We start from the raw sequence: 61,048 nt of genomic DNA on the forward strand, positions 1-61,048 counted from the left end.
TTTGCACCCTGGTGTCACATATGCCAAAGACGGCCCTGTCTGGGGAGCAAATTTTGGCCTCATGCAGGGTGCCAGAGTACCCAAGTCTGCCACTGCAAGGGGGGGGCAGGAGAAAGTTTGGGAACCACTGGGCTAGATGTTAGTACCACACATGCCAGGTTGTCCTCACTGGGTGGCTGATGCTGAGGCATACTGCCCAACCATCCCGATTTGTCCAAGACATCCTGGAATTACAGAAACCATCCCAGCTTCTGATTGGATCCCAGAATGTCCTGTTTTTCAGTCCTGTACTCTCACGTGAGCCAGCTGACTACTGTGAGAGCACAGGACAAAAAAGACAATCTTCCTATTTTTAAATCAGAGAGGTGAATGGGGAGCAAGGGGGCAGGGTGCCTCTAAGGCTTCCAATGTGTGGTGGCAAGGAAGCTACCGCCACACTTCTTCCTCTTTGTGAGAGCGACTATGTCATGTCTGGTGCTGGGAATGGCAGGCCCCATGCGACTCCAGCCACTTTCTCTGCTGCTCCTGGCTGACCTCATCGCTGCCTCTGAGCTGGAGACCAGCCAGGACCAGGAGCCGCCACCACTGCCTTAGCAGGAGCAGCAGGATCTGCTGCAGCCTGTGGTGCAGAGGCCAGAACTGCCCAGTGCCAAGGTGAGGGCTGAGGTGAGGGAGTAGAATACTATTAAGATGCACGTCTTTTGGTCCCAGGAACACAGTACCATAAGACACGCATCCCAGTTTTCATCAGCAGAATGTTGGAGGGTATGCTGATGTCTCGCATAGCCTGGTGGGTCAACAAAAGAGGTTTAAAGACTGTCTTAAGGCAAATTTTTAAAAATGTACTATAAACACCGACAATTGGGAAACACTTGTCTGCGAGAGCTCCAATTGGAGAACAGCCTTTACCAAAGGTGTCATGGGCTTTGAAGACACTCGAATTCGGGACGCAAGAGAGAAACGTGCTAAGAGGAAGGCATGCGTGGCAAAGCCACACTATTATAAACTCCCGCCCAGAAACCAATGTCCCCACAGTGGAAGGACATGTGGATCCAGAATTGGCCTCCACAGTCACTTACGGACTCATTGTTAAAACTGTGCTTATGGAAGACAATCTTACTCGGCTACGAATGATCACCAAATAAGACAGGAGGTACTGGGTGGAGCAAAGATGTTCCATGACTTCCTTCCATGCCATTTTGCTGTAGAATCTCTAGGCCACAGCAAGTCAGCCAGTGCAGGCACGGCTGCCTAAGCAGCTAAATGTTAGTCTCTGCTGCTATCAAAACCCTGATGTCATGAAGAGGCAGCCCTATCCTGTAGCCACTTCCTCTAACCACAGACTTCCTGTGTGTCCTGAGATGCCCTCCCAGAAACCATGGAAAGACACCCTAAAACAGAGTTTCCCAAACTTGGGTCTCCAGTTCTAGCTAGCAGGAGCAGTGTTAATGGACGATGGGAACTGTAGTCCAGAAACAGCTGGAGACCCAAGGGGGGGAAACCTGCCCTAAAATAATGAAGATCTAACTAATTAAAATGAAAATTGCTTTAATGACAGTTGGATAAGGTGACCCTGAATGGAATCCATATCCGTTGGAATGAGTGGAACTTCTACTGTGTTTGATGCATTCTGCATATACTCAAAGCAGCTGACGGCTGGTGAATTGCTAATTTTAATATACAAAGCCACTCAAGATAGCTGTGAATATTCTTTCTTTAAAAAAAATAAAAATAGTTGGATGTGGTAAAAGTCACTATTATTCTCAGCTAAATAGGAAAGATTTTTTACTTTCAAGTCTAAATATAGATTCCAGTGGAAAGCTTCATTGTAACTTGAAGAAATTTGCCAAACATTCAATATAATGTGAATAGCAAGATCTCTATCCAGGTCTGGTCTGGAAATGTGTTATATTTTAACAAGTATTTTGCAGTGGAAAAGTTCTCCAGTCACCATAGACTTTTAGTACCTTTGGAACAGATGTTTTGAAATATATAAGGAAGCAGATTACTATAAAAGGGACATCAAAAAGTTTTACCTCAAAGCTCTCCAAAGCATCCGAGAAAAGCAGGATTAAAGCACGTTATATTCCCTGCTATCTCTCCTTTCATCCCATTGCTTTCAAACCATGAGGATCCCTTTTAATTTCTCATCCCCCAGGAATATCATAGACTTATCTGTACCCTCAAGTGCCTTGTGGTCCTCATGACATTATTTTGCATAATTTGGCAGAATTACTTAGCATAATCTGACAGGGCCAAGCTAACCCAAAAATTAATTCACTGGAGAGAATTTCCAACACAGGCGTATCTTAGTTGGCGATGGCTGGGGAAACGGATGGCTGCATTTGGTGTTGTTTCCACTGTATATGGTTTATGAAGAAAGGACTTTCATTTGTGGGGCTATGAACTTTTTCTGGGCAGCCTCTCTAAACTGCAGTGGCCTTCATTGAGATCAAGGGCGGGGTACCTTTGCGGGCCCTCCAAATGTTTCTGAACTCCAACTCCCATCAGCCCCAGCCAGCATGGCCTGTGGTGAAGGATGATAATAGCTGGAGGTCCAACTGGAAACCAAGCCTTATAAGGAATAGGTGAGGGAATTGTGTATGTTTAGCCTGCAAGAAGAAGGGACACGGGTGGCGCTGTGGGTTAAACCACAGAGCCTAGGGCTTGCCAATCAGAAGGTCAGTGGTTCAAATCCCCACGACGGGGTGAGCTCCGGTTGCTCGGTCCCTGCTCCTGCCAACCTAGCAGTTCTAAAGCACGTCAAAGTGCAAGTAGATAAATAGGTAGCCCTTAGGCAGGAAGGTAAACAGAAGCTGTACACCGGCTCCCTTGGCCAATAAAGCAAGATGAGCGCCGCAACCCCAGAGTCGTCCATGACTGCACCTACCTTTACCTAGCCTGCAAGAAGAGGAGACTGAGAGGAGATATGACGGCCATCTTCAAATATCTGAAGAGCTGCCACATAGAAGATGGAACAAGCTTGCTTTCTCCTGTTCCGGAAGGTAGGATCCAAACCAATGGTTTCAAGAAAGGAAATTCCGACTACCATCAGGAAGAACTTTATGACAGTGAAAGCTGTTTGACAGTGGAAGGACATCATCAGAAGGTGGTGGACACTCCTTCATTGGAGGCTTTTAAGCAGAGGTTGGGTGGCCATCTGTCATATATTAGAGTTTGGGGTTGTTGTTTTTTGCATTTTCCGCCTGGACACTGCTTCCAACTGCAGTATTCTGGAGTTGTCCAGGAAATTCCAGACGTATGGCAAGCCTATCATGGATGCTGTAGTTGCAACTCCTGCTCTGCAGGGGGTTGGACTAGAAGACCCTCAGGAACCTTCTAACTCTACAAACCTATGATTCTATGAACATCAAAGGTCCTCACCCCTAATTTAGACTCTTCCTTCTAAAATACCTTCAGATGAAATGTTTTCATTTGAATAAGTACAAGCTGGCTGTGAGCATTTGTATCACATTCATATTCTTTCATTTCTTTTTTTATTAAAGGGTTTTAAATATCTTGCAATATGAATGCAGCCAACAGCAGCTGTTTTTGCACAATTTTAATTCCCAGATGACAGATTTACTTGCAAGACGTCAGATGAACTGTTTCCCAAACTTCTGATAACTGAGACCTGTCCCCCCCCCGCCCCATACTAAAATTGGAGGCAAAGTTTACTCTCTTCAAAAAGGTTTACATCTGGAACATGTAAGAGTAAGAACTACTCTTCCAAAGAGGAACCCCACACCCCCAAGAGCATTGCCAAGGGGGCAGCTGCCCCCTCATCAAGTAAATAAATAAAAATACTTCGCTGAACAATTATGTCACAGGCAACTTGGTTCTGCCCCCCTCAACATAAAGCCTGCCCCCCCAATAAATCCTGGCTATGCCCATGCGCCTCCCTTTGTCTGTATGAATCATTGCTCTTGAGGAACCTCCTAAATGGCAAGTGCAAAACAGTGATTTGCACAGAGACACAACAAGCACCCATGAGGGCAAGTCATTCTGCCATGCTCCTGCCTTGGGACTGACTGAAAGTACCCAACACACTCAATGCAGTGGTTGGGCAGAGTGAAAGCTGATTGGAAGGAGGCAAGAGCACAAGGTGAGGGGTACTTCATTGCAATGGTTCCACTCCATGAGTGGCAGGTTCTAGAGCAGCTGTCACCAATTTGGTATCCTCCAGATGTTCTTGACCACAACTCCCAACAGTCCCAACCAGTCACTGTAGTTCCAACAGCTTCTGGATAAACAGTGGATACATCACTACACTCACTGCTGGAAGAGAGGCCTGGGCAAATCATGCTTTGGTAGCTTCCAGATTGGACTTCTGAATATGGTTCAGAAGCCTTATTCAGCAATGACGCAGCAGCTGTGAGAATGTGGGCCAGCTTCCCCAAGTTCCATCTTCAAGCAACCTCCATGGCTGCTTGCCAGGAAGGTTCAGAATGCTAAGACTGTTTGCATTCCATTTGGATCTATGTCAATTCTGTTTGTGTCTTAACTTATGTTACTGTTATGCTGATATGCAGTTCCCTTTCTTAAACTCTTGCTTTTTGATGGTCTGGTGACTAGATGCAAATAAAAGAATCTGCAAAACTGAAACATGCATTAGCTTCCAAGTTTGGGCCTCCTGCCTTCAGTGTTTCTAAACAGCACCTTCCCCTTTGGTTCGGGGGGTCTACCTTGTTTACCAACACTACCCAAACCAACTATAGCTCTTTACTCTAGGTTCATGGCCAGAAGGCCTAAATTTGATACAAAACCAGCATTTGAAGAATGAGACAGAGAACTGGAGAATAGAATCCTTCCGATCTGGATTTAATCCTCAATTATAGATTTGAGAATGAGAGATAAAGTGGGCAGAGCCCAGTACCCAGATGGGGGTGCAGATCTCCACTGCACCCCAGTCTGCAGATTGATTGTATGATGAGTGGACACTGGCATAGATTAGCTGAGATAAGGCAACTGTCTGCCTCACACCCACTGGCATGTGGTCCCCAGAGAGCTGGGTTGTGTGAATGTGGCTGGGGTGGTGGTGGATTATTATTATTTTATTTAGAGCATTTAGAGAATTTGTATTCTGCTCTTCTTTGTATTCTGCCAAAAGAGCTCCCAGTGTGACTTACATATAATAAAAACAAGACACTCATTCTCCAGGGCAATTTGTTTTTATGTTTTGTATACTACTTAGAAGCCATTTGAGCATTGTTGATATATAAAGACACATATAAATACATAATAAATAAGCTGTGAGCAGTGACTCAGCAGAGGACCAGGCAGAGGCAGTGACTATATAAACTCCTCAATCTGTTATGAACTTTTGCTGGATTTGTAGCTCATTGATGCTCCAGTTCTCATTGATTCCGGCTCCAGCCTCTCCACCTGCTCCTGGAGAGAGATGCTTTTCTGTGGGTTTTGCTTCTGCTATGAAAGCTGCTATAAAATTTCATGGACAGTGGTACAAAAATAGTTTTAAATAAAAACAAATGTGAAAATGAATGACATAGAAGCACTGTGGAGACCCTCTGTGATGGGATACCTTTTTGGGGGGGGGCCCTCACTGGATCATTTTAATTTAATTAATTCCTTGTGGCACACTAGTAGTTCACTTGTGGCACCCTTGTGTGCCCTGGCAATGAAAGGGGGAGGGAAAACAACCAGAGAGAGTCTTTGTGGCCCACTGATAAAATATGCCTTGGAAAAGCCTACCTGGGCATATATGAAATGCAGGACTTCTGAACCAGAAGCATTGCTGAAAAACGAGACCCTCAGATCTTATGATTATGCCCTGAATTAGCTTGCTGACAGCACCGAGATCGAATCTCCCTTTTTTATGGAACAGTTCCCAGGCCAGACAGTTTGGAAGCTTTGGAGCCTCAAGCTTATCAAATATGTAGAAAGAACTGACACACCAAAGATCCTACTTACTAAATGGAGGACTCTCACACGGATTAGAAAAAAAGGTTTTTCTCATCATCTGTTTTGAATGGTAGGAATGTAGCACTACAAAGTGCTATATTTAATTACACTCTGTGGATTGCTTCATTCCTGGAGGTGGATAATTCATACATATGGAAAGTTTTGGATGACGATTTCGCACTGAAATTGTTAAAATAACATGAGAAGCTTCATAAGTTTCTCACTGACAGACAAGACAGAAAGTCATTTTGGGGCCACACTCTTTTCAAGTTCATATATGTATTTCTACACACATTGACAATTATGCATGAAGGCTCATCTACACTGCTATTTGTCCCGTGATTTCTAGGTCCAAGAGAGTTTTCGTTTGCCCTGCTGCTTTCCTCAGGAAAACCCACTGTTTACTGCTGAATCAGAACAAACATCAATCTACAGAAATCCCGATTGATGTTTGTTCTGATTCAGCAGTAAGCAGTGGGTTTTCCCAGGGAAAACCATGTGGGACAAAAGAAAAACCTCTCAGACATGTGCCTAGAAATCAAGCGACAAATGGAAGTATGGATGAGCACTGAATCTTACATTAATGAGGACTAGACGCTCATGACATACAAAGCCAGTTACATTTCTGGAACAAATACAAAATGGAAATCCTCACTCTTGTCAACAGCCTCAAAACACAAGAACATTTATAAGGTGTCAAGTATTGTAGCAAAACAGTTCATTATTTACTTATACATTTTAATTACATTTATTAATTTCATAACCCACTTTTTAATTCATAAAAAGACCTACAAGGACAATTAAAGCTTAACATCCTCTTTAAAAATGAATATAAAATTGAAACACTAAAACAACTGTATAATTCATAAGCAACACATTTCACATTTCATAAGCAGAATCCAAAGTTGTTGTGCCACTTTTCTTTATCAAAGTTCTTGTCTTCATTAACCAGCACCTTGAACTCTTGCCATGCTTACGCAGCCACTCTTAATTTCCCAGGAAGCTGAAATCCTGCGTGAAAACTCTTGTGTGCTCTCTAAATTCATCTGTTTCAAAGTTCATCTCCTGCTTAGACCAAAGCAACATTTAGAGCATGAAAACAATTGCTAGCACCACAAAGAATCAGTGGGAAGAAGAGTAACCCTAATAACAGCTGATAAGAGCATTGTTCATGCATCAAGATTCATATATGATTTTCTTGTTGGCAGACCCCAAAAGACAGAATGTTTAAAGATACAAGTTGCCAAATGTATTTATTTAAAATGATGAACACATTTAGAAAGAATGTTAGTTCCAGAGGCAAAGCATGACAGGGTCTGCAAACTGTGATTGTTGGATTCTGAAAGCGTTCCTTTCCGTAAATTATTTTTAAAACCCCACAAAGATGAAGCTACACATTATCACATGGGTGACTAAACCCCAGTCTGGAAGAGTGCCTTGGCTCCCCAAGTAATTTTTCTTACTCCCTAGAACCCCACAGATTTTAGTGGTGTCCGTGAAAACAGGGGAGGGGGGTAGAATTAAAACAGACATGGGGGGGTGAGGGGTTTAAGCTTATTTGCCCAGCTCAGAGCCCGAATGGGGATGTAAATTCCCTTCCCCGGCCATCATTTATATGGGAAGAAGAGCTGTTTGTCTTGTGGGTCGGGTGCAGATGTGTGCAATAGAGTGGGGCAGTCATGCCTTCTTCTGTTGTGCATGCTCAAGAGCAGATGTGGGGAACCTGTGGCCCGCCAGATGTTGCTGAAATACAACTCCCATAATCTCCCATAATCTCTGGCAATTGGCCATGTTGGCTGGAACTGATGGGAGCTGTAGTTCAGCAACATCTGGAGGAGAAGGGCAAAACTGCTGTGGCTGTGAACTCAGGCCCAGAAAGTTTAGCCACTCCTGCATTATAAGGAACACAGGACCAACACTGAAATAGCACCTCTGTCTCTAGGACACACAGACATATCCACATAGCCAGTGTGGTGTAGTAGTTATCGGTGTTGCACTAACACCTAGAAGACCATGGTTCGAATCCCTGCTCAGCCATGTAGCTCACTGGGTGACCTCAGGCCAGTCACTGCCTCATAGCCTAACCTACCTCACAGGGTTGTTGTGAGGATGAAATGGAGAAGGAGAACTATGTATGCCACCTCGAGCTTCTTGAAGAAAGGGTGGAACATAAATAAATAATATTCTCTGCTTGACTTCATGGCATGATTTCAGCATGCATCATTTGTTTGTTTATTATTAGTATAAATAAAATTTATACACTGCTTGATTGTGAAAAACCTTGAGGTGCTTTACAAAAAGATAAAACAATAAAATATCACTAAGAAAAATTAACAAAACTAATTTTAGTCTTCCAATAAGTGTTGAGCATGCTGCTTTATGGTAGTGAGACTTGGGCAACCTACAACCACCAGAAGTGATGCCTCAACGCCTTACACTTGTGCTGTGTCAGGAAGATTCTTGGGCATCACATGGCAGGCAGTCTCAAACAAAGATGTGCTCTCCCAAGTCCACATTCCCAGCATATTCACACTCCTGCCTCAGCAATGTCTATGCTGGCTTGGTCATGTCCACAGAATGGAAGATGGAAGGATCCCCACAGAATGTTCTACAGGGAACTAACTGGCTTCAGGCACCAGGCCTATAGGCAGACCACAAAGATGTCTGCAAATGTGACACAAAGGATGGCAACATTAACCCTTCCATGTGGGAATTCCTTGCAGATGACTACAGTGCCTGGAGACAGTCAAGTTGTGCATCCATAGCAGTGACCAGCAGAGAAGAAATGATCCCTGGGAGGAGAGCAGAGAGAAGAAATGCCATAGTACTCTCGCATCAGCACAACCAGATGCCTTCATCTGCCCCAGCTGGTCTCTACAGCCACAGCCACAGTGTAACTCTCAAATACAGTGGTGCCTCGCAAGACGAAAAGAATTCGTTCCGCGAGTCTTTTCGTCTTGCGATGTTTTTCGTCTTGCGAAGCACGGTCCGTCGCAACTGCGCCTCTTCAAGCGGCTTTTTTAAAAAAGTGCAAGACGTTTTCGTCTTGCGAAGTAAGCCCATAGGGAAATTCCTTTGGCAAAACCGAAAAACCCTTTCGTCTAGCGAGTTTTTCGTCTTGCGAGGCATTCGTCTTGCGGGGCACCACTGTAGTTTAACTTCACCCCCGAAGGCACACTCTTCTATTGTCTCCCAAAACAGATGGTTGCCAACCACCGTAACTCTATCGTTTTTTAAGTATTCACAGACTGACTGTTTAATTATCTGTTCTAGGACCTTCCCACGTATTGAAGTCAACCTAACCAGTCGATAGCTATCTGGGTCTTCTCTTCTCCCCTTTTTGAAGATGGGAATGACATTAGCCCTTCTCTAGTCTGCAGAGATCTCACCTTTTCTGCAACATTCTCAAATATTATAGACAGGGGTTCTGATATTACATCTGCAAGCTCCTTTATGGATGCAGCTCATTAGTTTTGAATTCTTTTAAAGCTGCTAGGTGTTCCCTTACCACCTCTTCTCCTATCTTGGGGTGCTGTATCAATTATTCTATTATCACTAGGTTGGGCACTGCCTTCGTTTTGGGTGAAGACAGAGGTAAAGTAGGTTCTGCCTTCTCTCTGTCACCCAATGACCATGCATGATGAGCAATCCTCCCCATTTATTTTCTGACCAACATTACTGCTGCAGCAATTATTGTGGCAAAAGAGAGAGAAAGACTTATGCCAAAAAGACAATGAAGTTCAGCAGCTATCAAAGGGGGAAAACACAGGGGAACAGACCCGTTCATATCTGTGTCCAAAATTTTGTTCTCTTTTTTCCCCTTTTCATTTTTTTAAACTCATAATAATGATTAATATTATGGCAACACCCTGCATTGAGGGTAAAAAAACACCCCATAATCCTTTCCCAAAAACATGACTCAGCCTCTTCACTCCCAACTATCTGTGAGATTCCTTGGAAAGAATTTTAGGTCCTTTATGCACAGTAACACATCTTTCCAAAAAACTGTCAAATCTTTCAGTGCTTGATGGGTGGAAGCGATCCAACACAATCCCACACCTGTCGTTGTGTGTCATCAGAGTAACATGCCACAGTTTTGTTCCTTGTAGTTTCCAACGGGGCTTCCAATATTCCCAATCATCGTTACCAAGAATGTGATAGAGCACAGTGTCTGGAGCAAATAAATAAATAAACAAAGCAAGTAGATTTCATCCAAAAGCCTGCTGAAATCAAACGAAAGAGGCCAGAATTCCTGGAGCCAAAACAGGGGAAAGGGCCACCATGGGAATCATGGGTGGGAGGGAGAACCTCCCTAAACAGCAAATTATTTTTTAACATCATCATCATCATTGTGATTTATATCCCACTCTTCTACTAAAGTGGGGAAAGAATTGTAAATAAAACTGCTGATATCAAAATGTGAATCTATGGTGCAACCGCATTTGGAATACTGTGCACAGTTCTAATTGCCTCATCTCAAAAAGGCTTTGTAGAGCTGGAAAAGGCTCAGAAAAGAGACACCAAAATAATCAAACAGATAGAGCAACTGCCTTATGAGGAACAAGTAAAAGGAGACATGATCGATTTATATAATATTATGCCTGGAATGGAGAAAGTGGATAGAAAAAGATTTTCCTCCCTCTCTCGTGACACTAGAGTCTATAGACATCTAAACATTGGAAGATTTGGGACAGATAAAAGAAAAGACTTCTTCACACAGCATATAGTTAAACTGTGGGATAATCAGTCTCATATAGCTACATGCTTAAATATATATAATTAATGCATGAAGGGGTTAAGACCATCAAGTAAGCTGTCCTGCCAGGCTTAGCTCACCTTGGGAGGGACTAGGTAACCAAGCCTTTGTTCTTATTCTACTGAGAAGCTCATCATGTGAGGAGGTCTGAGCTCGTTGCTCCAAGCTCAGACCTCACATTTCTCACAAGCCACTTGTGGGTTCCTATAGCAATAATTTAGGAATTTTCACCACTGTAAGTAAGTCAAGTTTTACTGCCTCTGCAACCTTTCTGAGTGATGTATGGAAAAGCACATGAACATGGCCTTTGGAGGGTTTGTAAATAAACCATTTTTTAACTTACCAAAATGTGGAAGTTTTGGAACTCACAAGGGCATATTTTAAAAGTCTAACAGCCTATATTGCCATGCTTTGCTTTGCTGCATATTTTGTGTTTTTAAATCTCTGCTGGGATTCTCTAACCAAAGAGCACTTGCCCCAAACCTGAATCCTAGCATCCAATAAATTATCCCATTTTTTTCTTTTCCAACAGCATAAACTATAGAACTCCCATAGGTGGTAGAGGAGAAAGCTATCAATAGCTACCAGTCAGCATAGCTATGTTTTGCCTCCAAGGTCAGAGGAAGTATGCCAGAATTGCACTGGTGGAGGAAAGGGGTGGGTGGGAGGAGCAGTCCGCCCCAGGTGGCATGGGGCTGTACAGTAAAAGGGGAGCTATCGTGCTGCACCGCTCTTCCTTTTCCTGCTTTCTCGCCCCCCCTCTCCATCGGTGGGAGAGCGTGTGCCTGTGCCGCTGCCCCCTGAACCCATCCAGGCATTGTCCTTAAAGGCAAGAGGGAAAGGCCAGCCATCCCACCAGGGCTTGGGAGCTGTGCGGAGCCGCTTCTCTCTTGGCTGCCACGCACTCTGTATCTCTTAAGCACCTACACTCAGGTATTCATGGGTTTCTTTTCCTGAGTAATGGGCTGTGTTTTTGAAGTTGCAAACAAATTAACAGAGCAACTCTTTCCTCTCTCTCTCTCTCTCTCTGTGTGTGTGTGTGTGTGTGTGTGTGTGGGTGTGCCCCCTGCCACCTTTCCACATCTCTCCCCTTAATTCTTTCCTGCCTCGCTTTAAATCCTTTCTCACATGGAAAGACTTTGGGAAGCGATTTTCCCCTTTCGGCTCCTTTCTCCTAGAATTTCAGTATTGTAGAGTTGGAAGGTACCCTGTTGAGGATCATCTAGTCCAGGGATGTCCAACTTCCAAGAGACTGAGATCTACTCCCATTAAAAAAAATATGGCAGTGATCTACCCATTGTATTGACCAAAGTTGTTGAGCTTTTTTGGGGAACGAAGACCCAAAGTTGTTGACCAGTGACGTCCCACCATTGACCGGTATATCTGCTGCACATCCCTGATCTAGTCCAACCCCCTGCAATGCAGGAATATGCGTCTGTCCCATCCTTTTCACATTTCCTCTCAGCCCTTGTTTGCCCCCCTCCTACTATGTAAACTTACATCTCTCTCTCTCTCTCTCTCTCTCTCTCTCTCTCTCTCTCTCTCAGACACACACACACACACACGATTGCCTCAGATGCTAATCCTACTCAGAGCAGACTCAAATGAATTAAAAATCCAAGCATTAATTTCAAAGCGTCTGCACTAATGTAGCCTGTTATTATAGGGACGCGGGTGGCGCTGTGGATTAAACCACAGAGCCTAGGACTTGCCGATCAGAAGGTCGGCGGTTCAAATCCCTGCGACGGGGTGAGCTCCCATTGCTCAGTCCCTGCTCCTGTCAACCTAGCAGTTCAAAAGCACACCAAAGTGCAAGTAGATAAATAGGTACCGCTCCGGTGGGAAGGTAAATGGAGTTTCCCTGTGCTGCTCTGGTTCGCCAGAAGCGGCTTAGTCATGCTGGCCACATGACCCGGAAGCTGTACACCAGCGCCCTCGGCCAATAAAGTGATATGAGTGCCACAACCCCAGAATCGGTCACGACTGGACCTAATGGTCAGGGGTCCCTTTACCTTTACCTTAGCCTGTTATTATAACCAAAGTATCTTACCCAAAAACTTCTGCACAAACCTGTTTATCTGAGAGCAGTATTCTCGGCGGGGAGGGGACTCCTTTTTTATAATTGCTTAATCATATGGGACTAAATTGCATTATGCTGTAAGGACCTTTCATAAAAACTTAGAATTCTAAAGTTGGAAGGGACTCCAAGCATCATCTAGTCCAACCCCTTGTAATCTCAACTAAAGCACCCCTGACAGATGGCCATCCAATCTCTGCTTAAAAACCTCCAAGGAAGGAGAGCTCAAAACCTCGCAAATGAGTCTTTTCCACTGTTGAAGGGCTCTTACTGTCAGAAAAATTTTCCTGATGTTTAGTCAGAATCTCCTTTAATATTACTTGAAGCCTATCCTCCAGAGCGGGACACGGGTGGCGCTGTGGGTAAAACCTCAGCGTTTAGGACTTGCTGATCGCACGGTTGGTGGTTCGAATCCCCGCGGCGGGGTGCGCTCCCGTCGTTCGGTCCCAGCACCTGCCAACCTAGCAGCTCGAAAGCACCTCCGGGTTCAAGTAGATAAATAGGGACCGCTTACCAGCGGGAAGGTAAACGGCGTTCAGTGTGCTGCGCTGGCTCACCAGATGCAGCTTCGTCACACTGGCCACGTGACCTGGAAGTGTCTGCGGACAGCGCCAGCTCCCGGCCTATAGAGTGAGATGAGTGCACAACCCTAGAGTCTGGCAAGACTGGCCCGAACGGGCAGGGGTACCTTTACCTTTACCTTACCCTCCAGAGCAGAAGAAAACAAGTTTGTTCCATCTTCCATGTGACAGCTCTTTAGAGATTTGAAGATGGCTATCACATCTCCTCTCCGTCTTCTCTTTCCAGGTTAAACATACTCAGGTTCCTCAACTGCTCCTCATAAGGCTTGCTTTCCAGGCCCTTGATCATCTTGGTTGCCCTCCTCTGCACACGTTCTGGCTTGTCAATACAGTGGTACCTCGCAAGACGAATGCCTCGCAAGACAAAAAACTCGCTAGACGAAAGGTTTTTCCGTTTTCGATTTGCCTCGCAAGACGAATTTCACCTATGGGCTTGCTTTGCAAGACGAAAACGTCTCGCGACTTTGTTTCCTTTGTCTAAAAACAAAGACATGTTTTGTTTATAAAGTTAATTTATTTTCCCTTCAATTTTTGAACTGCTCTTTACAGTATGTGTGACTTTAAAGAGCAGTTAATAAACTGTTGTTGTACCAAATTTGGCTTTGTTTGGACTTTTTTTGACCATAGGAACGCATTAATTGATTTTCAATGCATTCCTATGGGATTTCGTGATTCGCAAGACGAAAAATTCGCTAGACGACAAAACTTGCGGAACGAATTAATTTCGTCTTGCGGGGCACCACTGTATCCTTCTTAAATTGTGGTGCCCAAAACTAGACACAGTATTCCGGTGTTGTCTGACGAAGGCAGAACAGAGTGATACTTGATCTAGAGATTAGACTTCTGTTGATGAAGCCTAGAATAGCATTACCTAAAACACCTAGGTCCTTTTAACATATATTACTGGTAAGCCAACTGTCCCCCATCTTATATTGGTGTAGCTGGTTATTCCTGCCTAAGCTCAGAACCATTCAGGCTGAAAGGGACTAGTGGGATTTAGAAGATCAAAAAGAAAAATCCCTTCTGATGGGCTGCAGCGTCACTTGCTGCAATTTGGGGATTTTTTAAAACATGGAGTTTTGTAAAGCACTTACCTAGATTTGGGAGGGTTTAAGATGCCAGCCCTCATCTGACCACACCACTCATAGGCGCCAACTCCCGCAAAATTAGGATGGGACTAAGTCTCCGTCCCCCCTTGAGGGGCCAGGCCTTGCTACAGCAGGCCTCGCCAGGCCTTCCCAGGCCTTCTACAAGCCTCATTGGGCTTTCCCAACAACAGGGCTTGTTGCAGGCACAAGGGAGGGGCACTGGTGGAGGAAGGCAGGTGGGGGGTGCGGTGCGCACCAGGTGTCAGCTGTGAGGGCAGGTGACATCGCCACTCCACCACCACCACCACCCCGCTCGCTGCATGGACGGTGCTCCCAGACACTCACTGCGTGGGCAGTGCGCCACTATGGGTGATGCTGCCGTAGCCAGCTAGCGACACCCCTCCCAACACTCGCCGTGCAGGCGGCAGGCGGCTAGGGATGCTTCCCGCGTGGGCGGCTAGCCCCTCCCCCATGAGCTGGCTAGCCCCGCCCCGCTCCAGGTGCCAGGGCAGGTAGCTCCGCCCCTATGACACCACCTAAATCCCCTGCACTTGAGCAGTTTTATGGCTGTCCACAGAAGCAGCATGGCAGCATGCAGGTATGAGAGATTACATCCTCCCTTATTGCTCCTGCTTTGCACTATTCTTGGGTGCTTTTGCCAGGCAGGAATAGGTGCTTGAGCCCTGTCTGTGAAGCAAGAGAAACAAAGAATGTGATGAGGCATTAAGTAAAGCAAAGAAGAGGTGGAGTCTGAGGTGACAGGAACGGAGTTCCTTCCCACCCCGTGGGAAGCGGCAGGGGCAGGCGGGGGAGAAGGGAAGGATAGTCAGAGGAGAGGGGAGGACTGTGTCAAATTGGCGGGACTCACACATGAGGAACAGCGGGGGGGGGGCAAACTCAGTGACTGCCCTGGGCAGCAAAAGCCACTGCAGCTACGCCACTGCAGAATTGGACCATGAGGAAATTAATCTGGCAATGCACATCAGGCCAACTCATCTCTGCTCCCACCCCCATCTGTATAGCAACATAAGAAAGTGATTGAAACAGTGATATGTGTCACTAATGTGTGCATCGCATCAGATGAGTTCAAACTCTTGTCTTATTATGAGGGGAAACAGAACTCAAATCCACTTCTCCTCTTGACTTAGAAAGTTTTAGTCTTGTCAAGCAAATCTGTGGGTGGATGGGTGAGAGAGAGACCATTTGGATTTTTTAGCTCAGGTACCAAAGGGTCTGTTGGCTGGACCAGCTTTCCTTTTAATTTTGAGCGCTTCAAGGAGAAAGTTCAGGGATAGCCCCACCTTTTTATCCAGCCCTGTATTTTTGTAGACAGGCAGAAAGGCCTCACTTTTCCAAACAACTTTATGGCAATCTCTTCAAATTACCGAGCCCCATGTAAACTGTGAGATTTCAAAATAGAATTCAGAAAGAAATTGTTTTAAGGCCAGCCAAGTCGTGATACTGTATTTAATCTTTCCCAGTGGTGAGGTCATCTCCCATTACCAAACAAATACTCTAATCAAGAAAAGTCATTCTCCTAGGGAGGTCGCGACTGATGTGCGTTCTTCCTCCCACCCCACCCCCACCCCCACCCTTCAAGGCCCTCTCCTGCATATAATAAAAGCAATGAAGAAATCACATTAACCTCTATGATACAGAATCTGGCCCCACATTATCACAGGCAAAAAGAATGGGGCGAATGAAGGACCAGACTTTTATTGCTCTGCCTGTGTGGATGAAAGAGAACCATGACAGCCTCACCCAGTAAACAATTCCATAGTACTTCTTCTCTTGATGACCACATCAACAACGAATCTAATTACCATATTTTTCGCTCTATAAGATGCACCAGACCACAAGACGCACCTAGTTTTTGGAGGAGGAAAACAAGAAAAAAAATATTCTGAATCTCAGAAGCCAGAACAACAAGAGGGATCGCTGCGTAGTGAAAGCAGCAATCCCTCTTGCTGTTCTGGCTTCTGGGATAGCTGTGCAGCCTTCATTCGCTCCATAAGACGCACACACATTTCCCCTTACTTTTTAGGAGGGGAAAAGTGAGTCTTATAGAGCAAAAAATACGGTAATTCTGGCAACATTACATAGGAAAACAACTCCAATAAACAATTTGCCAGAACTGTGCACATAGGTTAGTATTATCTTAATTATTATCATTATTATTATTATCACCTCTGGCCCAGAGGTTCCACTAAATTGCACTTTGCTATATGCTAACACCAAAGTGTCATTAATATTCTTATGAGTTGGGTCGAGATCAGTCTGGATGGTGACCTGAGTCCCTTCCAGTTCTTGGAATCCTGTAACTGTAGGGATAGAATGTATAAGAGTGAGCTTGCCAAACCTATCCTTTTGTCTAGGAAATGTTTTTGGCTGAGCACCACAGTTAGCATAACCAAGCATAGAGCAAGTAGGTGTGCCTCTACCCTCCCCAGAACCGCACCTAGCTGCCAAGTAGGAAATCAATAGCCAAATTAGTGTGGGTGGGCTGAGCTGGAGGCAGGCTTGAAGCTGGAGACACAGATACCTGCTTGCTCTGTGCTGCATCCAAAGCTGTGGCTAATGAAGAAGCCAGATCCTTTGACGTGTGAGCCCCTCCATCCTATGCTCAGATTGTATATATGTGTCAATATAACCATATATCCTAAAGAAACAGTCTCTGCTGACCTTCATTCCAAGGAAACTGAACTCTGGGCAAGCATGGGGACCCCTGGAATCTCTTACTTCTCACAGATTAGGGTGGCTTGTGACAATATGCCTATTTAAATCACACCCTGGAGAGCTTCACACAAAAAAACCCCAAAATCTTGGCAGCCAAACAAAGGGGAGGACAAAAATCATCATCATTTATTTATATGCTGCCTTTCCATAGTAAACCATTTCAAGGCAACTCACAACATGAAAAAAAATGCATAATTCACTAAGTTAAAAATGCTCACTCTGGCTTTAGTTTATTGCTATCAGCTGCTTTGAGTAAGCATGCCCACTTGAAGCAAAGCTCTAGAGGGGTAAAGGGAGGGACCTATTCAGCCCAAGGTCTGCATTCCCTCATGGGGAGACTTTTCAGGGGGCGGGCAGGTACAAAACATGGACAGTACAGTGGATGTGACTCTTACCTTCGTAAACTCCAGCCAGGCAAAGGTCAGGGGCTTCTGCAAACACCTCAAGCACACCCTACACAGATAAGCATTCTCTCAGCTCAAGGACATATTCTAGCCTGGAAAAGCACAGAGGAGGGCCAGTGAAAGGTGTGTGGCCTGAGGAGGGTCCCAAGGGCTAAGCAGGGAGGGCTGAGAGAGCACAGTTGGACCCCAGGCCTGTAGTTTAACATCAATGCAACAAAGCCAGAATGTGGAGGCATAACTGACATGGATGGGTTGGGAAGAGCCCTTAGTTTTGGGTGGGAAGAAGAAGAGACTGAATCTGGTTTCTAGGTGATGACAAAAGAATGCATCAAACTGGCCATTATGTATAAATTGACATATTTAGTAAGAAGAAGGGAAGGAAGAAATAGCACTAGCAGAGTGGCACTAGCAGAGAGAGAATTATTTGATCACTTACTGGAATGTGTGTAATGGGGGATGTGCGATTCCTCAGGGATTCCATGAATTTGAAGGGATTCCATGAATTTGAGGATCTTTTTGTTATGTGATGGGCTTTTGATTGCACATTTTAATACATGTAGCAAGCAGTACTGATATGAATGGATCTCTATTATACTTTACCAAATTATGTTTCTGTTTCAGAAATATCTCCAGCGTGCATCCTTTTCTATTGGTTCTTTCTCTTTAATTCATCAGTTTTAAAGTAATTTTCTTGTATCTCTGTTCTCTTGATGTACAGTATGTGCACCATGCTATTTTTGAATTGTTGCCTACATCTCCTCTGTTTATATGCTAAGGATAAAATTTTTTTTAAAAAAAATCCCTAAGTTAAGCCATTTTGTTGGAGCGGAGGAAACCCCAAAGGAAGTATTGTGACAGAGAAAGTAACCTACACAATCTTTTCCCAAGAGTCTTGCATCACAGCTGGCAATGGGGAAGGGTGGGTGGATGCATCAGAGTCTGATAGCGCTGGCAAGGAGTAGCAAGAGTGCTTTAGCTGCTGAAAGTCTGGCTGGAGTGAGGAGCACTTCATGCCTCAACACTTTCCAAAGGAGATGAGGAATCCCACCCTTCAGCTGATATATGGGACCACCTGCATGCTTAGCCGTTTTGCACAGGGCTATGAAAGAGGAAGCTTTGCAATGACAGCCTAGCAGTATATTTACCAGGAATTCCAACGATAGTCTCTTGACCCCCACCCCCAAACACACACACACAATTTGCAAAGTTTGAAGCTTTGGCAACTTGAACAAGAGATCATAGCACTCAGGAAGCATAAGAACATAAGAAGAGCCTGTTGAATCAGGCCAATATCCCACCTGGTCCAGCATCCTGCTTTCACAGTGGTTAGCCAGATGCCTGTGGCAAACCAGCAAGCAGGACTTGAGCACAAGTGCACTTTCCCTTCAGTTTCCAGCAACTCGCATTTGCTGTCTGTAACTGTGGAAGCAAAGCATAGCCACTGTGGCTTGAAGCCATTGACAGCCTTTATCATGAATTTCCCTTCTATTCACCCCTCTAAATGTGTGTGCGTGTATACATGTACACACACACACACACACACACACACACTTGTTTTTTGTTTGCGTTTTCACCCTAGGTTGCAACTTGTTTTCTCTTTTCAGAAGACAAGAGTCAGAAAAGCATCCCATTAGAAACTGCCTTTCCTTCATCCTGTAAAAGAAGTCACATATGTTGATTTCCCCACCTTTGTCAGCTAATCTTTGGACAGGCAAACATAATGGCAATTAACTGGGCTATCATTGTGCTGCTAAAGGAATTACCTGGTTCACAATTAGGCACCCCAAAAGTAAACCTCCTCCACACAGAGGCCTCTGATAATTCCTAGCGGTCACTGTTGTTGCTTCTGCTGTAATTTATGGGAGTCTTTCATTAGAGTCAAGCTTAGCGCAAGGGCTAATTTACAGCCCACTTCGCTACTCCATAGATTCCTTTCAACTGAAGCGCTGTTAAGGCTAAGCCATTCCTCTCCTCCAACATGTGTTTTTGTTAAACATCTGTATTGTATCATTCACCTGGGGACACACAGACTGGCACAATGTATATAGCCTACAGTAAATTTTATGTCCCGAAAAATGCTTAAATTTAAATAACAAAGAAAATAAATAGAGCAGTCAACCTGAACACTGTTGTTGTTGCTGTTTGAAAATTGGAGCATTAAGTAGGTGTATTCAGCTTCATAATCAATGCAGTCCAACTTTTTTATGATACTTTACAGCACATCATGTGGCCCTTCAGATTCTATTGGGTCTCCAACTCCCAGCAGCCAGAATGATCAGTGGTCATGCTGGAATCCATGACCAGTGGGCCTGGAATCCAACAACGTGTGGAGGGCTCTAGATTCCCACCCCAATATACATTATCTCACTTAATTCTCACTTAAATTTCTACCCTTCAACCAAGGCCCTCTCTTTGTGTTTGATCTGATTCTTCCAAGGTGTTCAGGGCAGTATATATGAGTCCTCACTCCCTACCCACCCTTAGCTTCAATTTTATTTTCATGGCAACTAAACAAGGGAGGCAACGCTGGCCGATGGTGACCGTCCCAACATCTCCTGGTGAGTGTGGGTGACTGAGCAGAGATATGAACTGTGTCTCCTTAGTCTAGCCTACAACAATCACAGTTAATTAAGTAGCAGGAAACTAGCAAGAAATATTAATAACATCAAAAGTTTTATGGGATAAACCGATGCTTCCCCCCCCCTATAAATAAATAAATACTCACCATGAAGTTGTTACAGTAAGTGCCATACATTTTAACAACAACAAAAACAAGCAGTACCGGTACTGCATACCCTTGAGTACTCCCAGAAAGAAAGAAAAGCACTGGGATAAACGTTTGCCTAGCTCTAAAAGGGCCACAAGGATGAAAGCAAAGTAAAACCTCCCTGGATGAGGGAGTTCCACAATCTCAGCACCATATTGCTGAGAAAGATCTGTCAAAATAAAAATAAAAAAATGTCCAGTAGCACCTTATATATAGACCAACTAAGTTTGCTCTGGTATATGCTTTCGTGTGCCTGGGCACAAAAGCTTATACAGTGGTACCTTGGGTTAAGTACTTAATTTGTTCTGGAGGTCTGTTCTTAACCTGAAGCACCACTTTAGCTAATGTGGCCTCCTGCTGCTGCTGCGCCGCCAGAGCCACATTTCTGTTCTCATCCTGAAGCAAAGTTCTTAACCCGAGGTAATATTTCTGGGTTAGCGGAGTCTGTAACCTGAAGCATATGTAACCTGAAGCGTATGTAACCTGAGGTACCACTGTACCAGAACAAACTTAATTGGTCTATGAGGTGCTACTGGACTTTTTTATTTATTTTTTATTTTATTTTTATTTTGACTGTGTCATACCAACACGGCTACCTACCTGAACCAAAGATCTGTCAGTTACTAACCTAAGGGGTAATTCTGTTGACAATGAGTCAACCAGGTGGTGTTGCCTTGCATCCAGTCTGATTGGCGCGATCCTTGCTGAGATGCAGTAGTGCAAGTTCTGATTGCCTGTTTAGTTCTGAGGCAGTTTGCTCTTGTGTGTTAGTTGCAGGTCCCTCTGCTGTGGACCAAGCCTGAACTGCTAAGACAAAACCTTTCCATTTACTTCAAGATATACACTGTGTTTTTGTCCTGTTTCCCTCAGTGTTAAGAGGATTTCTTGTTTCTCTGGACTCTGGTCTGCATTATTTAAGTGCCTTTGCTAACTTTCTGCACATTATCCAGAGTTGACTTTTGCCTATGTATCACAGGAGGCAGTGATGACCACCAACTTGGATGGCTTTAAAGGAGGATTAGACAAATACATGGAGGAGGAGAGGGGTGTCAGTGGCTACTAGTCTTGATGGCTATGTTCTGCTTCCATGGTCAGAGGCAGTAATGCTTCTGAGTACCAGTGGCTGGAAACCACATTAGAGGAAAGGGCTGTTGTTCTCTAATCCTGCTTACATGTTTCCCACAGGTATCTAATGGGCTGCTATGAAAACAGGACTAGATGGGCCATTGGCTTGATCCAGCAGGCTCATCTTATATTCTTATCTAGCATATATATGGTACTAAGGGGGTGATATTTTGTGGTTTCTTTCCGGGGGCGGGGGGAGAAAACCCTAGTGAGGAAAACATTTTTTAATGTGAATTTTTGTTTAAATATAACACCCAGAAAATGTCTCTTAAGGGCAACAGCCACGATGGAGTACATGCCTATAGGAGTGTTAAACTTTGCTACCGTAGTAAAACTGTCAGCCCTGATTATTTAGAAGGTGGCTGCCTTGCAGTCTTGCCTTTCATTCCCTCGTGCAATTAGTGTTCCACGGCATTCTATGTGTATTGCACTTGGCTCCTGCTCACAATCTATCAGCCACGCAGAGACAAACGTTTGGCTTTCCCCTTTCTGGACAACAGTGATTTACTGCGCAGAGGCCTCCCACTGCGGTCAAATAAAATAGATGGAGACATTCTGCATCAAAGCGGTGATAACTCTGTAAGCATCAGTCAGAGACACTTTCAATCCAAAGGAGTTTCTGCCGCAATAAAAGATGCGTGTCCTATAAATCCTACTCAGCTGGGCCGGCCATGTCGTATGGGCTTCACATCACATCCAAGCCCTCTGCATCTCCACTTACTACTCCCTTCAGTTGTTCCCATATTATGTCACAGTGAGAACAGCCACAGTGAGCTAGTTTTGTGCCAAAAACTTCTCCTGCATTTTTTCCGACCATCCTCCATCGAGGAATGGAGTTTAATAAATTTAAATGGCCAAAGGCCACAACAATTATATTATAATGTAGCAGAATAAGAACATATGAAGAGCCTGCTGGATCAAACCACTGACCAATCTAGTCCAGTATCCTGTTATCACAGTGGCCAGTCAGAGGACCTCCATGTCCTTTCCTCCATGAATTAGTCTAATCCAGGGGTCAGCAAACTTTTTCAGCAGGGGGCCGGTCCACTGTCCCTCAGACCATGTGATGGGCCGGACTATATTTTGGAAAGGAAAAAAAATATGAACGAATTCCTATGCCCCGTAAAAACCCAGAGATGCATTTTAAATAAAAGCACACATTCTACTCATGTAAAAACACGCTGATTCCTGGACCATCTGCAGGCTGGATTTAGAAGGTGATTGGGCTGGATCCGGCCCCCGGGCCTTAGTTTGCCTACCCCTGGTCTAATCCTCTTTTAAAGCCATCCAAATTTGTGGCCATCACTGCTTTCTGTGAGAACAAGCTCTATAATTTAACCATGTGCTGCATGAAGAAGAAATCCTTTCTTTTCTTTGAACATTCAGCTTCATTGGATGTCCATGATTTCTGGTAGAATCATAATATAACAAACACCCATCATATAAAAGAAATAAAAATCAGAAGTACCATCAGATAGCTCAACCTCAGATTAAAGCTCTGAGTCTCCAAAACTATTGAAAGCAATATTATCTAACTGTCTCTTTCTATGCTTTCTTCCAGCTGATGCAAAAACATCACCCTTTATGTGTCACAAGTACCAAACAAGGATATTCTGTCTAAAGAACTGTTAACATTTTTACTAATCGCAGCTAGATAGGCCATGGTGGAAGGAATTAGACAATCTATCTGTACAATCTTGGCATAAAAACATTTGGTTTAATGCAATCTCAGAAAAGATAACAAGTTAAGACCAGTGCAGGGTAAAGCAAAACTGCAAGATTTCAGTGCAGTGTGATAGGGCTTTGTGCAATTTACCATGGATCAAAAGATGTACATCTCTTTGCCAGAAAAGGCCAGATCTATACAGACATCATAGATCACACACCAAGATTTTGGTGATTGTTCCACTTCCTCCTTAATATTTATATATCACAACCATAACATTGAGGGGGGCACACTTATAATATATAACAATATTGTATTTAGTGCTCACCTACACCTGTGTTGCAGGAGATAAGTCTGGTTACATGTTTTGGTTTCTTTTCTTTTCTTTATATTTGCATTCTTATCTTGAATATCTATATCTATGTCTATATCTTTTTTTAAAAAAAATGAAAGATAAGTATTTCTTTTCCTAACAATATTATCCACATGACCAGCATCACAGGTTGGCATTGCTGAACAACTCCCAAGGCCTGCACCCATTCCCTGGAGTCTCCTTCCTGCTGCTGTTGTCTGGTCATTAAAAGGTAAAGGTAAAGGGACCCCTGACCATTAGGTCCAGTCGCAGACAACTCTGGGGTTGCGGCGCTCATCTCGCTTTATTGGCCGAGGGAGCTGGCGTACAGCTTCTGGGTCATGTGGCCAGCATGACTAAGCCGCTTCTGGCGAACCAGAGCAGCGCACGGAAACTCCGTTTACCTTCCCACCCAAGCGGTACCTATTTATCTACTTGCACTTTGACGTGCTTTTGAACTGCTAGGTGGGCACAGGTGCTGGGACCAAGCAACAGGAGCTCACCCTATCACAGGGATTCGAACCGCCAACCTTCTGATCGGCAAGTCCTTGGCTCTGTGGTTTAAACTACAGTGCCACCCACGTCCCATTAAGTCATTAGGCTGGAACAAACAGAGGAAGCCATGTTCTCTGCTTTTTTCCCCTCTCTCTCTTAATGGATGGCAGAAGAGAGCAAGTGAAGAGGCAGTGGTGAGAGTGCCTAGGAGGAGGCAAACCCACTCAAGGCATCTTTCTTGCCCATAAAGCCTGGAGCCAGTACTCATGATCAGACCTTTAATCCCCCTCAGCAAATGAACTGCAATGGTGTATCCATGACCAGGCAGGTTTGCTGGTTTAATCTACCAATCCTTTTCAGTCTTGCTTTTTGCCAGGGGTGCTTCCAGGTGGGTGTTTATAGGAGGATTGATGTGCCTATCTATTTATTTCATAAAATTTGTACACCATTTGATTAAAAAAGAAAACCTTCAAGGCAATTTCCCAAAAAATAAAAATAATAATTAAAACAATAAAATCATAAATTGGAAAAAATACCAACAACATTATAAGTCTTTTGAGAAGTTGAAATAACAATAGAATAAAGGCAGATTGAAACTCACATCTACTTTCTAAACATCTGGATAGGCTTTTCAGGGGGGGATGTTTTTAGCAGACACTGAAAAGAACACAGTGAAGCAGCCTGCCTCATATCATTCATGCACACTCTTTGCAGTCTCCATGCAGCGTCATTGTTATCAGAATGCCAACCCATTTCCCCCAATTTGATCCAGAAACTCCCTTTCCAAGGAAAATCTGGGAAGTTTTTGTGGGGTTGTTGTTGGGGTTTTTTTTAAAAAAAGCTGTTGTTAATGACCCCTCTGTGATATCTCAAAATGCCATCTTAGTCTCCTTGCAACAACCTTATTTGGAAGGGAGAGACAAACCTTGTCAGTGCTCACACACTCAAAGACCATAGTGTAACCATGCAATTATGGACCTGTTTTGAGGTGAGATTCAGCCACATACCAGCAAATTCAGGCCACACAATTACAATCAGTTAGGAGGTCTTGCACAACAAATCTGCTTCCCCAACACATCAGATATTTTTCAGTAAGAAATGTGATGGGGAAAGCACTTGAAAGTGTGAGCTAGTGTGTTGCTTTGATGCAACATTGAACTTGTCCATATTGGAGTTTACTGTGCATGTACAGAAGCTTGTGTTCCCATTTAATCTGTGAAGTGATAGAACTGTAGAGTTGGAAGGGACCCTGAGGATCATTTAGTCCAACCCTCTGCAATGCAGGAATACGCAGCTGTCCCACACAGGGATCAAACCTGTAACCTTGGCATTACCAGCACCATGGTCTCATCAACTGAGCTACATTATGCTACCCTCAAACAATGCTAATCTAAATGCTTTTCTCTTTTTAATTTGGGTTTACCCATATGGGTATAATCCTGTAAATTGGGGAGCTAAGGCTCAATAGTGCTCCACTCAGGGTCATGAATTATTTGTTTCAGTGTTTTTGTATGCATGGAACAGTTGTCACTGTCTGCTACTCCCCTTTCCATGACTAGTGGAAGACATTTTGCTGCCTAAGGCAAAGGACAAGAGGGGGTGGGTGGGTGAGTGCATGTGTGCACCACCCACTCCCCTGTTCCATGTACAGAAACTAAGTGGACTGGTAGCTGAATAATGCTTCAGCACTGGCCATGGGATAGTTGCCCCTGTTAGCAACATGTAAGTTTACATGTTGCTTTGATCTCCAACAGAAAGAAATGGCCAGGGACTTAGGAAGAATAGCTGGGGAGAAGTGGGGAAGCTGCCACAGATGCCTCCCCAAAACTGCCACCTGAGGCAATTGTCTCACTCTGCTTAATGGTAGGGCCTGTCCTGCACCACTGCTCCCTCAATGCTTTCATCTCTTTCTGGCTGCGCTCGAAACTATTTCTGTTGTGCTCCTAAACAGAACAGCATTTTTTCCCCTTTTTGATCCCTCAGATTTGCACAAAACCAGAAAAATGCACAAACCAATTTACAATTGTCTAGCTCTGTGCTTTTGCACACTTATTGGGTGTTTCATTTTATTTTTTTAAAAAAGGCACAGGTGCAGTTACACAAAAGCCCTGTTAGTACTTAAGTGGCATAATAGAATCATGTGTAGGTGTTGACTACCCCAGTCTAATTTGAAGCGGGGGGGGGGGTGGATTAAGCAGCTAAGTAATGTTCAGATGCAGGCAATCCCATTGTCTAGTCTCTGTGCAAACAAATCAGAATAAATGCAAATCAGATACCGTAGTCATTGTTGTCTAATCTCCTTTCAGACAAATCAGGATGAGTGCTCCATAAATAGGTTGTCTGGTTGAACAGTTAGTTAAACACCCTGGATCCAACCCTGCCATTTCTGCTATGGCACAAACTTCCATGGACTAGTTCCCCAGATGCTTCAGGGGATTGCAGTCCGCAAAAGCTGATGCCACAATAAGGCTGCAATCTCAACCCCACTTACCTGGGAGTAAGCACCGCTGAATTCAAGAGGGCTTACTTCTGCGTAGAAAATGGATGGGGTTGCATTGTAAGGTGGGTTGGGTAATGTGTGGCCCTTCAGATGCTCCTGGACTATAACTCCCATCATCCCTCACCGTGGAACATGGAATCCTAGAACAGCAGAGTTGGAAGGGATTCCAAGAATCATCTAAGTCCAACCCTTTGCAATGCAGGAATCACATCTGAAGAATACCTGGCAGATGCCCATCCAACTTCTGTTGAAAAACCTCCAATGAATGTTGAAGACTCACCAAGAGACAGACCCAAGCTTCCCATTTCAGGCAGTTACTGTATTTTTATTACTCTTTCCCCCCCCCCTTCCATCATGAATAGATTGGTGTATTCTGGGAAACTTTTTTTGGTTAGCAACAACCTCCTACCCCAAACATGTAAAGTGATCAAGAGAAAGGGAGGAACTGCAGATATGGCTGGTGGTGGCAGTCGGATTATTATCCTGGTTTAGTAAGTGTGATTCCCAGGTTTAATTATCTATAAAACTGTTTTTTGAAAGATAGATGAAAGAAAGGAAGGAAGGAAGGAAGGAAGGAAGGAAGGAAGGAAGGAAGGAAAGAAAGAAAGAAAGAAAGAAAGAAAGAAAGAAAGAAAGAAAGAAAGAAATGCATTGGAATACATAGACTAACTGGGCTGAGTGTCACCTGTGTGCCCCTTCCCTTGTTCCCCCCACCCTTTGGGGAGTCTTTGACAGGTCACAGAGGATCAACGGCTAGGATGTTTGTCAGGCCCCTTCGGAAAGTTCAGAGGATCTCCATGACATCATAGGCACGACCCCCTGGCTAATCACATTATACGCTGTTTAACTTAACACTGCTAAGCTTTGTCTGATAACACTGTAAAATACCATTTTATTCTAAATTAGATTATGCAAACCTCTTGGACACTTAGGTCAGTTCTCCTGTGAGGTCCTTGCTCAGATGCCTTTTCTTAACTCACTCACCCCCCCCCCTTTTCCAGCCTCCCTTGCCCCCAAATTGAATCAGACAGCAAAAAAATAAAAATTTTGAAATATAAGGCTGTCAAGGCTATTATCTGCTTCTATAACTCAACAACACTGGTTGCGGTTATATTGATGGAGACTCTGTGAGTCTGTTCTCGCTCTCTCCCCTCTTGGAAAAAATGTGGATTTTGTTTTCTCTTTTAGAGGTACTGGGTTTCATTACAACCTTCTTGTGAGGTAGCATGTTCCAGAAGTCCGTCTCTTCCATCTACCATAGGAACATAAGGAGAGCCTTATGGATCAGGCCAATTGCACATCTAGTCGAGGATCCTGTTTTCACTGTTTTGTCCAACAAACCCGCAACTAGGATTTGTTCCTGCATTGTGCATGGTGTAAGGAAAAAATCATTCACAGACATTAAGAGTTGGCACAACCCACTAAAATGAAATTTCAACTTGATAAACGCAGAGATTTCCCTAGCACTTAGGAACCACTTTAAAACAACAACAACAACAATGGCATATGAAGTTGCAGCCAATAGAAAGGTGCAATTTACTCACAAGCTGCAGGAAATACTCTCATTATTATTTCCATTTTACACGCATACACAAAAGTACAAAGTAATGAGAAAAAACTACTTGCATTACCTTACAGCAGCCCAACAACTATAATTGTTTACATGAAGGTATTACAAATCCAGAGCATTTTTCACAACATGGAACAAATCTAATTCCCAAATGCAATACAATTGCATCTTACATACATTTAGCTTTCATGATTTTAACCGTATGGGGTTGAAGGCAGGCTGGCTGAATTTGTGCATGATAAATCTAAGCAAGGCAGAGAGTATAAAAGCTCGTTTTGCACTAGGGCCACTTGAGTTACCCAGTACAAAAGGAGCTTTTAAGTTAAGGTTACCAGATTTGTTTTCAATGAATCTGGGGACACTTTTCAACTTCAGTAGGAATGATAGGATTTCGTCAGGGGACTGATTTGTAAATCTGGGGACTGTCCCCGGGAAACAGGGACATCTAGTAACCTTATTTTAAGTTCCTGACCATGCTTGCTGGGCAAGGCCAACTTGACATGCAGGTTCTGGCAGCAGGGGTGCCAACTTGAATAAAATAGGGTTGGGGCAGGTAAGCCCCTCCCCATAACCAATCACAATGTGCAGCACAAACACACTACTTGAATGGCAATGCCCATTAGCTTTGGTGGTCCCTGGCCCTCATATATTTTACTGGGTGTGCTCCTATGTGTTAGCTCCTATATCTGAGAGTGCTGGGGATTCTCTCTCCCTCAACCGCTAGCTGTGGGAGAGGCTCCAAGGATCCGGGTACGTGATTTTCTGGTATATGTGAAACTCTTGGAACTGAAGACCCATGTAAGATATGTTTGTACTGTATTGCAAGTTTCAAAACTTCAGATATTGTCTTCATTGTCCAAGAACCAAATGAGGTGCTTCAAGAATAACTGGATGGGATGCAATGCAGGTCTGCAGAGCACTGGAGTGGAATGGGACTCTGGCACTGGGATTCTGGAGTGTCCTGTTCCACTCCATGGGCACCTCACCCTGCCCCCCCCCCCCATGCACACAGGGCATATGCACCGCCCCGAGCACCAAAGCAGCTAGCTATGCCACTGTGAATTAATGCAAGTTTGTACATACATGCTGTTTTGCACTTTTACCAAAACCAGGTACATTTGCTAGTGAGTTCATATACTACCAAGAAAAGGACGGGGGGGGGGATGGAAAAGAAGAAAGCTTCTCTTTGGTGGTATTCCAAGCTGATCACATAACTGAGATGTCATCGCCTGCCTAATGCACAGCTAATGACAGAATAAATGGCTGATTGTGTTACATTAAAGCCACACAAATGAACACAGCAATTCGAGCATGAAACAAAATAAAAATAAAAAAGCCACCTTCCAGGGCATATGATGCTGGGAGGAATAAATGAAGGAATGATTAGAGAAAGAGCATTTATGTCAGAAAGTTATCTTTCAAGTTTCTGAATAGCAAAAACTCATCTACCCAACCAAGGCACACAATTCAGATTCATGTTGGGGAGTGAAGATTTTAATAAAATAGGCCCTAGATCCAGCTCATTCTTTAGTAAAGTACTTGATGTACATAGGAGGAAACAGCCACATTGAAAGAGAAATGTTTGCCACTGGATGTTTATCTGCTTAGTTCTAAGGACATAAGGAGAGTCTGCTGGGTCAGGCCAATGGCCCATTTCATCCAGTGTCCTGCTCTCACAATGCTTACCCAGATGCCCCAATGGGAGATCAGCAAGCCGGACATAAGCACAACAGCCACTCTCCCCTCCTGCCATTTCCAGCAACTGGTACTCAGAGCATTGCTGCCTCCAACTGTGGAGAGCAGAGCATAGCCATTGTGGCTAGGTGCCACTGATAGCCCTCTCCTCCATTCTTTAATGTTTGATCCAAGGGAAGTTGTGGCCGATCATTTGGTATTTGCTCCAGCTCCAATGGCCAAGCCTGTGCAAACCAGGCATAATGACGAAGGTTTAAAGAGAAAGAAAACTCATCTGGTATAGGTAATTCCCTGCTTTTGTTTTATATTAGTTAAGTGCAAGGTTTGTGGATTTTATTTCACCTTGGATTTTATTCTAATGTTTTAGAATTTCCCCTGACAGTTTCAGGAACCTTCCTTCATCCTTGAGTGGATTTTGCTGGAGGATATTGGCCTTGATCCAAACCTCACTGAAGTTAATAGTGACATTCTCATGCCCATTACAAAAATCATTCTTTTCACCCTTTTATCATTAAAGAAAGAAAGAAAGAAAGAAAGAGACCAAAACTTTGATATTCTTTTAAATATAATTTGCTTGTTGTTCCTTCTGACTGAGAGATCACTGAATAAAAAAAAATGGACTCTGACAATGCATTGAATCAGAATCAGAACTGTCGAACTGAAAGGGACCACAAGGGTTGTCTAGTCCAACCTTTCTGCAATGCAGGAATCTTTTCGCTCAGTGTGGGGCGTGATCCCACCACCTTGATATTAGGAGTCTCATGCTCTAGCCAGGGGATTATGTTGGCATAAGACCATCAGAACAGTCCTGCTGGATCAGAGCCAAGTCCCAACTAGTCATAGGAAGACACCTTGTGCCAAGTCAACCACTGGTCTCTCTAGCTCTGACTGGTAGTGGCCCTTGAGGCTTTCAGGCAGGGGATTTGTCCAGCCTGGAGATGTTGCTGGGGATTGAACTAGAGTTATAGCCCTCCCATGAGCATTATTGGCCAGCCAGATGCTTGTAGAAAGCCTCTAAACAGGACATGAGTTCAGCTTCAACACAGTTATTCAGTGTGTCCAGGACTACGCAATCAACATGGAACATTAGAACTTAAGAAGAACCTTGTTGGATCAGGTCAATAGCCCATCTTGCCCAGCATCCTGTTCTCACAGTGGCCAACTAGATGCCTTTAGGGAACCTGCAAGCAGGTTTCAAGCATAAAAGCCCTCTCTCCTCTTTGTGGTTTCCAGTCACTGGTATCCAGTGTGGGAATATTCAGGGGTGCAGGAGAGGATATATTGTGAGATTATATCCTAATCCAACTTGTGCTAACAAGTTCCCAAAATATCAGCAGAGTTTATGACATTCCCCTTTTAGTTCGCAACGGTAACGTCTGCACAGGTTCGCTAGAACCACTATAATAATTACTCTGGTAATTTCCCCTTTTGTTCCCTCTTAAAATACAAGACACGACACAGTCTTTATAAAAGTATAAAAGAGTTTACTCACGTTCTGTTCACAATATGATCCCAGAAGGCAGACAGACTTAAAAAGGTAAAATACACTCAGAATCTATCTTATGGAATATAGTCCCTTAGTCCTCTCTTGACTGAGAGCCAAGAGGGCATGTTGCTCCTTCAGAAGATGAAGATGAGAGAGAGAGATATGGCTGCCTGCCCTGTACTTTTATCATTTACCTGCACAGGTGAGGCCACACCCACCTCTGGTCACATGCGGAGGAAGTCCGTCCCCAGGAAGTTTACCTGCTTGCTAGACAAACATCCCTCCCCATGTTCTAACATGTACACTCTAGGAATGTTGTCATTGACTGCTCCTGCGTTTTACATCCCACGTCCAGAAGCATTGCTGCCTCTAGCCTTGAAGGCAGAGCACAGCTATCATAGCTATTAGCTATTAGCAGCCCTCTCCTCCTCCACGAATTAGTCTCACCCTCTTTCAAAGCCATCTAAGTTGGTAGCCATCACTGACTCCTGTGGAAGTGAGTTCCGTAGTTTAACTATGCAATTGCTTGGGGTGGCTGCATTGTCAATGAAGCAGATAACATACACATTGGTTGACCAACCCGCTTTTGCCTCTAGCTCTGCCCACCACATGAATGTAGCCCCTGGAAGGTTGTCCAGAAAGGGATGCAGCCCTCAGACTGAAAAGTATTCCCTACCCCTGACCAAGGAGGACACCCAACACTTTCCTGAGTGTGCAGGCTATAGAGGAAGGTTAGTGACAGTGATCCATCTGCTTTCCAGGAAAGCTATTCTGCCCTTACAAAGAGCTTTAGACTTGGGAACTCCCAATAAGCTCTGCTGAACCCCAGAACACTCCTTGAAAACAACTAGGGTAGCATATCCCGAGTTAAGCAAACTGCAGTTGTGATTTATTTTATACAATTTATTATGCAAATTATACAATTTTTATAACAATTTATTGTTTTTCCCCCAAAGAGTCCAAGGTGGTGTAGATAGTGAGGTAGGTTAAGTGGAGAGGAAGTGGCTGGCCCACGGTCACCCAGTGAGCTCCATGGCTGGCTGGAGATTTGTGCCCTGGTATCCCAGATACCAGCCCAACACTCTAACCACCACAACACTATGCTGGAAATGCCCCTCTTATGAACAGCAGCAAGGAGGAAGAGGCTCTGTGTGGATTCCTCCCAGAACTGCCTGACGTTTCTGAAGTGGCCAGGGTGCTGTGGGAAGGAGGTGGTCACCCAGAGGTGATAAACTGAGGCTACAGAAATCTGGGCTGTTAGCAAAGTAAGGCAACAGCCTTGGGCAGTCAAATTCAGGTGTAGCAAATCACCATTTAATGTATTCTCCCCCCCCCCTTTTCATTAATAGTATTAGTATTACATTTCTGTACAATACTGCCTGCCCTTCATCTGAGGATCACAGGGCAGTTTACAGTATCAAAACAGGGAAAAAATTCCATAGTAACAACAAAAACAATTACTCCCCCCCCCCCCAGTTTAAAAGGCCATAGATTCTCCCAAAGGCTTGGGAGAAGAGGACCATTTTTGGCTGGTTCATCCCTAGGAAGAATGTTTCATGGGTGTCACTGCAAAAAAGGCCTGTTCTCATGTTGCCACCCTTTGGACCTCTCATGGAGAAGGCACATAAAGAAGTGCCTCGGATGATGATCACAGGTACTGGATCGGTTCCTATGAGAACAGGTAAGGGCACTTGTGGCAGGTTTGTCTCTGGCACCAAAATAATTTGGCACGCCTGGGTGTAATGTACCTTAAGGGAAGGGTGGGGGTTGTGGGAGAAAGCATCACTTGCCGCTCGGCCTCAGTCTGCAAAATTTCTTGAGCAAACCTGCACGCAAGCTAGCACATCAAGATAGAAAGTGTACACTTTTTGATACTGGTGCACTAGTTCACTACATGCAAGGAACTGGGTGTGTGCTTTCGAAGGCATATCCTAAATCCGGCCCCAACTCACTCCTGCAGTTTGAAGTGGTGCAGCCCAAGATCCTACCACCTCTTTCGTTGCAATGCGTGGAAAGGTAGCGAGGTAGGCAGACGGGCCAAGGAGGGGTTGCAAGGAACGCGAGGCGCTTCAGCCCCTGAGCAACAGCGCCGCCTAGCCGCCAAGGAGGCCACGTTAAACGGCGGGCAAGCGCCTCCAGCCGCGCGGCGTTGCAAAAATGCCGCCTCTTTAAAAGATCCATGTAGGGGTGGGAAATGCTCCTTTTATTGCATCAAATCAGGTTTCAAGGGGTTGGATTGTGCCCCCGCGCGCCTCCCCCACCTTTTTTTTTCCTTTTTGCAAAGAGTCCTCTTCTCCCCGCCCAACCCCGCAAGCCCCTCCGCGTCCCGATCGCTTGACTCGTGTCTGTCTGCAGTTCAAGGCAGCAGCTGCTGCAGCCAGAGATACGGTATCAGGGAGCTCGGAGGCAGGGGGCGGGTGAAAGGGGAGTAGAGGAGAGGCGGGAATAGAGCGAGGAAACACCTGTTCCCAGTACGAAAAAAAGTGGGGGGGGGAGTCCACAGCCGGCTTGGAACTCCCCACCCACCCCAACCCCACTCCCACTCCATATCTGTTCTCCTATCCAACACCACAATGTCGTTTACAAATGCACACACACTAGAGGGGTCCGGGTTTCCCCCCCTCCCTCAATAGATCCCAAAATGTGTTTGGCAGTGTGCTTCCCAGCAGGTTCCTTTTGCCTCCTAGGGATACAAAGAGGAGGAGGGGAGGGGAGAGAGAAACAGCCGCGGAACGCGCGGTGCAAACTCGAGATGGAGAGGGAAATCTGCCGTCTGCTTCTGGGGTTTTCGCCCACAAGAAGCGCTTTCAGGGGACCCCGGGAGAGGGTATCCCGGCGGCACTCCGAAGCAGGCGCCGAGTGTTGAGCTCTGCTGTAAAAAAAAATTGGGGGGGGGGGGAGAAAAACCAAACCAGCCCGTGGTTCTGCTTCCGCTGCCTTTTGCAAAGGGCAACTACTTTGTTCCACCGAGAGCCTGTCAGAACTGAAGCCACGATCCGAAGCAGGCAGGCGACTGGCCAAAGCGAGGCTGGTCTTGGGGTCGTCTGGCTCAAGCGAGCTCGACGCCTTTCGCATCCCCCGCGCACGAAGTTTCATCATCAGCGCTCGGGAAAGGACCTGCCAAAAAAGCTCGCTTGGCTCGCTGCATTGTGGCGCGGCTTCCTTCCTTTTCTTTTCTTTTTTAAAGAATAATAAAGGAGGGAGTGAAACGTTCTCTTCCCTCCCCCCGCCCCGCAAAAGAGCCAAATGGATCGCAGAAGAGGCGCAGGGAGCAGGGGGGACCGGGGCAACTGCCAAGGGGGTATGCCAGTGAGGTGTGGCTTGCATTTAAATATCCAATATGTCAATGTAAGGGGAGTGTGTGTGTACGTATATAAAGTCCAGTTTGCATCGGATCGCCGGACAGATCCAGCAGCTATGAAAGGCGGCAGGACGAGGAGGTGGAGGAGGAGAAGCAGGGGGGGACGCGCTGGACCAGGCGAGCCGGCGCAGGCGGCTTGAGCTGGGGACCTAGCAAGCGTAAGAGAGCGGCGGCGACGCCGGAGGAATCGCAGCCTCCAAGAGGGCAAGAGCTACTGCCCTCCGCTGGACCCGGAGCTCGCGTGGCTCGTTCGCTAGTACGTTCGGGCTTCCTTGCTGTCTCCTCCGGGCTTTGCGCCCCCGCGGTGGCCATGGCCGAGGTCGGCGGCTTCCTGGGCTCCCTCGATTTGGATTTGCACGGATTCTCCTCGACACTTGGGAGCGTGGCGCTCGCCGACTCGCCGGGCTTTTTAAACGAGCGCCTGGGGCAGATCGAGGGGCGGCTGCAGCGGGGCTCTCCCACTGACTTCGCCCACCTGAAAGGCATCCTCCGACGGAGGCAGCTCTACTGCCGGACCGGGTTCCACCTGGAGATCTTCCCCAACGGCACCGTGCACGGCACCCGCCAGGACCACAGCCGCTTCGGTAAGCCACGGGCGGGGTGGCAGCGGGGTTGGGAAGAGGCGTGCGCGACGGCGCTGAGCGCTAAACAAAAGCAGCGGCAGCGGCGGCAGAACCTTTAGCTCCCTTTCCCCTCAAAGTTGTAGGGAGAGTTAGCTTGGGAAGAAAAAGCGGTCGAGCATGGAGGGGCAGTAGGCGCAAGGTAGGGAGAGGGGATTGGCAGCAGCTCGAGAGGGGCGCCCGCTGGCGGGGGGGCATGCAGCCCCTACCCGCCGCGTGGGAACGTACGCTCGCCTTTGCGCTCTGTGGAGCAACCTTGCGTCCCCTGTTTACAGCCTCTGTGCTTTGGTTCGCGTCCAAGCCACGTGGTCGCCTTTCCTTCTCCCAAACTCTTTCTTCTCTCTCGGTCCCTGAACCGAAAGACCCCCTGATTGGAATCTCCTCTCTCTCTCCCTCTCTGTTCCACCCCACCGCACCGTGTTGGTGGAGGAGTCTCCCGTTCCCTTCCCACTAGCGTCCCCACCCCCGTCTCGAAGGCAGGTGTCCTTTTTTGCTCTGCCGGATCTCTCGCGCAGTCACAATAGCCGCGGAGAGCTGCCTTTATGAACTTGTTCAAAGTGCCCCGCCGCCTTGTCCCACATACAGAACTAATTACACTAGTAATATAAATCATCCCGAGCATGGATATAATTAGAATGCTAAATAAATGCGCTCACTCCCCTGAAATGCCAGCATGTTAATTTTCAATTTCCTATTCTCCCACTGCTAAACCGTTTTGCAGGTGCACAAAAAAATACTTTAAAAAGCAGGCTCTTTAAAAAAAAAACAACCAACAAAAACAAAACTAGAACCAAAGAGAAGCAGGCTAGAAACATGTTTTACACACACACACATACACACACAGAGGCCCATGCAGCTTACAATAGGGTAGTTTGGAAAGCTGAACAGAAAACATCAGTTCATAAGTTTATTGTTCTAGCCAAAGGCCGTGACAAACTTGTAGCTGTAGTATTAATAAGATAATTCATAACATAAGCTTGGAAAGCAGAGAAGAGACAGGCAGGTGCTTTTGGAAACCCACTCTTTGCACAATTTTAGACTAGGCACTGCTCTTCCTCCCTCTCATACCTAGTCATTAAGGTCGCAACCCTATACCTGTTTGCACCATTTGATGCACTCAGGCTTACTTCTGAGCAATATGTGTGTAGGGTTGTGCTGCAAAGGGAATTTGAAGCATGAATAAAATGTGGAACCGAACCAACTAAAAATAGTTTCATAACTTTACATCCTTCATATGAAATGAAGTTTCATGATGGTAGGAATGTGATCAGAGCTTGGTAACTTTTATTTGGCAAAATATGCAGACTTCAGAACCCTGTCCTTGGTTCACTGAATGTTGGGAATGCTTAATAATCATTTTTAAAAATGCAAAGAAGAAAGTGAGGTGCAGAGAAAGGAGTGGGGTCTGAGAACCACAGGTGTCTTGCAGGGACTCTCAAGAAGGTCCAACATGGAGACTTCAGCCATGCATCCAGCAAGTCTGGAATCCTGGGATAGCTGTGAGCACCACCCCTACCCTATTAAGATGTCTGCAGTGAAACCAGTTTTGTTCTCTCTGTCTTGTTACACACTCATTACACACTGCAAGAAATTGAACACTTTAAAAATATAGGAGTTAGTTTGCAGTGAAACCAGTTTTGTTCTCTCTGTCTTGTTACACACTTGTTACACACTGCAAGAAATTGAACACTTTAAAAATATAGGAGTTAGTTAGGGGGAAAGAAAAAAGGCTTACGGCCTTGTCCACCACCCACCAAGCTGAATGGTGGTTACTCCCAAGTAAATGTGTACAGGATGTCAGCCTTACTATAAATGGTATCTGCTTGGTTGGATCAACAAGCAAAGCCCTAACCGACAGGTCAGTGGAAGGTACTAATAGGCACAACCAAACCTTGTTTAATTAGCTCCTGAAAGACATAATATAATTTCCCTGTCCCTAGGAAGGAGATGGGTAGAAGAAATGGTGTGTACACCTCAGCTAGCTTTGGTCCAACCTGGCTACTACTAGCACCTGCATACAAACACACACAATTTCTAAACAAGCTATGGATTTTCTACAGCTGCAGGTCAATAAACTGCGAGAGCAACCTTCAGGGAAATATATTAGGTTTGCTGCCAAGGATTGGCATGTAAGAATCTAGAGCAGCTAGCCAGAGTTTAGAAATAAAGAAGAAAACCTTCCCTTTGTTCAGTGACAGCAACCCTCTTTTTCATTTGGTTTGCAAGCTGAGTTTGAAGAGTTAACTGTATGGTGCATTCAATAAATCGAAACATTAGCATTCCACAAGTGTTTCAAGCAGTTGGCATCCAGCTATGTAAATGAGACCAGGCTTCTGATATAAAATATTATAGATTTCTGCTCCAGGCTTCTCCCAAAGGCAGTGTAAAATAAATAGTTATTTGTTGTAATTGGAGGGCAGAGCCTCAAGGGGGAGGGATCAAACTGGAATCCTCAGGTGCAGATCAAGTTGGCTTGAACTCTAGGCCCAAGAAACTCAGCACCTCAGAGACCTGGCATGCTGTATTAAGTTTTTGCCCTCAGCCAATCATGAGCAATTAAATTCTGGAGTTTGTAGCTTGCATTCAGGCTTCAAGTGGCCTTTCACTCTTATTTTACAAGAATTAAGCAAGTGGGGAGGATCTCAACAAATGTTTTGAGCTGGAGACTGGAACCTCCTTGTTTAGAAGCAGATGCTTAGCATAAACAAATGAAGAGGGTTGTTATCTTCATTTTTGCCTCATGAACTTTCCATAGCCATCTTGCTGCCCAGTGTTGAGAACAGGGTGCTGGGTCTCAGAACCGGCAGGCCTTTTCTTACGTCCTTAAGAGTGCAGAACATATTTGAAGCTGGATCACTGAGGCTAGCTAGCTGGCTGTCACTTAGGAAGACCTGGGCTGTGAGTTAAGAAAATGGACTCCAAGAAGTTAAGCATGGTGATTTGGGAGATGTAGCAATGCCCACCGACTTGGATGGCTTTAAAAGGCGTATGGGCAAATTCTCAGAGGTTAAGGCTATCAATGGCTACTAGTTATGGTGGACATGGCTACCAAGATTTCTGATCTCTGGGGAACATAAGTAGGGAGAATGCTGTTGTGTTCCTGTCCTACTCAGGGGACTTCCCATAGGCATCAGGTTGGTCGTGATGGGAACAAGATGCTATTCTAGGTGGGCTTTTGTCTGATTCAGCAGGGCTGTTACATTTTTATTGGCTACTGCAGAGTTGTGAGTTCAAATCTTGTGTGCAGAGAGACAGGCTCTGTTTCTTTAGAAAGAAGGCTTATGACTCCATAGCAGAGCACACCCACTTTGCATGCATAATGTCCCAAAGTAGTCATTGAGAGATGCTGCTTGTTGGAGTACATGGTACTAAACCATGAGAATTGCCAGGCAACTTCATATATTCAATACCATGGATCTGCCATTGCTTATTACTACCCCTCAGGTAGTGTTACTTTACTTACCTATTAAGGGAAACTTACATGGAGAATCATTTGTGTCTGGATACTGATTGCCTGGTACCCTGAGTAAGAGTCGGGGTAATATCCTGAAGCATTGCAAAGAAGGCAGATCTGCAGCCACTTCTGGGTGGGAGGGCTAGAACGGGAGCCTGCTTCAACAAGTTGAAGAAGGTCAGGTGAAATCCATATGATGTGCATGCTGTCCCACATCCATCCCAGAAGAAAGATAATCTGATCTGATCAAGTCTTGATGCAAGGAAGGGTGGTGGTGATGGGTTCTATGGACCAGGAGCTTTCAAACTTTCGAGCTCAGTCTTGGCAAATTAGGTGCTTTCCAGATGTTGTTGTGTACAACTCCACCAGCCCTATCCTCCATATCTGTGCTGGCTGGTGCTAATGGGAAATTGTAGTTCAAAACATTCGGAGGGTGTCAGGTTGGTGAAATCTGAGCAAGCTGTTGAGAACCCTTTTCACTTTGAATCCTGGTACAGAGGATTATGGGAAGAGTCCTAGTGTGTGCAGTCCATTCAGTGTTGGCCCTCACTTTTGCTCTGTGTGAACACCTAACACTTCTCTGCTGGAAAGTGGAAGGGAGGTCTTCTCGTGGAGGAATGCCTGGTACGCTTCTGAGGAATCCCAAACACAGATTGAAAACCACTGCTGCAGATAGCCCAGTTGGCAACAGAGAGGGAAAGAAGGCTATGTATTGCAAAATAACCATGTGTCTCTTCATTTTTATTATTGACATGGTCAAGCACCCAAGAATGGTTGAAGTGCTAACCAGCCCAAGCATAACTCCTCATACACTACTATCTTATTCTCTTAGCAGCTGAGAAACCATCAGCAGAAGGTAGGAGGATAACAGAGATGTAAGATGCATAGTCTCACTGGCTCAAGTCCTGTAGGCTAAAATCCCACTGCCCCCTCTTGCCCAGCTACCTGCAAAACTTCAAACCAGTATTGAATTCATTTGGACCTTCTTACAGCTTTCCAACAGCCTTAGGTGTTAGGTGTTAGGTGACAACCTTTGAGGCTTCACCTAACTATTTGCAAATCACTATCCCAGCACAACGTCACAGCCTGTGATGTTCATTTAACTGTAGACCAGCAGTGAGGAGCCTGTGGCCCCTCTGGACAATGCTGAACTAGTACTGTCTTTGGGAAGGGTCATAGCTCAGTGGTAGAGCATCTGCTTTACTTGCAGAAGGTCCCAGACTCAATCCCTGGCATCTCCAGGTAGGGGCAGGAGAGTCCTCTGTCTGAAACCCTGAAAGAACCACTGCCAGCTAGTGTGGACAGTACTGAGCTAAATATTCCTGTGTTCCCCCTGCCTACTGGCCATGCTGGCTAGGAGTTATGGGAGTTGGAGTCCAGCAATATTGGGAGGGCCACTGATCCTGCATCACTGCTAATGGCCACATAACAGTGATGCAATTTGGGGCTAAAGGCTGTAGTTCTTACTTCAGGGCATCCTCAGAAGGGGCTGCTCTAGAAGGAGCATTTAAGGTCTTGCAATCTAGGCTGCAGATGCACAAATTGACTGTACCTCAAAAGTGTACTGTTGTGGTCCCAGTGTCTGTGCTTTGTCAAGAGCTGAGTCAGAGCTGTCCCCAAGTCACATTGCATTTCTTGAATGGCATGTACCTTCATACTTTGAAAGTGAGACATGTAGAAAGCCACCTTCCACCAAGCCAGACTTTTGGTCCATCTGTCTATCTACATTGACTGGCAGGGACCCAAACAGCGTCCTTTCCCAGTCTCTACCTGGAGATGCCAGGGATTGGATCTGATCTCTTTTTTATGCAAAATACATGTATCCGTATTTACAGCAAATCCCAGCAGTCCATTGCTTCAGCGTGGCAAAATGTGCACAATGGCGTTAAGAGCCATTTCAAGAGCCTTCACAACCTGATGCCTTCCAGATGCTTTGGACTACAACTCCCATGAGCCACAGCCAAATGAGCCATGCTCACATCAGCCCCAGTGTCTTCTAGCTGTGCTGGCTGGGGATGATGGGAGTTGCTGGGGATGATGGGAGTTGAATTACAACACTTTTCCATGTGTAAGTAGAGCTGGAAAAGGAGTCACTCTTACTTCTTAGTACCCCCTTTTAAAAATCCCATGCATCAGTTTCACAGTGGAAATGACCAAAGTAAAAAAAGAAAGAAAGCATATTATTCAGATAAAGCAATTTACCTTAGCTCTCCTTTCCTTTAAAAAAAAAGGAGGGGTACTTGACTTGCTGTTTAATGTTCCAGTTTTTCATACTTTTATTTTAGAAACTGAAAGCAGGATGGTTGATTAAGTATCAGTGGCGTAGCGTGGGTTGTCAGCACCCGGGGCAAGGCAAGTAATTTGCGCCCCCTAACCCGTGGATTTGCGCCCCCTAACCCGTGGATTTGCGCCCCCTAACCCTAACCCCCAGATGTTGTGCCCGGTGCAGCTGGCCCCCCCTGCACCCCCCACGCTACGCCACTGTTAAGTATTTAGACTACTAGAGGCTTTGGAATGTGTAGTTTGTAGGCAGTATAATGTCCAATGGCAGCAGCACCCCTGCTAGGGCAAACACTGCAGCAAAGTTTTGCTGCATCAATCAGACACCAGTTCTTGCCTTTGCCTGCTCTGCTCTGCCCTCATTGATGTCTCCTGAAGCAGGTCACTCCCTCACCTTTTGCACAGCAGGATGAGCCTTCTTTGTAGGTGAAATGGGAAGCTTGCAACAAAATTTACTATATATATATTGTACATACACACAGCACTGCACAGCACAGCCACACATACTTTTGGAGGCTCACCTTACATACAGGATGGGTTGGATCCAGACTAGTACTCAGAGTTCCATTCAGACTCATTGAAGAGGGATAAGACAATCAGTGGCTACTAGACACATTGGTCATGCTGTGCCTCTACACCTGGAGGCAGCAATGCTTCTGAATACCAGTTGCTGGAAACTGCAGGAGGGGAGAGGGCTCTTGTGCTTGGTTCCTCAGTTCCTGCTTGTGGGCTTCCTTCCGGGAGTATCTGGTTGGCCACTGTGGAAAGAGGATGCTGGCCTAGATGGGCCACTGGCCTGATCCAGCAGGGCTTTTCTTATAAGAAATGGGACAGGGGTGCAATTCCCCACCCCACTTCCCACCTCCCTATGCATCCTCCTGTGCCCCAATGGAAAACTTTATGGGAGCCACATGCTAGCAAGGGGGCGGGCAGAAACAACAGACGTGACTCTTGCCTTTGCGTCGAAGGCTACATTCCAGGCATGCAAAAGTCAGAGGCTTCTTATTCACTCGTTACCACAATCCACCTCAACTGATGCATTATTGGACAAATTCATGGAGGAGAGGGCTACGTCATGATGGGAGCTATGCTGTGCCTCCACACATTTGGAGGCAGTAATGCTTCTGAACAGTGGCTTCTGGAAATCCCAGGAGAGGAGAGGGCTCTTGGGATTGAATCTTGCTCCCTGATTTCCCAATCAGGGACCTTGGCATCTTGGTTGGCCAGTGTGATCGCAGGATACTGGACTAGATGGGCCACCCGCCTGATCTAGCAGGCTCATCTTATGTTCTTACTATTGTGGTTCAAATACACGTTTCAGCAGTCAAAACTGCTTGAGAGAGGCCCAAAGCCGTGTTAGGCAAAGAGCATGGCCTCTGAAAAGTCTCGTAGGCCAAATAGAGAAGCCTGGAGGGCTGCATTCCCTTGAGAATGGGCCTGAGATTCCCCTCCCCAGTTTATGTTCACCAAAATGACAATTTACCATTGCAGTTGTGATCGTCTATGGTACATCATCAATAGGCTATAAGTATTCGGAGCAGTAGATACTGTTGCAACACGAGGCCTTGTGGTGGGTGGGCCTTGAGTGAATTGTGCCAGGGAGTGTGTAGCTGGTCCAAAATGTTTGAAAACTGCTTTCCTTGCCCACCACAGACCCTTATCCCCCAAAACATGAGCAGCAATTCTGCCGGCTCAGCAGGGCTTTGTGTGTGCTAGTGTGTGTAGGGTATACTCTTTGCTGCTGTTGAAGCTCTCCTGAGATTTTGCAGGCTTTGACATGGACACCCAGTGCACCTGTTTCCAAACAGTTGCCTGGGGGGCAGTTGGGGGGGTGCGAGAGAGATTTAGCTAAAAATTTAGATTTGCAGATACTAGTACAACATGCAACATTGTTCTGAAGCCCCCTTGCCCGTGGATATGGCTGTACGAGGAGAGACAGGTGCAGGCAGCTGAAGTAATCCTTAAACAATTGTTTTAGTAGTATAACAATGACTGGCAGGCTGCCCTGCTCCAATGGAAGTTCAAAGATAATTCAGCTTTTCAGACATCAGAAATTCCAGTCAAATCTCACAGAATGTGATCTGGAGAGGCTCAAAAGAGTGAGTGGAATGAATATCTCCACCACAGAAGAGAAGACAAGAGCTGGAAAAACAAATCATGTTTGGCCACAGAAAACTCCCCCTTGCAAGCAGAAAGTGAATTCTTGACTGAGTCCCAACAGCCACTCCCAGTACTGGTGAAGCATGGGTGTTGGAGGCTTCCCTCGCAAATTGAGCTAGATAATGGCAAAATTCTTTCCCAGACACCTTGGTTGGATTTGCATTGCCGTCATTCTTTCTTTAAAATCTGAAGCATGCTCCTCAGATGTCCAATTTTTTGAGGTTATATTGCAGCTTTTGCCAGCCTCTTTACTACAGGTCCAATCAGCCCTAGCCAAGACATAGAGCTGCAATTTCTAGAGTTTCCTGCAAAGAAGGGTTGGTGGTTAAACTGTTCCAGGAGGGGAATAAAGGGGGGGGGGGTTATCTACTAACAACTCTCAGCATCCTTGACAAACTACAGCTCCCAGAATTCTTTAGTTGAAGCCATGGCTGTTTCTAGTGGTATCTTTGAATGTAAGTTGTTAGTGTCACCCAAGTGAACATGTAACTGTTTTTGATATGTGATCTTAATGTTCTTCTGTTTGCCAAATGTTTTAGCTGTTCCTGTTTTATCTGTAAACTGCCTTGAGTCCCTGTCAGCATATAAATAATAATTAATAGTATAATGATGATTAATGCCTTTATTAAGGGGTCTCTGAAGGCAAATGACATAATTCTTAAACATGAACGATTGATTTTGATTTATTTATTGTACTTCTATGCTGGTTTTCATTGAAATGAATCCTGATGCAGCTTACAAGCAATTATGATTAACAAATCAATATGGCATTTATCAGGGACGTGGGTGGCGCTGTGGGTTAAACCACAGAGCCTAGGACTTGCCGATCAGAAGGTCAGCGGTTCGAATCCCCACGACGGGGTGAGCTCCCATTGCTCGGTCCCTGCTTCTGCCAACCTAGCAGTTCGAAAGCACGTCAAAGTGCAAGTAGATAAATAGGTACCACTCCAGTGGGAAGGTAAATGGCATTTCCATTCTCTGGTTCGCCAGAAGCAGCTTAGTCATGCTTGCCACATGACCCTGAAGCTGTACGCCGGCTCCCTTGGCCAATAAAGCATGTTGAGCGCCGCAACCCCAGAGTTGGCCACGACTGGACTTTATGATCAGGGGTCCCTTTACCTTTACCTTTATGGCATTTATCACCCATAAAACAATATTAACAGCATTAACTAAAAAGCAACTAAGAAAAATAAGCTCAGTGCTGTTAAGTTCATACACACATGCTCCACGCCCCATGACTTATAATCTTCCCCTCAATTAAAATCATTAAAATACACATAAAACACACATAATGACCATTGTTAAGACAGCTCAGCCAGATGTTGCGCTGGCTGGCATCCTCGGGTAGTGGGCCATGGTGGAAATGGTGGGGCTCTTGGGCCTACCATCAGTGGCAAAGTGGATGTAGCTTGCCCAGGCACCATGGATGAGGAACTTGCCCAGATTGCTCTTGATAATAGGGAGGTCCATTCCCACTCAAGGAAGTCAAAGACAAGCTTGTCCCTCCAGAACAACAAATCACAACTGCACTCTGTGTAGCGGCTGCCCACAAGATCCAGCAATGCCTCCATTAATAGTATTGTATCTAAATCATATGTGCAAGGATATTCGTACATAAATCAAGTCACTGTCATAAAACTGAAAGGAAACAGTAAACATCTGAGTGCAGTGTCCGTCCATCCCCTTCAAATTTTGATAAGCATGTCAACCTCAGTTTGTGTTCATAGCAGGGAGGGATTTGATTTTTTTAATGTTCTTAGTTGTAGCAACATCATATTTCTATCTTAAGCTAGATATAGCTGTGTCTTCTCCACCTCAGTTTCCACCATGGTCTTCTTCAAATAGGTGCCATAAAAATAAATACAGGCCCTTATAACAACAAAAACACCATAAACAGGCAGAAACTTCTAATTTTCTGTAACTTTACACCACACATTGTTTCAAATACATGCACACAATAACTTCACCACCAAACTGTTTCCAAGGGGCTCAGCAGCCTACGAAAAGGAAGCAACAGGAATGGTCCTAGCTATTGTGAGGTAATATAGGCTAAAATAGGCTAATTGCCCATAATAGTGGCCACTCCCTGACTCAACTCTTCCACTGAGCACATTCAGCTTTGCTAAAGTGGTATATCTCATTGGGTTATGAATGCACTAAAAAAGCATCCTTGTGTGATGAGGAAACCTTACCTTGTTAGGTGTCCTGATCACAAAGAAGCTACTGAATGCAATTGGCCAACATAACCTCCCCACCTAGTAGTTCGAAAGCACTCCTAAGTGCAAGTAGATAAATAGGTACCGCTTTATAGCGGGAAGGTAAACGGCGTTTCTGTGTGCTGCACTGGTGCTGGCTCGCCAGAGCAGCTTCATCACGCTGGCCACGTGACCCGGAAGTGTCTCCGGACAGCGCTGGCCCCCGGCCTCTTGAGATGGGCGCACAACCCTAGAGTCGGACACAACTGGCCCCTACGGGCAGGGGTACCTTTACCTTTACCTTTACAACAGAGCTGAAGCAATACAGCTCAAACCAAATGCTGTGTAGGGTATGTATGCAAGGCAAAGCTCCAAGTGTTTCTCTCAGTGCAACTTCTGGAGCCAGAAGCATGAAAACCTTCTTTTCTGGAGAGTGATGTATTTAAAATGAATAAGTAGGGCATGCGCAGGCTCAAGCAACAAGGTGATACTATAATGAACATGGAGTGCAGCAAGGCAGTCACGATGACATACCTGTTCTATGTATAGCCATGACATCGTCCTTGCACTTGAGGTCTTGCTAGTATGCCTTGTGAGCTCATGAGTGACTGAGCAATGAATGGTTCTTCCAAGTGGTACTTTGAGAATCTTAGAGCTAGCAAAAAAGCATGTAAGTGATGTAACCCAACCAGGGCGGGTCAAGTGTGCTTGTGAAGGGTTGGATGGACATTCTAGAGGCTCTATAAATAAATGGGAGGAACCATGTGACTATCACTGCTCTTCTCTCCCTAGCCTGTTCACTTGCTGTTGAATGCAACCTCTCTGTGTGCTGTTAGCTGCAATTTGGGGTTCTTGATTTGGAGGCCCCTTAAAGCCTCCATGAAAAAGTAGCAGTTCTGACCTCCTCACTGCCATGTGTCTTTCTAGCCTACCACACCAAATATCCTCATGTCTGGTGGAGCTACAGCTGTCCTGGCTGTACCTAAGGAGGTAAGTGCAGGGTTTCCCAAACCTTGGTCTCCAGCTATTTTTGGACTACAACTCCCATCACCCCTAGCTAGCAGGACCAGTGATCAGAGATGACGGGAATTGTAGTCCAAAAACAGCTGGAGACCCAAGTTTGGAAAACCCTACTTTAGTGGAAGGAATGAGACTGGACATGCTTCTCTTGGCTGCCCCAGAGCTGTTCCCTACATTGAATACTTTACTGCTATGATTACATGGACCCCAGCTTTGGGAAACATAAGATGCACAACCACAAATCATAGAATTGTAGTGTTGGAAGGGGTCCCAAGGGCCATCTAGTCGAACCTGTGCAGGAATCACAGCTAAGGAATCCTCAACAGATGGCCATCCAACCTCTGCTGAGAAACTTATTGCCTCGCTCTCACTCTGGATGCTTCAAGTACTAGGAGCCATTGATAGCCCTCTCCTCCATGAATTTGTTCACTCTTCTGTTAAAACCATCCAAGTTGGGCAACCGGCTCATAGCTGCCTGACACAACATGGCAGCAACACACCCCTCTCCTCCTGGCCCTAGAAGGAAATGGGGAAAGGGAAATGGGGGAGGGGGGAGGCTAAGGGACTACCTACCCACTTCCCTGTGTTTTAAAATCAAGGGAGACAGGGAGGGAAAAAGAGGCAGCACTTACCAAGAGGGAGGTCTGTAGGATTTCCCATCAAGGTCAGCGCCATTCTGGCATCAGTGGTAACAAGCAGAAGAACAGGATGGGAGCAAGGCAGAGGGTCCACCCCTTTCCCAGCCCAGCTCTGCTCACACCTCCACATTAGACCAGCTAAAGTCATATGCAAAGAAGTTTGGTTCCGCTTGTTGAGAAGCCTCTGGCTGACAGTACCAGCTAATGTTTCCAACAGCTGCTACAAACACCTGTGGAAAGCCCCCTTCCAATGCTCTTTCTGAACTGCTTCTACTCATTCTCCCTCACTATGTAACTGCCTGCCTTTTTCCTGGTTTTTGAGTAGTAGAGAGGAACATGGAAAACAATTTACGGGCCTTCCTTGTTCTCCCAGCAGCTCTGAGTCCAAGAAGTGGGGTGCTATTCCTGGGAGGGAGAGGACTCTAGCAGGCAGAGCCAAGAGAGGGTTGATAGGAGGTGAGTGACTGTAGTGACTTAGGAATTGCTAGCTGCTGTGGTCACTCAGAAGGTTTCATCCTTGTGGAACTTCATTCATAGTCTTCTCTCTTGAACTGGCCCATAGCAGCTTAATAATCTGCTTTTATGCATTTGTGCAATTCTTACTCATTTTTAGGTTACTCTGCATAGCATAAAAACAGATTGTTCCTCTTATTGTATTTGTGACCTTAATGATTGTATTTGTATACCCTCTTTGTGGTATTTCCCCAAGGTGTTCAGTTTTTCATATGAAAGGTTGGTTCCACCACCACCCCAATCCAAACGATATTATATCCACAAACTCTCTTTAATAAAGCTTCTCCAAGTACTGCTGGAAGAAATGGATTACATTGACCCATTTTGTACTGGCTTCAGACCACATTTTGTCACTCAGGCTTGGTTTCTCTGATATATACTGATATATACTGAATCTTGATCAGAAGGAAAACCAGGAGCAGGAGGAGGAGGAGGATGTGTCGATTCTCCTTGATTTCAGCAGCTTGAGATACCATCAGCCACTGAACCTTTCTGGACCAGTTCTGTGGGATGGGGTTGGGGGCATGATGATATGATGGTTCTGATCCTACCTTCAATGGTGGTTTGAGAAGGCAGTATTGGAGGATCTCTGCTGAATCCTATGGCACTTGTGTTATGTTATGGCACTCTCTCCTCCCACCCTACTCCCTAACATCTGTATGAAGTCACAAAGTATAATCACCTGAGGATTTGGGGAGAGGTGCCGCAAATATCCATCTCAATTTCTCCTTGTCAGGTGAGGCTGTGAAGGTGCTGAACCAGTAACTGAATGTGGGAATGGGCTGAAAGCAGGCCAATAAATTGAAGCTGAATACTATTAAGGCAGAGACACTGCGGATATATGTGCTTTGGGTTAGGGGAAGTGGTGAGCTAGGCTCTGATGCAGATTGTACCACCCACCACCCCTCCAAAGTCAGCAAATTCATAGCCTAGTGCCAGCTTTGTCACTAGAAGCCCAGGTTGACTCAGTGACACAGCTTCGGCTGGTTCACCAACTGTGTCTGTTTCTAGACAGAGACAGTCTAGCCATGGTTATCCATTATCTGGAATCTTCCTGCCCTCAAGTTGACATGGAAGCTTCAAGTGATGCAGAATCTGGCTGCCAGACTTTTGATTACCACTGCTACATTTCTTTGTATACCAGTCATAAGAGAATTTCATTGGCTACCTGCTTGCTTCTAGGGCCAATTCAAGCTGCTGACACTTGCCTTGAAAGGCCTAAATAGCTTGGGGTCCAAATATCTGAAGGAACACCATCTTAAGGTATACTGTTGAGGGTTTATTTTCCCCAGGTACTGTCTTTATCAGAGATACACTCTCCAATCTCAGGAATGAAGGCTTTTTCAGCTGTGGTGCCCTGGCTGTGGAGCTCCTTCTCAAAAGAAGCCTTCCTGGCAACTTGGTGCCAGGCAAAAACATTTCTATTTGCCCAGGCCTTTAAAATTCTTAAGTCTTAGTCGTGTTCATTTTAAAGATGATTTTTTAAAAAGGATATTATTTGTCCTTTTATTGTGATATGATATAAATGAGTTGTGAAGTCTGGACAGATTTTAAATTGTTTTATTTACTGTAATGATGCCCACCAGGAGTGGTATTGTTTGTATTGAATAACTCTCAATTTTTAATTTCTTTTCAAAGGAATTTTGGAGTTTATAAGCTTGGCTGTAGGGCTGGTTAGTATCCGCGGTGTGGATTCTGGACTTTACCTTGGGATGAACGAGAGAGGAGAGCTGTATGGATCGGTAAGTGTTAGCCCTTCAGGTTTATGGAATATCAAATACTGTTGGAGTGGGTAACATTAAGGTTTTATTATTATTTATTATTTTCCAAGATACCCACTTCAATCTCTTGTGGCTCTGACTTCCACAGCTACTCTTTTGCATTTGGGATCTCCAGCAACTGATTAGTGACCATGGCACAATTATGGTACTGAAAATGAGCTGCAACTATGAGTTGCAGAAGTAGTAGGCTCCACAAAAAGCGAACAGAAGTGTAGGGTCTTTTAGCCCACGTTAAAGGTAGCCACCTATGAGGTAGGCAGTCAGTGATCAAGTAGGATGGGAGTTATGGCTCAACAACATCTAGAAGACTATTGTCATTATTTAATGTATTTATATCCCACCTTTCTCCCAAATAGGGATCCAATGTGGCTCACATTTTAAAATGTTATAAATTACAAAGTTATTTGTATTTGACCAGTGGTCAGCATCACCCACACCTTCGTTTTCTATGCCCTGTCTAAATAAGATGGTCTTAGCTTGCTGGCAGAACGATTACAAGGAGGGAACCATTCGTAACCTCTGCCGGGAGGGGATTCCACAATATGGGAGCAGACACAGAAAAGGCTCTCTCTTGTGCAGACTTCACCTGCATGGATATGGGGAGGGGCTGTAGTTCAGTGGTAAAACACCCAGGTCCCTGCCACTACTTTAAAGGTAAGCACCAGTGCCTGCCTTGAGTTATACCCAGAAACTGACTGGTCATTTGCTGTCCATTGTTTGTTTGGGGAGTTTCCGGCTGACCCAAGCAGATCCAAGAGTATGACTGATAGTGTGTCTCTTTTGAGGTTCTCATCTTGTTTAGGAAAGCCATGAAACACAGACCATTGTCAGGTCTGTGGGTATTTTGTGCTTATATTTAAATGCTGCATTCAACATCGCCACCAAAGAAAAGCCTGATTTTGTGACTCAGGGTTCATCCACACTTACTGTATATTTTGCCCTGTGCTTTCGGTCTGTGTCCAAGCACTTTTTCTTTTTCTTTTTTCCCCTGCCACTTTCCCCAGGAAAGCCCACATTTTAACTCTGAATCAGAACAAATGGCAATTCAGGCTTTCCACAGAATGGTTCTCAGTGGTAAAGTTTTTGCAGGGAAAGGACTGGGGCCGAAAAAAGTGCTCAGGCATGGAGCTTAAAAGTGTCTAGAAACATTGCACAGAAGAAAGTCTGGATGAGCCCTCTTTTAAAATGTGAATGCAATTGGCACATTTTTTCACTTGCATAATTTCCGCTGCTATTTTACAATTATTTTGTGTAATTTCTTCTGGTCTTGCTACTTATAGTGAACTATAAAAAGCCTCTCACACAGCCAGTGGAAATCTTGTTCAGACACACCTCTGGGCTTCTGAGACTTCAGTGAACACATTTTGGCATATCTTCCCAGTCATCTGGGTCAGAAACTTTTGAAAAGTTGGAGCTGGGACTCTAGGAAGTTCTATATTCTACACTCCCCTATAATTGTGGCATGCACATGGTCCTGGCTATCACTTGGATGCGCTCTGCTTTGGAACAGCCCACAATTTGGACTGGAAATTTGCCAGTCTTGTTATGGATCTTTCCTGCTCAAATTAGAAAATAAGTTAAAATGCTCACCTGGGTGTCTTGATTATGCTAATCTGATTTAAATCCCAGTTCCAAATCAAAGTCCATTCAGACTAATTATGGTATCCAGTTACCCCTCTGTGATGTGTTCTCTTGGCAGTCTCAGCAGGAAAGCCAACCCCATGCTGATTTCCAGTTGGATGATTCCATGCCATAAAAAATCTTTTGACACATACAGGATTCTTACTGGATTCTGCTTTATGGCACAACACTGCAATGCCATTTGATGGGTTGGCATGGGAAAGTGTTGGATTTGGCTCTTTCTAAGCATCTAATGCAAGGGATGCGGGTGGCACTGTGGGTTAAACCATAGAGCCTAGGGCTTGCCGATCAGAAGGTCAGCGGTTCGAATCCCCACGGCGGGGTGAGCTCCCGTTGCTCGGTCACTGCTCCTGCAAACCTAGACAGTTTGAAAGCACGTCAAAGTGCAAGTAGATAAATAGGTACTGCTCTGGCGGGAAGGTAAACGGCGTTTTCGTGTGCTGCTCTGGTTTGCCAGATGAGCGAGATGAGCGCCGCAACCACAGAGTCAGCCACAACTGGACCTAATGGTCAGGGGTCCCTTTACCTTTACCTGAGCATCTAATGCAGCAGAAAATTATTTTTAAAGACCAAACTAACCACAGTCATTTTGACAAGGTCTGGTTGCCATATATCAGCAATGTAAAACAGAAGTGATGTTAATGTCAGACCTCCAGCCACTTACTTATGAAGAGGCTGTCACAGATAAATGAAGCCTTGGCGATATATTCAGTGATTCAATTACTTGACAGCGTTCCTGCTCATTTTCTTTCTTAGATGTTCTTTCATTTTATTAATTTCATAAAATATATACACCACTTGATTGTGTGTGTGGGACCCTCAAAGTGGTTTACTAAAAAGGATAAAGCAGTAAATTATGAGTAAGAAAGAATGACAACAATAAATTGAAACTATTGAAAAGTTAACAATGCACTAAAAACAGATTAAAACTCACATCAGCTTTCTATACATCTGAGTAGGCTTGTCTAAACAAGAATGTTTTTAGCAGGTGCCAAAAAGAGTACAGTGACGGTGCCTTCCTGGTGTCAATAGGCAATGTGTAGTTGCAGATCATGTATTCTATGGGAATGGAAGTGGTTCAGTGGGCATATATGGGGGTAAGGTGAAACTGAGGTATATGTAACTGATGTATGTATGTATGCATGTATGTAACATTCTGCAGGTTTTGTTCAAATGTCATTTTATTATAAAGCCAATAAAATCTTCTACAAAATAAAATAACCCATCAACACTGAAATGTTCAGCATTTGCAAATTTTCACCATGGTGGACACAGAGCAGCATCCTGCACAGGCTGGAATATAGGAAGCTGTAGTTCCATCCAACCCAATGTTTTCTGCTTTGAATGGCAGAGGCTCTCCAGGATCTGACACAGGAGCCTTCCACATCACTTGCTATCATTTTGCAGTTGGAGGTGCCATGGGATTGAGCTGGGACTTTTCCAGATGCAACTGCATCATTGCTAGTGTGTGATGATGTTGAAGCACATTATGAAGGAGCAGGTTCTCAGACACAGCCACTAATCCACACGCATTGGCTTTCTCCCTCATGGCTGCCATGGTGAAGAGGCCTAGTTTGTATGACATGTACAGTGCAGATTTTCCAACTGTCTTGCATGGGTTCCTCCATGAGATGTGTAGAGAGCCAGTGTAGTATCGTGGTCAGGGTGTTGCTCTAGGACCTTGGAGACCAGGGTTTGAATCTCCACTTGGCCATGAAGCTCACTGGAGTTGACGTTGGGCTAGTCACTGCCACACCTTGAGCTCTTTGTAGGAAAACATGGGATATATATGAGAGAGAGTAACAAAGAGAGGCTTCCCTGAAATAAAGATTGCTAGCCACAACCCCTCTTCTGTCACAGAGCATTGCAAGAGTTCTATCATGCTCGCAGTCCATGCAGAGCATCTCATACCATCCAAGGACACTCCCCAAATAGGAAAATAGCAAGTTGCCTTGCACTGTCAGTTTAGCTCAGTTTAGCTCATGTCCACAGTGCATGGCCTCAACTCTTCAGAGTTTCCAATGAGACATTTATAGCCCTACCTGGAGGTGTCATTGGGGATTGAATCTAGAACCTTCCACATGCAAAGTATATGTTTATGACTAAGCTATGCTTCTCCCCACTCCCCACCCCGAAAAATAATTAGGAACATAGTTGGTTTTCATAGCCTGAGTTAAGCCATAGCTCCAATCCCACTCAATATTCTTTACACTGACTGAATGTTGGAAGATTCAGGACACATAAAAGTAAGTACTTATTCACTCAGAGCATAAATGGTCTCAGTCCTGTATACCTGAAGGAGCATCTCCACCCCTGTGTTCAGCCCGGACATTGAGGTCCAGTGCTGAGGGCTTTCTGGTGGTTCCCTCACTGTGAGAAGTGAGGATGCAGGGAACCAGGCAGAGTGCCTTCTCAGTAGTGGCACCCACTCTGTGGAATGCCCTCCCATCAGATGCCAAACGGATAAACATCTAGCTGACTTCTGAAGACATCTGAAGGCAGCCCTGCAGAGGGAAGTTTAAATTAAAAAGTTTGATGTTTTATTATGTTTTCATATATTTTGGAAGCCGCCCAAAGTGGCTGGGGCAACCCAGTCAGATGGGCGGGGTACAAATAATAAAATAATTTATTATTATTATTATTATTATTATTAGAATATGGAACTCGCTCCCACAGGAGGCAGTGATGCCAACTTGGATGGCTTTAACAGAAGACTGGAGAAATTCAAGGAGGAGAGGGCTATCAATGGCTCCTAGTACTTGAAGCATCCCGGAGTAAGGGCAAGGCAAGGAGGAAGGGTGAAAGCATTCACACGCCTTTGTGCTGCGAGAAGGATGGGAAGCTTCTCCCACGTTTGATCTCGCTGTGTCACCATACACATATACATCATACACTCTATAGTCTGATAGGTGACTTTTGCACGCGTGCCCTCAAGCCTGCGCCTCCAGTGAGGGCCAGTTTCATGGTCAACCCTATCAAGAGATGCTGGGGACTGAACCTGGGACAAAGCAGCTTCTCATGTAAGAGGATCCTTATGGAAAAGGATGTGGAAAGGATTCCCTTAACACTGTGGGGCAGGCAGTAGCATGGCCAGCAGTACATTGTGCAAGGGAATACTATTAAAGTGAATGGTTTTCTTAAAACCAAGGATTGGGAATTTTCTTCCATCCAAGGGCCACATTGCCGATGGGCAAACTTCTAGGATGCCACATGCCAGAGATAGGTAGAGCCGGAGGCAAAAGTGGATGGAAGAACAGATGTGACTCTTAACCTAAGCCTTCTGACTTCTACAATGCACTCATCCCTCTTATCTAGGCAAGCAATAGTTCAGGGGGCACATTTCAGGTAGGCAAAAGCACCTGAGCAAAGTATGGAGAAGGACCAGTGAGAGGTGTGGCCTAGAGAGAATCCCAAGGGCCAGACAGAGAGTTATGGGGGTCACATTTGCGCGCGCGCACACACACACACACACACACACACACAGCCTGATGTTCTCCACTCCTGTCTTAAGCACGTTGTTCATAGAAGGCTCTTCCCGAATAATGGCCAGGCAGGACAAATTAAAGCCTTGTCTAGATTACAACAGTGTGCCCAACTCCAGATCAGCCTGCTCCCCAGCCATCGAAAAGGACCCTCCCGTGAGATATTCTCTTTGCAAGGTGAAGGCCATAACTCAGTGATAAAAGCAACTGCTTTGCCTGCGGAAGATCCCAGGTTTGATCCCCTAAGGAATTTCCATATATGGCTAAGAGAGAACCCTGCTTGAAACCCTGGAGAGCTGCTGCCAGTCAGTGCAGGCAACTGAACTGGATGGACCTAGTCTAGCAGTGTTCCTGTGTCAAAGTCCCATGCTCAGATTAAGCCAGTACCATTGACACAAAAGGATGACTAATTCCGAAGGAGCTGAATCATCGTATCAATATCAGTCAACCATTCCTGGGCTTAACTATTTTAGGGATGTGGCCTCAGGATATCCTTACTGCCTTGGGGCATGACCTCAGCCCATGGTTATGTTGCTTCTCGGAATCCCTGTGCTCAGACGGAACCTCCCAGGGTTGTTTTGCTCTTCTCTCTGCAGCAGAGTCCCTAGGAATTAAACCACTGCTATCATTTGCTCCCTAGGGCACCTACTCAAACATTTGCCATTAGCCTTGGTTCTCCTAAACACCATGTGAGGTGCTACTCCTGTTTCTCGGGGGCTTATTTGATGGAAAACTCCTCCATTCAAAGTCATTTATAACCATTCATTCAAACAAATCCAGATGTCAGGAAGAATGGAGTCATGGAATCATAGAACTATAGAGTTGAAAGAAACCCTAAGGGTCATCTAGTCCCTTGTGATGCTAGCACAGTGGCCTTCTTTCCATGCTACCTCTCCATGTGCAAAGTCAGCCCCACTGTGTTCTATGGGTCTTACTTCCAAGCAAGGAGGCACAGGGTTGCAGCTATAAACTTGGGGTACATAGGGATTGCTGGGGAATGACAAATACAGAGCACCTCATGGGCTATGGCACCCATGCTGCAAATAGACAACAGAGGATGGGTACCACTTTCTTGCCCTGCTTGTAAGCTTCCACAAGGCAGCATGTGTTCAGGGGCAGAGCCCACACTTTGCATGCCAAAGGTCTCAGGTAGCATCTCCAGGGTAGCAAGTGATGTGGGGCTGCAGCTCATCTGCTTTGCATGCAGAAAGTCCCCGGTTCAATCCCAAATATCTCCAGGTAGGGCTGGGAGAGGCTTCTGCCTAAACCCTGCAGAGTCAGATAGGCAATACTTTGAAAGCCAATGTGGCATAGTAGTTAGAGTTTTGGATTAGGACCTGGGAGACCAGGGTTCAAATCCCCACTCAGCCATGAAGGTTACTGGGTGTAATCCTGGGGGTTGGTCACTCCCTCTCTGCCTAACCTACCTCACAGGATTGTTGTGAGGATTAAATGAGGAGCGGGAGAACCATGTATGCCACCTTGAGTTCCTTGGAGAAAAAGGTGGGATATAAATGCAACAAACAAACAAGCAAGCAAGCACACACACACACACAGCCTGAGACCCTGGAGAGCCACCGTCAGAGTAGGACCACATTGCCCAAGATGGAAAGGACTTTATAAACCTTGCTTCTTATATTCAAACGGCATGCTGAACAAAATGGGTCTTTGGGTTGATCCAGCAGGGCTGCCCATGTGAACGAAATGTTTCTAGATTATTCTTCATAAGTCTTTTTCTCCCCACCCACTCTCTCTCCCTGATCCCCTCTTCCACCCCACCTACACACACAGAAGAAGCTGACAAGGGAGTGTGTTTTCCGTGAGCAGTTTGAAGAAAACTGGTACAACACTTACGCTTCAACCCTCTACAAACACTCTGACTCCGAGAGACAGTATTACGTTGCTTTGAACAAAGATGGCTCTCCCAGAGAAGGATACAGGACTAAGAGACACCAAAAATTCACTCATTTTTTACCAAGACCTGTGGACCCTGCTAAGATCCCTGCAATGTACAGACATCTCTTCCACTACAGGTGATGTTCTCTGCAGCTTGAGCAGCCATTGTGTATATATTTACTTGGGTTTCCATGGTTTCTGCCAGGACGCTCCATCCCATAGCCATTCCATCGTTCTTAACAAATCTGGCTACCAGATAGAGGAAGCACTGCTTATTCCTTGGAGTTTTCTTTTCTTTTCTTTCTAAAGGTATTATCTCGAAGTTGAGTTTACTCCTGGGATAGGTGAGGATAGGGGCAGGGTGGGAGCCGAGCTTGGAAAACCCTACATAAAACCATTCATTAGTTCAATTACTCTCTTTATCTGGTGGGCTAAGAGAAGGCAAAAATTGACACGGGGGAGAAAAGATTATTTCTGAAATGACAACCACCACTGCCAGCACCAGTTCCTAGCCATGCGGCCATGGTGGCCACACCACAGAAGACCACAGCAATGACTTGTGTGTACTGCTCACAGGCTTGGAATAGTTATTAAGAGGGCCCACAGAATGGATGGGGCCTCTTCCTATTTGACACTTGGGTTCTCTTGAGGTGGCCCTAGCAGACTCGTTCTATGTTGCTAGGCCAGAACTCCTCACTGTAGGCTCTAGCTGATAAGACTTCCATAGTGGGAAAATGGAGGGCAGAATCTAGAGTATCCAAACCAAAGCTTACATCTGGCAATCCTGGGTCCAGAGGGATGGGAGGGAGGGGGGCGTTGTGTGTGGGCACACACGTGTGCATGTTTCCTGCTGTTGGAATAGGAGCAGAGGAGGGTGAGTCAAGGACCTTAACATTCTTAACACAATCCTGTTCCTAAGGACAAAAATCTATTTATAAAATGTATATGATATTTATTTTATATATTTATTTATTTCAAAAAAAATTACTATTTTTAAAATGAGAGATATTATGGCCCAACTTTCATCAGGAAGGGTAAGGTCCTATTGGAATAGGAGGGAGGAGAGGTGGTGGGGAGAAATGAGTTTTAAGAGCTTTTCGGCAATAAAATTGTCTTTATATATTGCGGGTGGCTTGCTAATTTATTCCAGTCACATCCATTGTTAATTATGAGGCCCCTCCAGATAACATTATTTTTCTCTTCACACGCATTCAAGATGAGTTGTTCTCTTAATGGGATCGATACTCCCATGTTCATAGAATCATGGAATTGTAGAGCTGGAAGGGACCCAGTCATGGACTGGCTAGACACAGAGGAATGGTGGGAGGCACCAGCTGGGGAACCTCCAAGGAAAGAAGGCTCAGAGTCCAGGGAGTGGTGGTGGGACTACGGTATGTGGTCAGAGGGAGAAGATGGAGCAGACTGGGAGGAGGAGGTGTCAGGAGCTGAAGAAGTAACAGGATTTAGTTAGCAGGGAGAGGCTGTGGCAGAGGGCAGTCCAGAATCAGCAGGAAAGGAGGGGGGCCAAGAGGCAGAGATGAGGCAGGCTGCTGAAGAAGCCAGGGGGTCTCCCCCTTCTGCTGCGACCAACTCCCTTCTCCCCTGGTCTCCCAGGACCCGAAGAGGTATGAAGAGGTCGGAGCAAAGACGGACGCGCCGGCGTTGTCTCAGATTGCTCAGGAAGGACCCAGGAGAGGAGGAGACTTAGTCAGCTGTGGGAAGGCGGGGACCTTCAGTCTTCACAACTGCCTTATAGGGGCAAAACCTACCAAGAAGAGTTGCTGTGCTCATTAGGCCTGGCACTCCTGAGCAGGCCTTGTCTCTAATAAAGAGTTAACTTCACTTACTCTGTGTGATTTATTGCTGGCTGGCTTCCAGACACCCCAAGGGTCATCTAGTCCAACACTCTGCAGTGCAGGAATCACAGTTAAATAATCCCTGACAGATGGCCATCCAAGTTATGTTTAAAAACCTCCAATGAAGTAGAGTCCACCACCTTCCAAGGTAGTCAACTCCACAGTTGAACAGCTGTTCAAGTTGATTTGCACCCTCGAAACTTTCAGGATTGTCACATTACATGAGCAGCAATCCATCTGTGAACCAAAGCCTTTCAGCAAATATCCTAAAATCTTTCACTTAATAAATTCTCCAGGTTTTAGAATGTGCCCCACCCCTACCTAGTTGCACTATAGCATCTTGGCAACAACCTGATTTGAAGTTGCTTCCTTGTGGTTTAGCCACTCCCACATACTTCCTGTTTCTGTTGTTCTTGTGGAACTGAACAAAGGTTTAGCACAACAATTGCAGCCAAACATTAAGACTTAAAAAGTGGAAGTGTGGTGCTGGCATGCTGTCACAATGTAAATCATTTACACTTAATTGAAAGAGGTGTGGAGACGAAATTGCTGCCCACCTGTTCTCTTTTGCTTCTGAGTGGAAGCTTGGGGGGCTTTGCTTGCGTGTGGAGTAGTGATGGGGGAGAGATTCAATTCAGTCCACACTTTAAAAGCAAACCGACCTGATATGAACTTCCTGAAGCAATATGAGAAGCAAAACACAGCCAGGTTTTGAAACTGACACTTCTGAATTTTGCAAGGCAGTTTCGTCAGTCAAGTAACCCGTATGAAAATGCATACTGCTAGGAGGATGTGTGCATAAACACGCATGGACACATGAAAATAACATATTAAAAATGTGTTATGTATGGGGAAACTGCTCAATAAAAATGTGCGTATCAGGCAAAAGTTGAATACAAAAGTAGTGTGTATATTTGGATAAATTTGCCTTCAAGTGAAAAGGATGGGACAAAAATCACACACTGGTGTGGGAATGTGGAGAATGGAGTTTAAGACTGGAAGAATAACACTGGGATATGGAGAGAAACCAAGTTGACAGTTACATATCCATTGTCATGAGGGTCAAGAGGAAGCTGATCCCATTAGGATTTTGTTTTGCTCAGGGAAAGTGAATGTAGGCCAAGCAGAGGATACATGCAACACACATAGCAAGGGGAGAGCTGTGAGTGTGTGTGTGGAGAAACAAGGGTGGTGTGTGTGCTGTGGGTAAAGAAGCAACTGAGTAGTGGGGACCAGATAGGTATTTTCCTCCCTCTCTCCTTTCCCCGCTCAGCTGCAGGGTGCAATGAGGGAAGGAGAAGAAGCCAGATCTCTTGTTGCAGGCAAATGAGAGACAAGAGCAGCAAGAGTAGCAGCTTCAAGTGAGCAGGGGTGGCATGACATCACAGTGCAACTAACTCCTGCTGTGGGGATGAGGGGAAGGAGAGAGAGGGCAGGCGACAGAGACACAAACGGTGCCATAAGAGGAGGAAGAGGAGGCCAATGCAGGAGAAACATGGGGGTGTCAAAGAACATTAATATCTCAATAGGAGGAGCAGGCAGCCCAGTACAATTATAAATTCGTACTGGGAGCATACACCAGCAATAAGACACCCACCTGGATATGCTCTAAGACCATAAAAAGAAGCATAAAGAACAGGAGTAGAACAACCAGTTAGCAAGTAAGAGAGAAAATAAGATACATCAGAAGAGGATGGGCTTCTTAATTATGATGCTTTGAGATAGGATGGAACCCAGACATTCTGCTGCCTGAGGCAAAGGACAAGAGGGCACCCTCCATGCCATGAACAGAGACTAACTAGACTGGCAGTTGAATCTGACTCCAACCCTGGCAGTGAGGTAACATCCACTACTGCCCCCTAGGGGCAGCAAGCTAATTTACAGAGGCTGTGGGAATCACATAGCTCTGCTCTCCAACAAAGGAGGGTGTCTGCCTGCCCCCACCCCCACCCCAACATCTTCCACCTGAGGCGATTTCCTCACTGCCTAATGATAGGACTGGGTCTGCTCAAAGGTAAACATCAAATGGGTTTCAATTAATTTGCCTTCAGGTTTTCTGTTAGGATATTAAAGCTGGAAGAGTAATTTATGCCAAGCGAAGCATGGGAGCCTGAATGTATATTCTGAGAGTTTCCACAGCTTTTTAATTCAGTATACCCACCTGCAGCATAAAGAAGTCAGCATTGTGGGATCCATTTCTTCTTTGGGAACTGTCTTATAATTTCCTCTAAACACACACCATTTGCAGCTCCCCAACTCTAATAAGCTTTTGGGAAGCACCAGAGAGATCAATGAAAATCAAGTGCCCTGCTTTGCAAAAACAAAACCAACAGTGGATACATCTCTGCATCCATTTCTTATTTACACATCACTTTCTACATAGGTAAAGGTAAAGGTAAAGGTAAAGGTAAAGGTAAAGGTACCCCTGCCCGTATGGGCCAGTCCTGTCCGACTCTGGGGTTGCATGCTCATCTCACTCTAGAGGCCGTGAGCCAGCGCCGTCCGCAGACACTTCCGGGTCACGTGGCCAGCGTGACGAAGCTGCAGCTGGCGAGCCAGCACCAGTGCCGCACACGGAAACGCCGTTTACCTTCCCGCTATAAAGCGGTCCCTATTTATCTACTTGCACTTAGGGGTACTTTCGAACTGCTAGGTGGGCAGGAGCTGGGACCGAACGACGGGAGCTCACCCCACCGCGGGGATTCGAACCGCCGACTTTACGATCAGCAAGTCCTAGGCACTGAGGTTTTACCCACAGCGCCACCCGTGTCCCCTGCATAGGTAGCAGCCTGCTAATGTGAGCTAACGATCTCAATTTACAAATGGGTGGAGAAGGCAGTGGGGAGGAACACATACAGATCAATGAGGGCAGAGGGATTGACTCTTTTGAACCTTACAGAGCTGAGTCTAGCTGTAGGCAAGTGGGTGAAC

At 45.4% G+C, this 61,048-nt stretch overlaps 1 protein-coding gene and 1 long non-coding RNA gene across 4 annotated transcripts; one reads left to right on the top strand and one right to left on the bottom strand.

The window, feature by feature from the left end:
- The first annotated feature begins 34,717 nt into the window (after window positions 1-34,717).
- On the top strand, window positions 34,718-58,103 carry FGF16 (fibroblast growth factor 16). Of its 3 annotated transcripts, none has more exons than XM_082208289.1 (4): window positions 34,718-35,165; window positions 49,100-49,203; window positions 56,157-56,398; window positions 57,876-58,103. In XM_082208289.1, the coding sequence occupies exons 1-4, from the start codon at window positions 34,892-34,894 to the stop codon at window positions 57,967-57,969; spliced, it is 714 nt and encodes a 237-aa protein (XP_082064415.1). In that variant the 5' UTR covers window positions 34,718-34,891; the 3' UTR covers window positions 57,970-58,103. The 3 variants fall into 3 exon arrangements, with proteins under 3 accessions (XP_082064415.1, XP_082064416.1, XP_082064417.1); XM_082208290.1 differs by having other exon boundaries at window positions 56,160-56,398; XM_082208291.1 differs by lacking the exon at window positions 57,876-58,103 and having other exon boundaries at window positions 56,157-57,381.
- Window positions 41,836-47,388, bottom strand: LOC309523995. The gene is made up of 3 exons (XR_014215727.1): window positions 46,943-47,388; window positions 45,825-45,945; window positions 41,836-43,400 (listed from the first exon to the last, which is right to left on the bottom strand). It is a non-coding gene; the product is annotated as an uncharacterized lncRNA (long non-coding RNA).
- Window positions 58,104-61,048: the final 2,945 nt, after the last annotated feature.

Source organism: Podarcis vaucheri, assembly GCF_965113315.1.
Source record: "Podarcis vaucheri genome assembly, chromosome: Z".
Lineage (NCBI taxonomy): Eukaryota > Metazoa > Chordata > Lepidosauria > Squamata > Lacertidae > Podarcis > Podarcis vaucheri.

Excerpts from the sequence above, each read along its gene's own strand:
- FGF16 (XM_082208289.1), top strand. The coding sequence starts at position 34,892 with ATGGCCGAGGTCGGCGGCTTCCTGGGCTCCCTCGATTTGGATTTGCAC. Across the intron at positions 35,166-49,099 it reads CCAGGACCACAGCCGCTTCG|GAATTTTGGAGTTTATAAGC; the intron begins GTAAGCCACGGG and ends TTCTTTTCAAAG. Across the intron at positions 49,204-56,156 it reads GAGGAGAGCTGTATGGATCG|AAGAAGCTGACAAGGGAGTG; the intron begins GTAAGTGTTAGC and ends CTACACACACAG.